The sequence below is a fragment of the Henckelia pumila genome, unplaced genomic scaffold (genome assembly GCF_033568475.1).
Source record: "Henckelia pumila isolate YLH828 unplaced genomic scaffold, ASM3356847v2 CTG_429, whole genome shotgun sequence".
In the NCBI taxonomy this organism is placed as follows: domain Eukaryota; kingdom Viridiplantae; phylum Streptophyta; class Magnoliopsida; order Lamiales; family Gesneriaceae; genus Henckelia; species Henckelia pumila.
In genome coordinates, this window is record NW_027331826.1 from 3,459,489 (window position 1) to 3,531,577 (window position 72,089).

Sequence of the window (72,089 nt, forward strand, 5' to 3'; positions counted from 1 at the left end):
AGCTTCATTTGTTCATCCAAGAAACTCAAAGAATTGATGTGACTTTCCGAAAATTTCTGGTTGATCTCTGACTGTTTATTAACAATGTCCTGCAACTGATTCAAAAATTCTTCAGAGTATGCTCCATTATCCATGTTATGCTCAAGAGGTTGCTTTGAAAACTTTGGGTAGTGGGGTGTTGGAGGACATTGTTGACTCCAACCCTCCAGGGAATATTCCTAATGCCAATGGTAGTCGAAATCTGCCATATCATTTAATAAGTGCATAACACTATCATAATATTTGTGAAACAAGTGATTGCCAGTTGAAAAAGCTCCATAATATACCAAACTCCTAGTTGTCGCATCCAAACCATCATAAAAAATTTGAACTAGAGTGTAGTTTGAAAAATCATGGCATCGAAATTTGTTTGCCAAATCATTGAATCTCCCCCAAGCAGCATAGAAAGGCTTTGAGTATTGCTGGCTAAACCTTGTGAACACCTGTCGATGATCCATCTCCAAGTACCTCACAAATAAGAGAAAATAAAATTAAAATTAAAAATCGAACAAATACAAGGAAAAAAATGTCTAGTCTCAAGCAAATAATCTTTTATAATATTAAGCAAACAGTCCCCGACAACGGCGCCAAAAACTTGACCTCTTAATTCGGTGTCTACTAGCAAGTGCACTAGGTCAAGTAGTAGTAAAATGGACAAAAAGTCCAAGTATCGATCCCACATGGACTACTGTCAATTCTCAAGAATTAATTATTTTACTTAATCTAGACAAAAATAATAAAGAAGAATGCAAAGAATTAATAAAACTTTAATTACTAAAAATAATAAGAACTAAAATAACTGAAAGATAAATATAATTAAAGTAAGACAACCAAGACACACGCATGTACCGAACAAATCATGTAACATGTAGCCAATTCAGGACTCAGATTTAATCTTAGATTACGAGAATTCTCCTAACTTGTTCAAAGGTCTATTTTAGAACAATCAAACCTACCCAAATATTGACGGATTAATCTTTCGTAATTCTAATCAAATTTAAATGCATTAAATATTTGTGAAAATTCAGTTTTTACCTAAAATCACACACTAAAACCGAATTCTATTTATAATCGGTTTTACCATGTGTTGATTATTAAATTGATTAAAATCAATACCTCTTCTGTCGACTTGAAATCGATTAACATGCAAGCAAACTGTTGATCAGACTATCCACAAAAAAAATATGAATCTAACAATCAATAAAATAAAATCATGTTTGAAAAATCCCAAATAAACATACAAGTTTTCTACATGAATTTGTCCGGCCCAATCACGCCATCTTGGTTGAAAACAAACTACTCAATAATTGAAATTATAATTCAAAAATAGAAAGAAAAAGAAAAACTCTAATGACGATGGAGCAGATCTCCAATCTCCAAGCCTAGCCGCCTCCTTCTCTGCATTGTGCGTGCGATCAATCTCCTCTAAAATTTGCTCTTTTATGTTCTATATATATGGCTTTGAAAAGCCCATAAAATAAAGACAGCAAAATAAGAGATTTAATTTCCGACATTCTATTTTTTTTTCCTTTTCTGCATGTCGGGCTCGCTCGAGCGCCTAAACATGCGCTCAAGCGAGCAACTTTCTGCCCCGAATTATTTTTTTCTCGCGACATGAATGGACCCCGTGCCAGGTCCGTGCCTGGGTCCGTGCATGTGTCTTTTCCAACACGAAATTTTCTTGAAAAAATCATATATTGAGTTATAGCCATCAGATCGAGCCGAAATTTAGATATTAACTTCAAAAAATCTTGAAATTGATTTTGAACTGTGGAGATTAGATTTAGATCTCTCTAAAATAAAATAAGATTTCTTTACCAAGGCTGCTCCGTAATTCATTCTTCAAAAATTTATTTTCCAACAAAATTAACCTGGAGAGTGAAATACACACACATGCACTTAAACACATAAAACACATAAAAAAATATGAATGCACACAAAATAGACATAAAAATATCACGAAATAATGCATACAAAATGCATTCATCAACACCCTCATACTTAAATCTTGCTCGCCCTCGAGCAAGACTAACAACACAATAAACACACAAACACAAACAAAAGTAGAAACAATTCATGGGAATTAGCCTTCGAGAAGTTCTATGTAAACTAAAAAAAACGAATGCTCTCAACCGTTCATAATACACCTTCGGTTTTGCGTGAACGTGTGTGTGTGCAATGTTATTCCAGCTACATGCAACTTAGAAAGAATTCATTTTAAAACTTCTTAGCGAGCTAAAAACACCTCAATGCAAGAGTCACTTGCATGCATCCATTCCTTCCAATTACCTCTAACAAACACACCTTCTTTGAGATTATTTTTACGCACCGTCGGATTTTTCACCCGACATTTTTAAGCCCCAATAATTACCCGCAAACTTAGCTATAACTTTGATAGGATTAGAATTTTAATCCCCTCGTCTATAGCCCGGATGGAGCGTCAATCCCATTTAACCCGCAAACTTAGATTCTAACCAGGCGATTAGGATTTCAATCTTGTCAGAAACCCGGATGGAATTGTTATTAATTTTCAAAAACCAAATTATTTCTTTTTAAGAAAGCAACCCCATTTAATCTGCAAACTTAGCCAAAGACAAGGTAATTAGGATTTCAATTCCTTGTTCATGACCCGGATGGAGTTGAGTGTTTCAAAAAAAAAATTCCTATGTCACTTTTTCAAAACTTTTGGTGGGCCCAAGATCATAAGTGCAATTTTTAGACGATCATAGAATTCATAGGACACAATTAAGATCACTAAATACATAGTGTCGTGCAATGATGAAACAGACACAAACTTCATCCGTTTTATCACTACAATTCACTGGTTTAACATGAGAGCTTAAAAACATCCACGATTCAACTACGGTTTCTCATGTCAAGTCAAGAGCAAATACAAAAAAAATTTCACAAAAATCATAACTTCATATCATCATTGGCTCCCAATTATCATCCTACTTAACACACATGCAAACAAACAACAAAACTGACATGAACTATATGCAAACAAACTAAAACATGACAGATGCAACACAAACACAATACAAAAAAAAAAAAACATAAAAAACTAGACTACCCCCCCCCCCCCCCAATACTTATCCAAAGCATTTCCCTTAATGCTTCAGAAACAATGAACAGAATGCATAAACGAACCAACACATGCAAGACAAAATAAAACACAATGAAAACAAAAATAACACTCCCCTGGTTTATGCGTCTGCGTCTTTCTTCGGCTGTAGAACTCCAACAGCAACTTCACTTAATGGGACAACATACTGCACATATAAAGGTGACGGGTAAGACAATGGATTACAAAATATAATAAAAATAAAAATAACAATAAAAAATAATGAAAAGAGAACACTGGGTTGCCTCCCAGTCAGCACTAAAATTATAATCTATAGTCCGACTATGCAGAAGCCACCATCAAAGAGCGGTTGCCACCCATAGTAAGAATCATGCGACTCTACATATGGGTTTTGATTTCCTATTCCCTCAAACTTGGCGTGATATTGGCATTGTAAGCTTGTCGGTCTAGCAATACTCGGTATGAACTGATTAGTATAAAAGGAGACTCTGAATCTAGGATGAGGCTCATAGAGGATGAAATACTGTGGAGTTGGTGGTATGAATCTAGTTGTGTAAGATTAGAAAACACGATTACAATTTGAATCGCACTCTCTAATCAATAAACAAAAGATCCAAAGTTTTGCCCAATCTTTGAAACAATTAAAATTGATATAATTTTGGATTTCCCTATTTAATCAACGGGACAATTAACAACAGAAATCATGACAATTGAAACAAAAAAAAACCTTCAGATAACTTGTATTTGAAAATCTTCAGTGAGAAACAATCGACAAACGTTTCCAAGTAATTAAACTGAAAAAGTTTGATTTGAAGAGCAAAGCAAAGCTTTGAATAAAATTCTTGAGAGAATTTCAATAATTTGTGCATAAACTGAATCTGAATTATTATTAATGAAATAAACAAAAGTATTTATAGTTTACAATAAAAAACAAAAGATAATGCAAAATATAGCCTAAAGATATCAAAGATATCTTCTAAAAAGTTTTCTAGTGTAATTAAAACTCTCAAAAATAAGAAAACAATATCAAAATATCAAAATCCCTCACACACACACAAACACGCCGATTGTGTGTTTTTTTCCGGAAAAACCCGCTCGCTCGAGCGGATGTGCATGCTCGCTCGAGCGAGGAAGACTCTGCCTCGCACTTGCCCCTGTGCTCGCTCGAGCGGATGTGGATGCTCGCTCAAGCGAGAAACACTCTGCCCGATGTTTTTCAATGCGCTCGCTCGAGCGAGACTTGGTTGCGCTCGAGCGAGACCTCTTCTGCCTCAATGCTATTTTCTCCACCGTTTTTGACTCCCAACACTTCAAGAACACATAGGCAACTTCCAAATTGATTTTGAAGTGCTCCAACTCCCTCTTGATAATTTAACAACAACATTTGAAGTGCCTTCTTGAATTTGTTAGCTTGACTCCTCGTGATTGGTCCTCGTGGCAACTCCAATGGATCTCGAACCCCCCTTGCCACTCGATCCCCATGTGAGCTATCCATGATCGCATCATCCTCCCTTTCTTGAAAGTGATTTGTCCTTAAATCTCGTTCGTCTCCTACATCAAACAAAGATAAGTCAGAAACATTAAATGTATTACTCTCGTTATACTCACCTGGTAAATCTAGTTTGTAGGCATTGTCGTTGACTCGCTCCACGACTTGACAAGGACCATCCCCTTGAGGTAACAACGTTGAACGCCTCTTCTCCGGAAAATTCTCCTTCCTCAGATGCAACCAAACCCAATCACCGGTTCAAATACAACCTTCTTCCTTCCCTTGTTCGCTTTCTTAGTATACTGCAAATTCTTTTTCTCGATATTTGCACGTACTTTCTCATGCAAAGTCTTCACAAACTCAGCTTTCTTCTTCCCATCCATATTAACCCTTTCACTCATAGGTAACGACATCAAATCCAACGGAGTCAATGGGTTAAAACCATAAACAGCTTCAAAAGGTGAATAATTCGTAGTAGAATGCACACTATGATTGTAAGCAAATTCAATAAATGGAAAACAATTCTCCCAATTTTTCAAGTTCTTTTTAATGATAGAGCGCAACAATGACCCTAAAGTTCTATTAACTACCTCAGTCTGTCCATCAGTTTGTGGATGACAACTAGTAGAAAACAACAACTTAGTTTCATGTTTACACCACAATGTTTTCCAAAAGTAACTCAAAAATCGAGTATCCCGATCAGAAACAATACTTCTAGGCATGCCATGCAACCTCACAATCTCATTAAAGAACAAATCTGCAACATGTGAAGCATCATCGGATTTATGACATGCAATAAAATGTGCCATTTTTGAAAACCTATCAACCACAACATAAATAAAATCCCTCCCTTTCTTAGACCTCGGTAACCCAAGAACAAAATCCATAGAAATGTCTACCCATGTTTCTTTAGGTACTGGAAGTGGAGTATATAACCCATGTGGTTGTGATCTAGACTTTGCTTTCTTACAAGTCACACACCGCTCACACATTCTCTCAACATCATGCTTCATATGCGGCCAATAAAAATGTTCATGCAACATTTGATATGTCTTAGCCACACCAAAATGCCCCATTAAAACACCACTATGCGATTCTCTAACAAGTAACTCCCTAATTTAAGACTTAGGAATGCACAATTTATCCTCCTTAAACAAATAGCCATCATGCAAGTAAAATTTATCCTTTGTACCATGCATACATGACACATAATCTCACCAAAATCAACATGCATCACTCACATACAACTTTTTCATATTCTCGAACCCCAAAAATTTAGAATCTAAAGTAGTTAAGAGCACGTACCTTTGTGACAATGCATCCGCCACTACATTCTCCTTACCTTGCTTGTGCTTGATTACATAAGGAAACGTTTCTACGAACATCACCCATTTGGCATGTCTTTTATTCAACTTTTGCTGTCCCTTGAGATGATTTAAAGACTCATGATCCGTATGAATCACGAACTCTTTTGGACTCAAGTAATGCTACCATGTCTCGAGTACCCTCACCAACGCATAGAACTCCTTGTCGTAGGTAGGATAATTCAAAGACGCTCCACTCAACTTCTCGTTGAAGTACGCCACTGGCTTTCCCCCTTGCATAAACACGCCTCCAATACCCACACCTGATGCATCACATTCAATTTCAAACATATTAGTAAAATCAGGTAAAACAAGTAAAGGAGCATTAATCAACTTTTGCTTAATGATATTAAAAGACTTCTCTTGCTCCTCGCCCCAATGGAATGGAACGTTTTTCTTGATGATCGCAGTCATAGGCGTCGCCAATGTGCTAAAGTCCTTCACGAACCTCCTGTAAAAACTTGCAAGCCCAGGAAAACTCCGAACTTGACCAATCAATGCAGGTGTCGGCCAATCTCGAATGGCAATTACCTTCTCTTCATCAACCCTCACACCTTGTGCACTCACAACAAAACCAAGAAACACGAGTTCGTTTGTACAAAACATACATTTCTTTAGGTTAGCACATAAATGTTCAGCACGCAATGTGATTAAAACAACCCTCAAGTGTTCCACATGATCATATATGTTTTTGCTATATACCAATATGTCATCAAAATAGACAACCACAAACTTCCCAATATATGCACGCAAAACATGATTCATTAAACGCATGAAAGTACTAGGTGCATTAATCAAGCTAAAAGGCATAACCATCCATTCATACAACCCATATTTTGTTTTAAATGCAGTTTTCCACTCATCTCCCTCTCTCATCCTAATTTGATGATAACCACTTTTAAGATCAATTTTTCTAAACACACAAGCACCATGCAATTCATCTAACATATCATCAAGTCTAGGAATAGGATGCCTATACTTAATGGTAATGTTATTTATAGCTCTACAATCAAAACACATACTGTAAAGCCCCGTTTTTATCTTAATTGAATTTATTTGAGTTAATCAGAGATTACAGAGTTCCCGAGCCGACTTGATTTTGATCAGGGTCCTTTTTGCAAAAATTGGATTTTTCAGGGACTAAAACGCAAATTGTGGATTTTATATATTATCTACTCTTAGAAATTGGTTTACAAATCTTCTTCATCCCCTCCAAGCCGTCTCCCTCCATTCTCACGCCTCCAAGCTTTTCCAAGCTTTGGGATTCCAGTCCGAGCACGATCCGGCCGTTGGAATTTATTTCTGAAGGCAGTTTAGCGATCACTGCAGCGAGAGCTCCGTTATATCATAAGTTTTTCTATGATCGGATACATTCTAGTTTTTGGATGTTGTTAGAATCGTTTGAGATTCGAGTATGTTGTTCTCTACAGAGTTCTGATCGTTTATTATCTGTCGGTTTTGAATTAGAGCGACATTCGGATTTGTTATGATTTTTGGAAGCCATTTTTGAAAATGTGGATTTTGAGATTGATGGGTTTGCTTTGTTTTGGTTGTCTTAGAATTTTTATGAGGTTATACCGTTATTGAACTGCTGTCTGCGTTGTCGGTTTGTTCAGTTATAGCCGTTATGCCGTCGGTTTGAGTTTTGGAGATTTGAACCGTTTTTGAAGTTGTTGAACTTGGATTGTAAGTCGATCATGGTAATTGATCTTTGATTGTATCTGAACAGATTCATTTGGAGTTTTCAAGCCCTGTGTTAGCAGCATTTGGTCATCGAGAATTGGACGAAGAACGGTAAAGAGATTACCTTGAACCGTTGCCTTTGTTGTTGGATTGTTTAGTTGTTGATTAAACCTTTTGTTGTAGCTTATCCAGAGTTGGAACTACTGCATTGAAAGGTAAAAGCAGTCATCGTAGCGGGATAGCATACTCGGGACTGTTGGTTCTCGAGTTTCCCCTTTTTAAATCACATATTGCATTGATACTTGTTCTAGCATGTGGAACTTGTATTTGTTGATTGATTGAGATTTTGTTATGTGGCTTATGTTTATGTTTCTGTTATGCATTCATCTTGAGCCTACTTTGATTTCAGCGGGCAGAACCGCCCTTTTTGTTAGACGTTTGGGAACTATGATTGAGTGGCCTAGGTTGTAGTATTTCGCCTAGTGCTAGCATACTCATTATGGTTGATCAAAGTCTAGAGGAGTGAGATACGTGGCACCACCTCGATTGGGAGAGTCGGTGATTCGGTACGTGATCTCATCCTCGGGATCCCAAAAGCAGAGCAATACTCCCGTGTTTATCAGAATCGATATCCTGGTTTTAAAGACATGCATATCATTAATTTCGACTTGAATATGTGGTTTGATAGCATGCTGTATATTCATTAATTGATATGTTGCTTTTACTGGGATTATCATTCTCACCGGTTATCCGGCTGTTGCTTTGTTTTGTATGTGTACTTGGCAACAGGAAGGGCAGGATCAAGTCAGCATAGACCTGGTTAGCGTCCAGAGCAAGAGATAGAAGTGAGACTCGTTTAGAAGTCGAATTAGCATGTCAACCTAGTTATGTTTTGCGATCATGTTTAGTCATTCGAACTTCTCGTATATGTTTTGTAAGCAAGAAACGATGTAGGTGCTATCAAATTGAATGTTGCTCTTCCCTAAACCTTTCTTGTATTGTTATTGGAATGTCAAATACTCTTAATGCAAGTGTTTAGGTTTTGATTGAGTTTATTACAGTGCCTTAACTTTTCTGGGCGAGGGGACGGCGAGGGCGCGCTTCCTTTGGCGCGGGCGCGCTGGGATTTGCGGGGCGTAGGCGCGGGCGTACTGATGTCAGCGCGGGCGCGCGAGCCTCCTTTTTTAAAAAAAAAATATATATTGGGTTCTTGATTACTTATCGCTTGTTGTCTGATATTAGTTGTTTAGAAACGAGGTCTCACATTAAGTGGTATCAGAGCATTAAGATTCTTGGTCGAACTAGAGTGAGCGGGTAGATCGAGTCTGCATGTATTGGCTCCTCGCATGTGTTTGAATTATTTTAACTATGTTCTTAATTCCATGCGAGCATGCTTTATTATTGAGAATTATTTAATTACATGGTTATGTGATTTAATTTATAAAGCATGATCTACTTGAGATATAATTGTTTCTGTTACCGACTGGTATCCGGTATTTCAAGCGGTTGTAAGGGCACTGATTGTAGCGATTGAGATATCTCGTGTCCTAACCTTTGATTATCAGATGGGTCCTCGTCGAGTGATAAACAGAAACACACCGCCAGTTATCCCTGCGACTGAGCAAGCTAGCACTGAGGTTGATCAGTTGGATGCTTCAGCGACTCCTATGGAAACCTTGCTGAAGAGGTTTCAGTCGTTCAATCCGCCATTGTTGATGGGTTTAGAAAATCCAGTTGACTGTGAGAGTTGGTTGGATGATATGGATCAGTTGTTTGATTCCATTGACTACACAGATGACCGCCGAATCAGGTTAGTAATTCATCAGCTGCGTGGTGGTGCTAAGAGCTGGTGGATCATGAAAAAGAAAGCATTTGAGAGTAGAGGTACAGAGGTTACTTGGACTCTTTTTAAATCTGAGTTTTATAAGCGGTTTTTCCCTATATCGTATCGTAAGGATAAGGGAGCAGAGTTTGCAAATCTGAAGCAAGGGAATCTGAACATTGAAGAGTACGTGGCTAAGTTTGATAGTCTGTTGCGTTTTGCACCGCTAATTGCCGGAGATGAAGAAGCTAAGGCAGATCAGTTCATCAACGGGTTGAACCCCGATGTCTTCACGTTGGTTAACACCAACAGGCCTAGCAACTTTGTGGATGCCATGAATTATGCAAAGGGAGCAGAAGCAGGCTTGTGGAGGCAAAGAGGTAATCAGGGGGCACCTCAGCAGCAGAGGCAGTATCAGAACCAACCATCTCAGTACCAAAATCAGCCACCTCAACATCAGAACCAGCAGCAGAGGTATGAAGGTGGTAGCAGTGGGGAAAACAGAAAGGATCAGTACAAAGCAAGAGGTAAACAGTTCAAGAGGCAAGGAAACAGTTCATCCAGTTCCAGTGGTTCAAAGCAATTCGGTTCAGGACCGAGTTCTGGGTCATCATCCTTGTATTGCAGCAAGTGTGGAGGAAGACACTCACCGGATTAGTGTCTGGGAGTCTTCGGCAATTGTAACACATGTCAGCAACCGGGACACTTCTCTAAGGTGTGCCCTCAATGTAATAGAGATAGAGCTCAGAGTGGGAGTTCGTCTAGACCTGCAGCTCAGCCGGAGAGGCAGTCGTCTGCAGTGCACTCTTTCAAACCTCAGCAACAGCAGAACAGACAGGGAGGTAGCTCTAGTGCAAATCAGCCTCCGAGACAGCAAGCACGAGTCTTTGCATTGACAGAGGATCAGGCTCAGGCAGCACCTGACGATGTCATAGCAGGTAACTGTTCGATTTTCGGTCATTCTGCTCATGTCTTGATAGATACAGGTGCTTCCCATTCCTTTATCTCTGAGAAATTTGTGTTATTGCATGCTTTGCCAACTGAATTGTTACCTACAGTAGTAGCTGTTACTTCACCTTTGGGTGGAGGAATTGTTTCTGTCAGACTAGTCAGGAACTGTGAACTTTGTTTTGAGGGAAATTTGTTAGAATTCGACTGTATTGTGCTTGGGTTGTCAGATTTTGATTGTATTGTCGGTATAGATGCTTTGATCAAGTACAGGGCAACAGTTGATTGTTTTCTGAAAGTTGTCAGGTTCAGACCTGAAATGGCAAACGAGTGGAAATTCTTTGGTAAGGGTTCTCGATCTAGAATTCCTTTGATTTTAGTATTATCTATGACTCGTTTGTTACAGAAAGGTGCAGAAGGATTTTTGGTGTATGCAGTTGATGTACTGAAATCTAGCCTAGCTTTGGTAGATTTACCAGTGGTTAGAGATTTTGCTGATGTGTTTCCGAAAGATGTTCCTGGATTGCCACCCATTCGAGAGGTTGAATTCAGCATTGACTTAGTGCCAGGTACTCAACCTATTTCAAAAGCTCCTTATCGTATGGCACTTATTGAATTGAGAGAGTTGAAGGAGCAGCTTGAGGATTTGATTGCCAAGGGATACATCAGGCCTAGTGTATCGCCTTGGGGTGCTCCGGTGCTTTTTGTTCGGAAGAAGGATGGTTCTAGGCGGCTCTGTATTGACTACCGCCAATTGAATCAGGCTACAGTTAAGAACAGGTATCCTTTACCCCGAATAGATGACTTGTTTGACCAGCTGCAGGGTTCTTCTGTCTACTCTAAGATTGATCTGAGGTCAGGTTATCACCAGTTGAGAGTGCGAGAGGAAGACGTTCCTAAGACCGCATTCAGGACGAGGTATGGTCTTTTTGAGTTTATAGTCATGCCATTCGGTTTGACTAACGCCCCAGCGGTTTTTATGGGTTTGATGAATCGTATCTTTCAGCGTTATTTAGATGAGTTCGTCATTATCTTTATCGATGATATTCTTATCTACTCGAAGAACCGTACTGACCATGCAGAGCACTTGAGAATCGTCTTGCAGATTTTGCGAGTTGAGCAGTTGTTTGCCAAGTTGTCCAAGTGTGAATTCTGGTTAGATCGAGTTTTCTTTCTCGGTCATATTATTTCTGAAGATGGGATTTCTGTTGATCCCAGCAAGATTGAAGCGGTTATGAATTGGCCTAGACCTACTTCAGTGCCGGAGATTCGAAGCTTGTTTAGCTGGTTATTACCGTCGTTTCATCGAGGGTTTCTCGTCTATTGCCAAGCCAATTACCCAGCTGACTCAGAAGAATGCGCCTTTTTTTTGGACTCCAGATTGTGAGGCTCGCTTTGTTGATCTGAAGAGGAGACTGACCAGTGCTCCAATTCTTTCTATTCCGAAGGGTACTGGAGGTTTCACAGTCTATTGTGATGCTTCTAACCGAGGTTTTGGTTGTGTTCTTATAAGCATGTGGTGGCGTATGCATCGAGGCAGCTGAAACCGCACGAGACTCGTTATCCGGTTCATGATCTTGAACTAGCTGCGATCGTCTTTGCTTTGAAGATCTGGCGTCACTATCTTTATGGTGAGTCCTTCGAGATCTTTTCTGATCATAAGAGTCTTAAGTACTTGTTTTCTCAGGTAGAGCTGAATATGAGACAGAGAAGGTGGTTAGATCTGTTGAAAGATTTCGACTGTGAGATCAAGTATTATCCGGGGAAGTCGAATGCAGTTGCAGATGCGTTGAGCCGAAAGCTTTGTTCTTTATCTCTTTCTACTATTGGTGTTTCTAAGTTGATCGATGATTGTTGCACTTCTGGTTTAGAGTTTGAAACAGATAGGGAGACTATCAGAGTGTTTGCTATTCAAGCCGAACCGGAGTTGTTTATTGCAATCAGAGAAGCACAGAAGTCTGAGCCGAGCATTCAGGTTTCAGTAGAGAAAGTCAGATCTGGGCATCAGTCTGAATTCCAGGTTAGAGATGAAGTCTTGTTTGTGAATAACCGTCTTGTTGTGCCTGATGTTCCGGAGTTGAGACAGCGTATTCTCCGAGAGGCTCATTGCAGTCGGTTCAGTATTCATCCGGGAGGTAGTAAGATGTACAACGATCTGAAGAACCAGTTCTGGTGGAAGAGAATGAAGAGCGACGTAGCGAGGTTTGTATCTCGGTGTTTGAATTGTCAACAGGTGAAAGCAGAACGGAAGCAACCAGGAGGTCTGTTGCATAGTTTATCTGTTCCTGAATGGAAGTGGGATCACATTTCCATGGATTTCGTCACAAAGCTACCACGATCCGTTCGAGGATGCGATGCCATTTGGGTAGTGATCGACCGATTGACGAAGTCTGCGTGTTTTATTCCGTACAGGATGACGTATCGTCATGATCAGATGGCTGAGTTGTATGTTAGCAATGTTGTGAGACTGCATGGTGTGCCGAAGTCGATCGTTTCAGACAGAGATCCTAGATTCACTTCTCACTTCTGGCACAGTCTTCAGGGGGCACTTGGTACTCGATTGCATCTGAGTACAGCTTATCATCCTCAGACCGATGGACAGTCAGAGCGGACTATCCAGACGTTAGAGGATATGCTGCGAGCGGTAGTGCTAGACTTTGGCACTAGTTGGCAGGATTCTTTGCCTCTTGTCGAGTTTTCTTACAACAACAGCTTCCAAGCGAGTATCGGTATGGCGCCTTTCGAGGCTTTGTACGGCAAGAAGTGCCGATCTCCGCTGTTTTGGGATGATTTATCCGAGTCACCAGATTTGGGACCGGAGATGCTTAGAGGTATGGCAGAGCAGGTTAAGATCATTCAGACCAGAATGAAGTCAGCTCAAGATAGACAGGCAAAGTATGCGAATGTCAGGCGTAGACCTCTGAGTTTTGATCAGGGAGACCGAGTCTTTCTGAAGATTTCACCTTTCAGAGGCACTGTCAGATTCGATAAGAGAGGGAAGTTATCTCCGAGATTCATCGGGCCGTACGAGATTCTCGAGAAGATAGGCAATCTTGCCTACAGACTTGCACTTCCTCCGTCTTTATCTGGTATTCACGAAGTTTTTCACGTCTCTATGCTGCGAAAGTATCAACCAGATATTTCTCATATCCTTCAGCCTGACGAAGCCGAGTTAGACGAGACTCTGAGCTACTTTGAGCGACCGATTCAGATCCTTGATCGGAAGGAGAAACAACTCAGAACCAAGTCGATCCCGTTAGTGAAAGCGCAGTGGAGCCGTCACGGAGTCGAGGAAGCGACTTGGGAGACATAATCTGACATGAGACAGCGTTTTCCAGAGTTATTCAGTTGACGTGAGTTCTTCTTACTGTCTTTAGTTCTTTATTCTAGCTTATGAGTTGTGGTTCTCGTTGATTTCGAGGACGAAATATCTTCTTAGTGGGGGAGAATTGTAAAGCCCCGTTTTTATCTTAATTGAATTTATTTGAGTTAATCAGAGATTACAGAGTTCCCGAGCCGACTTGATTTTGATCAGGGTCCTTTTTGCAAAAATTGGATATTTCAGGGACTAAAACGCAAATTATGGATTTTATATATTATCTACTCTTAGAAATTGGTTGACAAGTCTTCTTCATCCCCTCCAAGCCGTCTCCCTCCATTCTCATGCCTCCAAGCTTTTCCAAGCTTTGGGATTCCAGTCCGAGCACGATCCGGCCGTTGGAATTTATTTCTGAAGGCAGTTTAGCGATCACTGCAGCGAGAGCTCCGTTATATTGTAAGTTTTTCTACGATCGGATACATTCTAGTTTTTGGATGTTGTTAGAATCGTTTGAGATTCGAGTATGTTGTTCTCTACAGAGTTCTGATCGTTTATTATCTGTCGATTTTGAATTAGAGCGACGTTCGGATTTGTTATGATTTTTGGAAGCCATTTTCGAAAATGTGGATTTTGAGATTGATGGGTTTGCTTTGTTTTGGTTGTCTTAGAATTTTTATGAGGTTATACCGCTATTGAACTGCTGTCTGCGTTGTCGGTTTGTTCAGTTATAGCCGTTATGCCGTCGGTTTGAGTTTTGGAGATTTGAACCGTTTTTGAAGTTGTTGAACTTGGCTTGTAAGTCGATCATGGTAATTGATATTTGATTGTATCTGAACAGATTCGTTTGGAGTTGTCAAGCCCTGTGTTAGCAACATTTGGTCGTCGAGAATTGGACGAAGAACGGTAAAGAGATTACCTTGAACCGTTGCCTTTGTTGTTGGATTGTTTAGTTGTTGATTAAACCTTTTGTTGTAGCTTATCCAGAGTTGGAACTACTGCATTGAAAGGTAAAAGCAGTCATCGTAGCGGGATAGCATACTCGGGACTGTTGGTTCTCGAGTTTCCCCTTTTTAAATCACATATTGCATTGATACTTGTTCTAGCATGTGGAACTTGTATTTGTTGATTGATTGAGTTTTTGTTATGTGGCTTATGTTTATGTTTCTGTTATGCATTCATCTTGAGCCTACTTTGATTTCAGCGGGCAGAACCGCCCTTTTTGTTAGATGTTTGGGAACTATGATTGAGTGGCCTAGGTTGTAGTATTTCGCCTAGTGCTAGCATACTCATTATGGTTGCTCAAAGTCTAGAGGAGTGGGATACGTGGCACCACCTCGATTGGGAGAGTCGATGAGTCATTACGTGATCTCATCCTCGGGATCCCAAAAGCAGAGCAATACTCCCGTGTTTATCAGAATCGATATCCTGGTTTTAAAGTCATGCATATCATTAATTTCGACTTGAATATGTGGTTTGATAGCATGTTGTATATTCATTACTTGATATGTTTCTTTTACTGGGATTATCATTCTCACCGGTTATCCGGCTGTTGCTTTGTTTTGTATGTGTACTTGGCAACAGGAAGGGCAGGATCAAGTCAGCATAGACCTGGTTAGCGTCCAGAGCAAGAGATAGAAGTGAGACTCGTTTAGAAGTCGAATCAGCATGTCAACCTAGTTATGTTTTGCGATCATGTTTAGTCATTCGAACTTCTCGTATATGTTTTGTAAGCAAGAAACGATGTAGGTGCTATCAAATTGAATGTTGCTCTTCCCTAAACCTTTCTTGTATTGTTATTGGAATGTCAAATACTCTTAATGCAAGTGTTTAGGTTTTGATTGAGTTTATTACAGTGCCTTAACTTTTCTGGGCGAGGGGACGGCGCGGGCGCGCGGCCTCTTTGCGAGGTATGAGCGCGGGCGCGTTTCCTTTGGCGCGGGTGTGCTGGGATTTGCGGGGCGTAGGCGCGGGCGCGCTGATGTCAGCGCGTGCGCGCGAGCCTCCTTTTAAAAAATATATATATATATATATATTGGGTTCTTGATTACTTATCGCTTGTTGTCTGATATTAGTTGTTTAGAAACGAGGTCTCACACATACGCCAAGATCCATCCTTCTTAGGTACTAACAACACAGGTACAACACATGGTGACATCGACTCACTTACAAAACCTTTATCTAAAAGCTCACTTACCTGTCGTTGCAACTCCTTGGTTTCCTCCGGATTGCTCCTATAAGCTGGACGATTTGGCAATGCACTCCCGGGTACCAAATCAATTTGGTGTTCAATTCCCCTCAAAGGTGGTAATCCTTGAGGTAGCTCCTTCGAAAATAAATCATCGAATTCCTGCAATAGAGAAATAAAAATGCTCGGAAGATCCCCAACTATATCACTTGTGCTAAGGAGTATCTCCTTATAAATCATAAACACAAGTGAAATTTGAGAATTCGTAACATCTCTCAACTCACTTTTTTGGGCTATATATATCTTTTTTTCAGCCTCTTTCCGCTCAATTTTTTTTTCATCTTTTATTTTATCATTCTTTTTTTCTAAGACCATCTCACTTTTTTGATAACTCTTTTTTTCGGCCTCATCTCTCTTTTTCTTTTTTTCTTGATCCTCCAACACTTGCTTTGGAGTCATAGGTAACAATACAATGGGCTCCTTATTCATTACAAACGAATATTTATTTTTTAAGTCATCATGAACCAATCTCCTATCAAACTGCCATGGTCTACCCAATAAAATATGACACGATTGCATAGGGACTACATCACAAAAAACCTCATCAACATATTTGCCAATAGAAAATGACACCACCACTCGCCTATTAACTCTCATCTCCACACAGTCATTAAACCATTGCAACCTATATGGTTGAGGATGCTTCAAAAGAGACAACCCCAATTTTTCCACAAGTTTGCAACTCGCTACATTGGTGCAACTACCCCCATCAATAATAAGACTGCACACCTTCCCATTCACAAAACAACGAGTATGAAAAATATTATCCCTCTAACTCTCTTCTTCCTCTCTAGGTTGTGCATGTAACACTCTCCTACTCACCAATAACTCGCCAACAACAGCCCCAAAACCATCCTGATCATCAGGATCTACCAACGCAGGCATACTATCATAATTTTCCTCCTCACTTTCAGACTCCACATCACCACAAGCATTAATAATCATCAATTTATTATTTGGGCATTGGATATAAATATGGTCAATTACTTGACACCTAAAACATTTAATATCTCTAGATCGAGTATTAGAAATTTCAGATGTACCTTTACCCACTTTTTTTGGTGCCTCCAATTTGGTGTCAAATTTTGGTTGGGACACCGGCTTTTTTTCCTCATGTTTTGCAACGTTTGGATGCCAAGAAGTCAACGATCCTCCACCTGTAGGAAATTGGCCAGCTCCTCTTCTCTCGATGTAGTAGCCCAGTTCCAATTTACAAGATTAATGGTTAATTATGTTTAAATCTAATAAATATTTGTTACCAAGAGCACAAGTCAAGGTCAAAGAATACATGACATGAATGAGCAGCTCGGGTCGGTCATGAGCAGCTCGGGTCAGTCATGAGCAGCTCGAGTCGGTCATGGTTGATCAACAAGGGCTTGGGTATAGAGCTAGGGCTCGGGCATAGAGCAAGGGCTTGGGTATAGAGCTAGTGCTCAGGTATAGATCTAGGGCTCGGGCAGGGAGCTAGGGCTTGGTCATGTATGTGTGTGGAGTTTGGTTTGAGCTCGGGTCTTTCCCTTGGGGCTCGGGTCGGTCATGAGTGGCTCGGGTCGGGGCTTAGGGTGCTCAAGAAAGTGTTGTGCAAAGCCAAGGTAGTGTTCGGTCATGGGAAGAGCACATGGTAGGTAGGTCGGGAGTGAACAAGTGGCTGAAGCAAAAGCACGATTAGTGTCCTACCAGGTGTCACGCACTCGGTGGACAGCTGTCCCGGCTCATCCTCTATAAATAGAAGTCGAGGGTTTGGTCATTTTACACCATTTCACCTCACTTCTTAGTTCTGCTCGGACCAAGAGTAGCTCGGGAGTTTGGGAAGGAGTAGCTCGGGGCTTGACCAGGTGCAGTTCAGGTCGGGGATTGACAAGGAGCAGTTCAGGTCGGGGCTTGACCAGGTGCAGTTCAGGTCGGGGCTTGACCAGGAGCAGTTCAGGTCGGGTCAGTCTTGAGACCAGGTCGGTTCGGGCTTGGACCTAAGGCAGTTAGAGGTTGTCTTCTTCCAGCTTAGTTCAAACTACGGTGTTAGGTACGAAAGTACTGTTCGAGATATCCTGACTGAGTATGCATGTATTATGTGACTGCATGATTTATATGTCATGATATTATGCTGCATTCATTTGCATATTGCTGTTATCTCCTTCGAGATGTCTATTAGTAGGGTTGTACCCTATCCTATTAGTGGATGGACTTCCATCGATTTGGGTCCGGTGTATCCACATGTACTCGGTATGGGAGCCACATCCTGAAGCGACGGCACAGCGTGCTACATACCAGGGCCCGGTCTGTCTCTGTTATCTGATCCTTGGCCTCGAGTCTGTAGGGAGTTCACTTTGCATGCATGTATACTCATACTCTCGTACTGAGTGTTTTATGCTCACGTCTCGTACTCTGTGTTCTGGACACCCTATTCCATGGGGCAGGTTTGCGTTTGGACGATGCGGGTGGGTCCAAGAGGGGCTAGACAGTGGATGGCCAGCTGGAGCTTTGTCTAGGTTTTATTTATGTTATTATTGGATTGATACAGCTATTCGATCTGGTTGTATAATATTTGGGTATTTACAGATTCCTTTCCTTGGGATTGTATATTGTTATGGTTTCCGCAGTTTAAATTCTGATATTTGTTTAATTAAGTTAATTGCATGCCTAAGCTCTGTTTAGTAGGTGATCCGGGTAAGGGTCACCACACTCGAGCTGCTGCTCCACCTTCATGGTCGTCTGCACCATCTCATCCAAATCAAAACAGTGTCGAAGCTCCACTTGATCTTGGATTTCTCTATTCAAACCGCACAAAAATCTGGCCATCGTAGCTTCATTATCCTCCTCAATGTTGGTCCTGATCATCATGGTCTCCAACTCCTTGTAGTAATCCTCCACGCTTCTTTGACCTTGCTTCAAAGTTTGTAAACGCCTGTACATATCATTATAATAATGGTTAGGCACAAACCGCTTCTTCATGACACGCTTCATCACCTCCCACGTCTCAATAGGCGGCTTTCCACACCTTCTTCTAGTGGTCACTAATTTATCCCACCAGAGTAATGCATAGTCTACAAACTCAACCACTGCCAACCTCACTTTCTTAAGATCTGTAAGGCCCGGGATTAATTAGAGATTAATTCGAATTTATTTAATTTTAATCCGAGTATATTTAATTTGGGAATATTTAGAGTTTTGATTTAAATTCTAATATTCTTAAATTATTTAAGATTGAAATTGAATTAAAATAAGGGCCGAGGACCAAATTGCAATTATTGAAGAAATGAGGGGCTAAATTGCAATTAGGATTTAAAGTTATCAGATATTAAATTGAATACTCAGCTTATGCACGTGTATGAAGGAGAATTTTCAGAAAAATAAGAACAGAGCTCGATTTCTTCCATTTTTCTTTGAGTTTTTGATCTTCAAACCCTTATAACTTTTGCTCCGGGTATCCGATTTCGATTCCGAAAAGTGTTCTGGAATCCTTACGACAAGGCTTCGATTTGGTGCAATATTTTATATCTTTTAGCATGGTTTGAATTTCGAAAATTGACAGATATCAGATATTGAGTTTTCGGTGATGTTTTGAGTTGTGTATTGCGTCTAGTTTCGACACCGGATCAAAGTTGAATGCTTGAAGGGATTGATTATGATTTGTAGCATGTATCTTGACAAGTATAGCTGCTGATATGTTGTTGTATGGCTGAGTTTTATAAGATATATGCTGATATATGAGTTGAGTTACAAGTTTCGAAGTCGGGAATTACGTCGGTTACCGATTTTGAATCGCTACGTCGTTTAATCGAGTTTTGGAACTGTTTTGATACCCGAATTCTGAGTTGATGTTGTTATTGAGATGTTATCAATGTTAAGGAATGTGTCTTGTTCAATTTCAGTCACGTTTGGAAGGCCAACAACACGAGACGCCGACTTTGAATCGAAGAAAGTTGATTGAGGTTTGAAATGGTTTTGATTGATGAAATATTGATGGTTTTGGTTCGTTTCTGACATGATAGATTGATATGAAGTTTGATATGTGTATTTTGATTGTATCTTTCAGATTTGAAGAGTTCAGAATCGAATTAAACGAAGGTATAATGACGACATCGCGAAGTAGGGACTTTGAAACTCAAGAACGATTATCTTTGAGTTGGCCCGCAAAAATCACATACTTGTTTATGTTTTGATTTGATTGTGGTGTTGTCGATCCATCTTCGGTAGTGGATCTTTAAATTTGAGTTGATATGATGTTATATCGAATTGATTCTAAGCCAAGGTTGCGGTTAACCTTATTTGCGAGTCTTTTACGAATTCGTTAGATGTATATCCATGTCAAGATCATTTATGAATCTTGATGGCTTCGAAGTTATATGAATCAATTTGTATTTAAAGCGTTTGAGTACTCTATTTGTTGAGTCGAGTTTTAAATAGAGTTAATATGATTTATTTAACGCTTTCGATATGTTGGTTATACTGAGATTTGTATCTCACCGGAGTTTATCCGGCTGTTGTATTGTTTTGTATGTGTGCATAACAACAGAGAGAGCAGGAGCTGATCATCGATGTCATTGACAGCTGGGAGAGAGTCTAACACGTGAGGACTCAGGTTGTAGATGATGTTTTGAATGTTAGAAGCAAGGAACTTTAGAACTTGTTGGTTTTGGAATACATGTATAAAACTTGAGATAGTTGTGTCGTTATCGTTATCGTTTCTTTAGCGACTTGGTTGATGTAATAAAATGCATGTATACTTGCTTGAGACTTTGTTAGATGTATAAATTTGTGTTTACATTAAAGGAAACAAGTTTTGGAGCTGTCAATTGCCAAGTTTTGGAGCTGTCAAATGTGGGCAAGAATCTGCCCAGGGCCGTGCTCGAGCTGCAGAAAACAGCAGCCCGAGCGCAGCCCGGGGCAGAAAGTTCTGCCTCGAAATGGGCAGGGCGCGCCCGAGCGGCGCTTTTCAGCCGCTCGAGCGCAGCCTATTTTAAAAAAAAAAAAAAAATTTGTTTGTTACAGCTTCGGATGCTTGGTGATTGCTTATTCATTAATTGCCCTTAAGATTTGAGATTAGCAACCCTAGGCCCCACAACAGGTGGTATCAGAGCATTAAGTTTCTTGGACTAAGAATAGATGAGTGGGGTAGATCGAGTCTTTTACTCTGATTTAAGTATTCTTGAAGCATGTTTATTATCTGACTTGATTTACAGCTTTAAGAATTGCATGCTATCCGTTATCTGATATTATTGGAAGCATGTAATAATACGACTGAATCAGATTCGATCTTTTGAGAAGGCATTGAGGAACTGAAACAGAAATGTGTTATGATATGATGAACTGTACACTAATGTGTTTGATTATCAGATATGCCTCCCCGACCAGCACCGAGAGTTAGGCAGACATTGGCTACGAATCAGCCTGAACAGAAAAATGCTGCACAGGTCCCAGTGACAGTGTCTGAACATGGACAGGGTAGTACGTCTACTGATGAGTTCATGAAAGAGTGGGTGCCCAGTGAGCCAACTTGTGGCTATGGGCTTTGATGACTCTTTGTACAAACGATCTTTTGTTTAATATAATTTACACTTTTATTAATGGCAATGACTTTATCTTTCTTCATATTGTTATATTATGATATACTATTGTTGTTTTGATAAAGACCTTGAATATACTATAGTGTATGTAAGATGTGGTAGAACATGGGGATGTCTATCATGAAATACATCTTATAGTCACTGTATATTCTAAACTGTTCCTAGTCGATTGAGCCGTCCGATAATAAGGATAAGGATCGCTCGAGTTTGAGACTAGCATTTGCGATGCGGAGTATCACGTTTCATTGGTAGGGAAGATGGAGATGTTCGAAGCATGCAAATGGATATTCATAGGATGAATAATCGAACTACCCTATCCGGACTTTCCAAGTGGTTATCACTTATCGAGTGGATAAAGTCCGCGGTTTTGGTTGTACACCATTAGTCCTTACTACTTGAAACATCATGGAGACTTTATATGCTAGTACTGTGCTTTGACTCGTTTACCGACTCTATGGGGGTCATCAGGTGTCGGGATTGGGTACAGTTACAACACATATAGGAGTCGATGCATTGTTGTCAAGGATTCACCACATACTTGCGAGTGTGGATATCCTATGCGATCTGAGGAGATATTAGTGTGACGAATCTCTGGCCAGAGTACTTGATGTGATTTAAGAAATGGTTTCTTAGTAGCACATGCGATGTCACTAATTTGATCTTCAAGATGTATTGCATAGTTATCGAATCTTGAGCGACTCTCGATATACCAATGGTTGTTGATTCGATCGGGATATATGGATGAAGGGACCGTACTGTACGCGAACCAAAATCTACTGGTTCTTGTAGGCACTATCAGTGATACCTAGGGAATCATGGGGCGATGTTGCTAGGCGCTTTACCATGATTCGTTGGGCAAGTCGGAAATCGTTGTTTCGAGTCACAAGGAGTTGTGAGCCCACGGCTAGCTGTATCCCTGAACCATTGAGGGTCACACAGTGTAATGGAGTTTTAATCCCCGTTGAGATAGTTAAATTTAAAGAGTTAAATTTAATGAATAAAGAAGTTGGACTTCTTAAATAAGAGTAAGGGAGTAGGATTTCCTAAAATGACATAGGGATGTACATTTTTGGAAACCACTGAATTCGGATTCAGGAAAATTTATCTTGACTTTAAAATGTGCAGAAATGGTTTCTGTGCACATTGGTAAAATCGGTTTATCAATCGGAGTCACGATGAATTTTATATTAATTTCTGAACATGCGGGCTTTGCTTGTCGGGCCTCAACTTATGACTAATGGGCCCTAAGGTGTTAGTGGCCTGCATTATAAATAAGTTATTGCAGTACAGAAATTAGACACAACAGGTCATAATTTGAGACAGTTTTTCAAAAACCCTAGCCTCCTCTCTCTCAAAGTGGCCGAACACCCTCCCTCTCTGTCTGAGAAATTCCGGTCTGTGATTTTGAATTGCAGTCTGGAATAGCGAATCAAATTCGTTTATTCTCTTCGCAGAAAACTTCTGATAGATTTTCTAGTGCAATATATCAGAGGGATTAAACCTCCATTCGTGGACCTGATTGAAGGAAAGCTTGTTCATCAGTTCCAGGGAGATACAAGAAGCGCAGAGAAATCTGTGTGGTGTCCAATAATCTCGCTTCGAGATTGAAGGTAAAATTTAATAATAGTTATTTAATTTTACACACACAAATAATTTAATCGTTAAACGGTTGATACTCACACTATGGAATTGTTCCATAATAAAATTTTTAAACTTCCGCTGCACCGGGTATCAATCGTGATTGATCTGAACGCCAGTTTTCCAACAGTGGTATCAGAGCCAGGTTGCTCAGATCAAACGATTAAATTAATCGATTGTACAAAAAAAAAATTTTTGAGTCTTGGTTTTTTAAAACAAATAAATATTTTAAATAAAAAATAAATTTTTTTTTCGGGCAAAACCCGGGCAGCGATTGGATCGCTGCCCGGTGGGGCAGCGACGGTCGCTGCCCCGGGCGGCGCTCGTCGCCGCCCAGGGGCGGCGCCAGGCGCCTCCAGGGCAGCGATTGTCGCTGCCCTAAAGGGGCAGCCGGGCTGCCCCGGCCCGCGCCCACGGGTGCGGGCCGGCCCGGGAGTGTCCCGGGCGGCCCGCGGGAAAAATTATTAATTTTATTTAAATTAATTTTAATGTGTTAAAATTTTATTTTTGGTCCGGTCAAAAATTGTTTTTGATTGGTTCACGAGGCATCGGATCGAATTGTTCGAGTCCGAAAATTTTAAAATTGATTTTTGGATAAATTTGAATTTTTGGAAAATTTTAATATTTTATCCTTAAATTGAATTTTGAAATCAATTATTTTTGGTACAATTGATGATAAGATTTGATCTTATGTATATATTAAGTAAAATATGATTTTATCTATAAAATTAGATTCTGTAGATAAAATATGATTTTATTTAATAAAAGGTAAAATATGATTTTATATGTAAAATATGATTTTATATATAAAATATGATTTTATCCTGTTTAAATTTAAATTGCCATATGCATGATATCCAATAAATTAATTTTGAATTAAATGTTATTGGATAAGGATGATCGATTGCCATGACCAATTTTGTAGGTGTATGTTAGGAATTTACACTTGTTTTATTGTTGTTGGTTTTATTAATGGGCCTGGTTTATGGCCCAATATGAATGTCATATGTAATAAAAGTGGGCTTGGTTTATGGCCCGTTCCCACCCCTAAAATGTATCCCCTACTTGTCATTGCTATTTATTGTAACATTAGATTTAGTGGGAGATCAAGATTTGAAGATGGTGGGCCCAGCAGACAATAAAGACGAAGAAATGTAAATTGGAAGCTAATGTAATAGGATTGCATTGCATACTGCATATTACCTAGGATTGGACTAAGACTAGTGATTGGCAACCACGAGTCAATTAGAAATGGAATCGATCATCCTATATATAATATATGATATTATGATTGTATGCATGTTTTAGACATAATTGCGTGAATCCGGCAAGCATGCAATAATTTGAAATTGATGAGACAAATTTTTTATAATTAAAAATCCCTCATTTTAAATATGATTTAAAATTGATATCAAGATAAATAAAGGAAATTTAAATTTGTTTAAATATTCCTACCTTCCATCAACGGTCAATGTATGAGATGCTACCCGCGGATACGGTCCGGCTCATATTATTGGGGGGGCCCGTTCGTCGGAAAGCTGTACATTGGATCGACAAATGTTGTAAGTTGGGTGGAACTCCCATGGGATCGGCTCATATTATTGGGGGATCCACATGGCGATCGTCCATCACAACTTAATATTGATGGGTCATCTTGACATGTCACTTTAAACGGCGTCATATTATTGGGCTTTTATTGGACATGAGGTAAACACATGGGGGTTGCTTTGGAAGCAATTGGGCTCTACCTTTTGAGAATTATGGTTGGCTGATATTATTCGGGACCATAAGTTTGTCAATTGGACTCCATGTTCTCACTAAGGAAAAAGTTTCCCGTTTTCACTAGAGGGTAGTGAAATCGTTAAAATAGTGGGAGTGAGATTCATAAAATTAAATTCGCCTATTTTATGTCTTAGTAAATTGCTTAAACAATCATTGATATATGTCTGTTTTTCTTTTCAGTATTTCATACAATGAATTCGCGTAATCCATTATTCTCGATCCTCGAACAAAACAAGTTAACTGGCGCAAACTATACGGAATGGTTCCGGAAGTTGAAGATTATCTTGACTTCGGAGAAGATGCTCTACGTGTTAGAGAAATCACCTCCGAAGGAAACACCAGCTGACGTAAGTCCGGAGGAATTGGCCAAACTTGATGCATGGTGGGACCATGACATCAAGACCAAATGCTATATGCAAGCCTCGATGTCTGATGAACTCCAGAGGCGATTTGAGGACACCGTGAATGCTGCTGACATTCACGCTCAACTCAAGGAACTTTTTGGGGCTCAATCGAGGGCTGAAAGGTTCGCAACTGTTAAGGAGCTGATGACGTGTCGCATGCGTGAAGGGACTTCGGTCCGTGATCATGGGGTACGAGTGATTTGGCTCATACAAAAGTTAGCGACCCTTGATTTGGTGTTGGAGCATGAACTCAACGTGGATTTACTGCTTCTGTCTCTTCCTTCTTCGTTTGACGGATTTGTGGTAAATTTTAATATGAACAAGATAGAGGCCACCCTTGAAGAGATGGTCAATATGCTTGTGACATATGAATCCACACTTAAGAAGGATAAGCCAGCTTTCTTGGTGGGCTCCTCATCTTCTGCTAAGAAGGGGCCAAGTATGAAGGGCAAGAAACGTTCTGCCCCACCCAAGAAAGTCGAGCCCGAGAAGAAGCACAAGACAAAGGCTTCAAACAATGGAAAATCCAAGGATGTTTGCCATTACTGCAAGAAGCCCGGTCATTGGAAGCGCAACTGCAAGGAATATCTAGAGCAGTTGGGAACTGCAAAGGGTATGTTCTATATTGAAATAAACATTTCACTTAATACTACTTCTTGGGTATTGGATACCGGATGTGGATCTCACATTTGCAATGATTTGCAGGTGATGACAAGAAGTCGCAGGCTTAGAATGGGTGAGACCCAGCTGAGGCTCGGGAATGGTTCCAGAGTTGAAGCTACAGCCATTGGAGATGTTTGTTTAATTTTGCAGAACGGTTTTAAGTTATTTTTAAGAGATGTTTTATTTGTTCCGGATTTAATTAAAAACATTATTTCTGTTTCTATGCTAGATAGAGATGGTTATTCTTGCAATTTTGTGAATGAGATTTGCAATATTTACAAGAATGAATGTTTGATTGGAAATGGACAACTTGAAAACGATCTATACAACTTAAAACTAAAAGACGTTCCAATAAATTATATTGATAAACCGGCGACAACAAACAAAAGGATAATCGATAGTCAAAACCCGGCGAACCTTTGGCATGCTAGGCTAGGTCATATTTCCTCAAGGAGGATGAACAAGCTAGTGGGAGAGGGCATGTTTGATATGTCTGATATTAACTCTCTACCTACTTGTGAATCCTGTCTAAAAGGAAAAATGACTAAATCTCCTTTTAAGGGGAAGCCTGAGCGTAGTCAAAATCTGTTGGATTTGATCCATACAGATTTTTGTGGACCATTTAGAGTTGGGACTCAATATGGCCACACCTACTTCATTACCTTTACTGACGATTATTCAAGGTATGGGTATTTATATTTAATGAAATATAAGTCTGAAGAATTTGAAAAGTTCAATGAATTCAAGGTTGAAGTAGAAAACAAGCTAGGTAAAAGTATTAAAGCACTTCGATCGGATCGAGGTGGAGAATACTTAAGTACCGAGTTTTTGGACTATCTAAAAGAGAATGGGATTCTCTCTCAGTGGACTCCTCCTATGACACCACAGCTGAATGGTGTATCGGAGCGTCGTAATCGAACTTTGTTGGACATGGTTCGATCCATGATGAGCTTCACTGAGCTTCCACCTTCGTTTTGGGGCTATGCGCTTGAAACGGCGGTATTGTTGTTGAACAACGTCCACACTAAAGCAGTGGACAAAACACCATACGAGTTATGGAATGGCAAAGCTCCTAAGTATTCGTACTTGAGGATTTGGGGATGTCCTGCTTACGTGAAGCGGACAGTGGGAGATAAGTTGGATAGTCGATCCAGCTTATGTTATTTTGTAGGGTATCCGAAGAATTCAATCGGATATTATTTCTATTATCCTGCTGAAACAAAGGTGTTTGTTTCTAGGAATGCCACCTTCTTGGAGAAGGAGTTCTTATTGGATAAGAAAGGCGAGATGATGGAACTCGAATAAGTTCGAGAAGAACCCGAAATACAAAATAACGATCCTACGCCTCAGGAACCATTACTGGACACGCCTGAACCTAGAAGATCCGAGAGGACTTCTAGACCTCCTGTTCGATATGGTCTTCTTCTTGAAGGGGATCAAGATGAACCCGACATTGGATGTGATCCAAGAAACTTCAAGGAAGCAATTTCTGATGCGGATTCAAATTTATGGCTTGAAGTTATGCAGTCTGAATTGGATTCAATGCATACAAACCAAGTTTGGTCTTTAGTAGATCCTCCTGATGGAATTGTTCCAATAGGGTGTAAATGGATTTACAAGAGAAAGCTTGGGCCTGATGGTAAGGTATTGACCTACAAGGCGCGATTGGTGGCGAAAGGTTACACTCAAAGACAAGGAGTTGACTATGATGAAACCTTTTCACCAGTTGTAATGTTCAAGTCCATAAGAATCCTTATTGCCATAGCTGCATGGTATGACTATGAGATATGGCAAATGGATGTGAAGACTGCTTTTCTTAATGGAGACATTAAGGAAGAAATCTATATGAAGCAGCCAGAGGGGTTCACATCCATGGGAAGCGAGCATAAGGTATGCAAGCTTCAGAGATCAATTTATGGTCTAAAACAAGCATCAAGAAGTTGGAACCAGAAATTTGATGAAACAATAAAAGATTTTGGTTTCATCAAGAACCCGGAGGAACCGTGCGTGTACAAGAAAGTAGTTAAGGATGCTGTGACATTCTTAGTACTTTATGTTGATGACATCCTACTCATTGGGAATGATGTAGGGATGTTACAGTCAACAAAGATATGGTTATCAGGTAGATTCTCGATGAAGGATTTGGGTGAGGCATCCTACATTCTTGGGATACAGATCTATAGAGATAGATCTAAGAGAATGATAGGACTCACTCAATCAACCTACATCGACACCATATTGAAACGGTTTTCAATGGATGGGTCCAAGAGAGGACATCTACCCATGTGTCATGGAGTTTCTTTATCCAAGTCTATGTGTCCCAAGACTGATGCAGAGATAGAGAATATGACACATGTACCATATGCGTCAGCTATAGGTAGTATCATGTATGGGATGATATCTACCAGACCGGATGTAGCATTTGCTCTGAGTGTCACGAGCAGATATCAGGCTAATCCTGGTCAAATGCATTGGAAAGCCGTGAAGGACATTCTTAAGTACTTACGAAGGACTAAGAATATGTTCATGGTATATGGAGGACGAGATCTGAAATTGGAAGGCTATACCGACTCTAGCTTCCAAAGTGACGTGGATGACTCGAAGTCAACCTCTGGATTTGTGTTCATGCTCAATGGCGGTGCTGTCTCTTGGAAGAGTTCCAAGCAGGACATCACAGCGGATTCCACCACTGAGGCTGAATACATTGCAGCATCAGCTGCTGCTAAAGAGGCCGTTTGGATGAGGAAGTTCGTCCAAGAGTTGGGCGTCATTCCTGAATTTGTTGGTCCAGTCCCGGTGTACTGTGACAACACGGGTGCCGTTGCTCAAGCAAAGGAACAAAGGTCTCATCAAAGATCCAAACACGTACTGAGGAAATACCACATCATCCGGGAGATTGTGGAAAGAGGAGACATCACTGTCGAACGAGTGGCCTCTGCAGACAATATCGCTGATCCGCTTACTAAGCCCTTGCCAGGACCATTGTTTGACAAACATCGCGAAGCAATGGGTCTACGTAGTATGACTAGTTGGCTATAGGGCAAGTGGGAGATTGAAAGAGTGGGTGCCCAGTGAGCCAACTTGTGGCTATGGGCTTTGATGACTCTTTGTACAAACGATCTTTTGTTTAATATAATTTACACTTTTATTAATGACAATGACTTTATCTTTCTTCATATTGTTATATTATGATATACTATTGTTGTTTTGATAAAGACCTTGAATATACTATAGTGTATGTAAGATGTGGTAGAACATGGGGATGTCTATCATGAAATACATCTTATAGTCACTGTATATTCTAAACTGTTCCTAGTCGATTGAGCCGTCCGATAATAAGGATAAGGATCGCTCGAGTTTGAGACTAGCATTTGCGATGCGGAGTACCACGTTTCATTGGTAGGGAACATGGAGATGTTCGAAGCATGCAAATGGATATTCATAGGATGAATAATCGAACTACCCTATCCGGACTTTCCAAGTGGTTATCACTTATCGAGTGGATAAAGTCCGCGGTTTTGGTTGTACACCATTAGTCCTTACTACTTGAAACATCATGGAGACTTTATATGCTAGTTCTGTGCTTTGACTCGTTTACCGACTCTATGGGGGTCATCAGGTGTCGGGATTGGGTACAGTTACAACACATATAGGAGGTGATGCATTGTTGTCAAGGATTCACCACATACTTGCGAGTGTGGATATCCTATGCGATCTGAGGAGATATTAGTGTGACGAATCTCTGGCCAGAGTACTTGATGTGATTTAAGAAATGGTTTCTTAGTAGCACATGCGATGTCACTAATTTGATCTTCAAGATGTATTGCATAGTTATCGAATCTTGAGCGACTCTCGATATACCAATGGTTGTTGATTCGATCGGGATATATGGATGAAGGGACCGTACTGTACGCGAACCAAAATCTACTGGTTCTTGTAGGCACTATCAGTGATACCTAGGGAATCATGGGGCGATGTTGCTAGGCGCTTTACCATGATTCGTTGGGCAAGTCGGAAATCGTTGTTTCGAGTCACAAGGAGTTGTGAGCCCACGGCTAGCTGTATCCCTGAACCATTGAGGGTCACACAGTGTAATAGAGTTTTAATCCCCGTTGAGATAGTTAAATTTAAAGAGTTAAATTTAATGAATAAAGAAGTTGGACTTCTTAAATAAGAGTAAGGGAGTAGGATTTCCTAAAATGACATAGGGATGTACATTTTTGGAAACCACTGAATTCGGATTCAGGAAAATTTATCTTGACTTTAAAATGTGCAGAAATGGTTTCTGTGCACATTGGTAAAATCGGTTTATCAATCGGAGTCACGATGAATTTTATATTAATTTCTGAACATGCGGGCTTTGCTTGTCGGGCCTCAACTTATGACTAATGGGCCCTAAGGTGTTAGTGGCCTGCATTATAAATAAGTTATTGCAGTACAGAAATTAGACACAACAGGTCATAATTTGAGACAGTTTTTCAAAAACCCTAGCCTCCTCTCTCTCAAAGTGGCCGAACACCCTCCCTCTCTGTCTGAGAAATTCCGGTCTGTGATTTTGAATTGCAGTCTGGAATAGCGAATCAAATTCGTTTATTCTCTTCGCAGAAAACTTCTGATAGATTTTCTAGTGCAATCTATCAGAGGGATTAAACCTCCATTCGTGGACCTGATTGAAGGAAATCTTGTTCATCAGTTCCAGGGAGATACAAGAAGCGCAGAGAAATCTGTGTGGTGTCCAATAATCTCGCTTCGAGATTGAAGGTAAAATTTAATATTAGTTATTTAATTTTACACACACAAATAATTTAATCGTTAAACGGTTGATACCCACACTATGGAATTGTTCCATAATAAAATTTTTAAACTTCCGCTGCACCGGGTATCAATCGTGATTGATCTGAACGCCAGTTTTCCAATAGTTCAGTGATGCTAATCCGATGGAGAAACTTTTAAAACGATTCCAGTCATTCAAACCACCGAAGTTGCAAGGAACAGAGAATGCTATAGAGTGTGAGAACTGGCTGGAAGATATTGAGCAGTTATTTGAGTCTATTGATTATACAGATGATCGTCGTGTGAGATTGATAATTCATCAACTGCATGGCCTTGCCAAGAGTTGGTGGATAGCGACGAAGAGAGCACTGGAAAACCAAGGTACTGTTATTACCTGGTCTGTATTTCGAACTGCTTTCTATCAGCGTTTCTTTCCTGTGTCTTATCGCAAGGACAAAGGAGCAGAGTTTGCAAGTTTGCAATAGGGACAATTGAATATTGAAGAATATGTTGCCAAATTCACTAGCCTATTGAAGTTTGCACCACATATCGTTGTTAGTGATGAAGCTCAAGACGATCAATTCATCAATGGCTTGAATCCTGAGGTGTTTACACTGGTGAATTCGGGAAGACCGAATACCTTTGCTGATGCTCTGAATCGAGCAAAGGGTGCTGAAGCAGGGATACTAAAACAACGAGGAGCACAGTTTGTGCCACAGCCAGTGAGACAACCACAAGAACAGCCACAGATTCCACAGCCACCTCGATTTGAAGCTGGAGGTAGCAGCAGTGGAAAGAAAAATTTCTTCAAGGGTAAGAGCAAACAGTTCAAGAGATCAGGTTGTGGTAGATCTTCTAGTTCTAGTGGATCCCGACAGTCTAGAGCTGGACAGAAGTCTGATGTATATTGCACCAAATGTGGAGGTCGCCATACTGATGAACAATGCCGAGGTGTGTTTGGAAGCTGCCACATTTGCAACAAGATGGGACACTTTGCAAGAGTGTGTCCACAATGAGGATCTGAAGGTGCACAGGGTGCAGGAGCATCGAGACCGGTGGGTCAATCTACATCTTCAGTTCACTCTTTTCAACCACAGCCTGCAGCACCGAGTAGAGGAGGAGGTCAGACGGTGAATCAACCTCCAAGGCAACAAGCAAGGGTGTTTGCATTGACTGAGGAGCAAGCACAAGCGGCACCAGATGATGTGATTGCAGGTAACTGTTCTCTTTATGGTTATCCTGCTTATGTATTATTTGATACTGGTGCGTCGCATACTTTTATATCTGAGCAGTTTGTTGCATTGCATTCATTACCTGTTGAGCCCTTAGCTACTGTTGTATCTATTTCATCACCTCTGGGTCGAGGTATTGTATCAGTGAAGTCTGTACGAAATTGTATATTACAGTGTGAGGGGCATGAGATTGAGCTTGATTGTATTGTACTCGGTTTGTCTGATTTTGATTGCATAATCGGTATTGATATGCTAACCAAGTACAGAGCTACAGTAGACTGTTTTCAGAAGATTGTGAAGTTCAGACCTGATATGGCTGATGAATGGAAATTTTATGGTAAGGGATCAAGATCTAAAATTCCTTTGATATCTGTTCTTTCTATGACTGACTTGTTACAGAAAGGAGCAGAAGGATTTCTGATCTATGCTGTTGATGTATTGAAGACTAGTCCGACACTGACTGATATACCGGTGGTGAGTGAGTTTGCAGATGTATTCCCTAACGAGATTCCAGGACTGCCACCATATAGAGAGGTAGATTTCGGTATTGAATTGATGCCAGGTACACAGCCGATATCAAAAGCACCTTACCGTATGGCACCGATTGAATTGAAAGAACTGAAAGACCAACTCGAAGATTTGTTGGCCAAGGGTTATATCAGACCGAGCGTCTCTCTGGGGTGCTCCGGTATTGTTTGCTAGAAAGAAGGACGGATCGATGAGACTATGTATTGACTACCAGAAATTGAACAAAGCAACGGTAAAGAATCGCTATCCTTTACCTCGTATCGATGATTTATTTGATAAATTGCAGGGATCGTCAGTATATTCGAAGATTGATTTGCGATCCGAATATCATCAACTGAGGGTTAGAGACGAAGATATTTCTAAGACTGCATTTAGAACCAGGTATGGCCATTATGAATTTATAGTCATGCCTTTTGGTCTAACGAATGCACCAGCAGTTTTTATGGGATTGATGAATAGGGTATTTCAAAGATATCTAGATGATTTTGTGATCATATTTATCGATGATATCTTGATTTATTCTAAGAATATGTGTGAACATGCTGATCATCTCCGAATTGTATTGAGAACTTTTTAAGCGTGCTTGACTTGGAGCAATTATAGGATGGGTGACCCCCTGGGAAGTTTTCCAGGGTGCGTGTGAGTGAGGACATAAGCACGCTGAAAAGACCCGTCTTGATACAGTGAGGCGTTACAAATGGTATCAAAGACGACCTCTCTTAGTACGGTATGGTTCGGGGACGAACCAAGCGGAAGCTGGTGGGCATGTGACGCCCGGGGCTGAAGAGGCAGGGAGTGATCGCCGGTGCCAAGAGGTTGCACGGACAATGAGCGGCTCCTGGTAGGCTTCTAGGCGGAGGGAGACATGGATGAACCGATCTCGTGCCGGAATGAGAGGGGATTCTGAGACTGTGTAGGTATGGGACTATATAGTTGAGGAGGGCTTAAAAGATTTCATATGTACTGCTCATATCAAGAAGGTGCATCTTCTTTTCGGAAGCTCATCACATAAGAACTCCAAAGTTAAGCGTGCTTGACTTGGAGCAATTATAGGATGAGTGACCCCCTGGGAAGTTTTCCAGGGTGCGTGTGAGTGAGGACATAAGCACGCTGAAAAGACCCGTCTTGATACAGTGAGGCGTTACATGAAAGGAGTTTTGTTGAACTGAAGAAGAGATTGACTACTGCGCCAGTGTTGACAATCCCTAAAGGTACTGGTGATTTTGTTGTTTATTGTGATGCTTCTCACCAGGGTTTGGGATGTATTTTTATGCAGAAAGGACATGTTGTTGCTTATGCTTCTCGACAACTGAAACCACATGAGGTTAGGTATCCGATTCATGATCTTGAATTGGCTGCTATCGTTTTTGCATTGAAGATTTGGAGACATTATTTATACGGCGAGAAGTTTGAAATCTTTTCTGATCATAAAAGTCTGAAGTATCTATTCTCACAATCTGAATTGAACATGAGACAACGACGATGGCTTGATTTATTGAAGGATTTTGATTGTGAAATCAAATACTATCCGGGAAAATCTAACGCAGCAGCAGATGCCCTAAGTAGAAAAGTATGTGCTCTATCTTTATCTACTATCGGTGTATCTAATTTGATTGAGAATTATTGTGTTTCTGGGTATGTATTTGAGACAGATAGAAGGCCGATGAGAATGTATGCAATCAGTGCTGAGCCAGAGTTATTGATTCGTATCAAAGAAGCACAGAAAGCTGATCAAAGTGTACAGAAATCGATTGAAATGATCAAATCAGGACATCAGTCTGAGTACAAGGTTAGTGATGACGATATCTTGTATGTGAATAACCGAATAGTTGTTCCTAATATTACAGATTTGAGACAGAATATACTGAAAGAAGCCCATTGTAGTCGCTTTAGTGTTCACCCTGGAGGCAGAAAGATGTACAACGACTTGAAGAGTCAGTACTGGTGGAAGCAAATGAAGTCTGATGTGACTGAATTTGTATCTAAATGTTTGAATTGCCAACAGGTGAAAGCTGAAAGAAAGAAACTGGGTGGCTTATTACAGAGTTTATCAATTCCTGAATGGAAATGGGATCACATTTCCATGGACTTTGTAACGAGGTTACCGCGATCATCTCGAGGGTGCGATGCTATTTGGGTGATCATCGACAGGTTGACAAAATCTGCGTGCTTTATTCCTTATCGAATGACTTATCGTCATGATCAAATGGCGGATCTTTATATTCGAAAAGTGGTAAGACTTCATGGTGTACCAAAGTCGATTGTATCTGACCGAGATCCGAGGTTTACTTCGCACTTTTGGCATAGCCTACAGGAAGCTCTAGGTACGCGTTTACATTTGAGTACTGCTTACCATCCTCAAACCGACGGTCAATCTGAACTAACAATTCAGACGCTTGAGGATATGCTTAGAGCTGTAGTACTTGATTTTGGTGTTACATGGCAAAATTCTATACCACTCGTGGAATTTTCTTATAACAACAGTTATCAGACGAGTATAGAGATGGCACCATTCGAAGCATTATATGGGAAGAAATGTCGATCGCCGCTGTATTGGGATGATATTTCTGAGGTACCTGAGTTAGGACCTGATATGATCAGACAGATGACTGAGAAGGTGAAACTGATACAGCAGAGAATGAGAACAGCACAGCACAGACAGACCAGATATGCAAATGTACGACAACGGCCGTTATCTTTTGATCAGGGGGATAGAGTGTTTCTGAAGATTTCACCGTTCAGAGGCACCGTTCGATTTGGTAAACGAGGGAAATTATCTCCGAGGTATATTGGGCCGTATGAGATTCTCGAGAAGATAGGCAATCTAGCTTATCGACTCGCTCTTCCTATGTCTTTATCTGGAATACATGATGTCTTTCATGTATCGATGTTGAGGAAGTACATATCTGATGCATCTCATGTGATTCACTCCGATGAAGCTGAATTGGATGACACTCATAGCTATTTCGAGCAACCTATTCAGATTCTTGATAGAAAGACGAAGCAACTCCGAACGAAGACCATTCCATTGGTGAAGATTCAATGGAGTCGACACGGAGTTGAAGAAGCGACTTGGGAAGTCGAAGAAGATATGAAGCAACGATTTCCTTACTTATTTCATTGATGTGAGTTCTTATTCAGTTTTCAGTTATTTTTATTCTTATGAGCATGCGGACTGCATATCTATATTGTTTATGAATTCGAGGACGAACTCATATCTTAGTGGGGGAGAAATGTAAGGCCCGGGATTAATTAGAGATTAATCTGAATTTATTTAATTTTAATCCGAGTATATTTAATTTGGGAATATTTAGAGTTTTGATTTAAATTCTAATATTCTTAAATTATTTAGGATTGAAATTGAATTAAAATAAGGGCCGAGGACCAAATTGCAATTATTGAAGAAATGAGGGGCTAAATTGCAATTAGGATTTAAAGTTATCAGATATTAAATTGAATACTCAGCTTATGCACGTGTATGAAGGAGAATTTTCAGAAAAATAAGAACAGAGCTCGATTTCTTCCATTTTTCTTTGAGTTTTTGATCTTCAAACCCTTATAACTTTTGCTCCGGGTATCCGATTTTGATTCCGAAAAGTGTTCTGGAATCCTTACAACAAGGGCTTCGATTTGGTGTAAGATTTTATATATTTTAGCATGGTTTGAATTTCGAAAATTGATAGATATCAGATATTGAGTTTTCGGTGATGTTTTGAGTTGTGTATTGCATCTAGTTTCGACACCGGATCAAAGTTGAATGCTTGAAAGGATTGATTATGATTTGTAGCATGTATCTTGACAAGTATAGCTGCTGATATGTTGTTTTATGGCTGAGTTTTATAAGATATATGCTGATATATGAGTTGAGTTACAAGTTTCGAAGTCGGGAATTACGTCGGTTACCGATTTTGAATCGCTACGTCGTTTAATCGAGTTTTGGAACTGTTTTGATAGCCAAATTCTGAGTTGATGTTGTTATTGAGATGTTATCAATGTTAAAGAATGGGTCTTGTTCAATTTCAGTCACGTTTGGAAGGCCAACAACACGAGACGCCGACTTTGAATCGAAGAAAGTTGATTGAGGTTTGAAATGGTTTTGATTGATGAAATCTTGATGGTTTTGGTTTGTTTCTGACATGATAGATTGATATGAAGTTTGATATGTGTATTTTGATTGTATCTTTCAGATTTGAAGAGTTCAGAATCGAATTAAACGAAGGTATAATGACGACATCGCGAAGTAGGGACTTTGAAACTCAAGAACGATTATCTTTGAGTTGGCCCGCAAAAATCACATACTTGTTTATGTTTTGATTTGATTGTGGTGTTGTAGATCCATCTCAGGTAGTGGATCTTTAAATTTGAGTTGATATGATGTTATATCGAATTGATTCTAAGCCAAGGTTGCGGTTAACCTTATTTGCGAGTCGTTTACGAATTCGTTAGATGGATATCCATGTCAAGATCATTTATGAATCTTGATGGCTTCGAAGTTATATGAATCAATTCGTATTTAAAGCGTTTGAGTACTCTATTTGTTGAGTTGAGTTTTAAATAGAGTTAATATGATTTATTTAACGCTTTCGATATGTTGGTTATACTGAGATTTGTATCTCACCGGAGTTTATCCGGCTGTTGTCTTGTTTTGTATGTGTTCATGACAACAGAGAGGGCAGGAGCTGATCATCGACGTCATTGACAGCTGGGAGAGAGTCTAACATGTGAGGACTTGGGTTGTAGATGATGTTTTGAATGTTAGAAGCAAGGAACTTTAGAACTTGTTGGTTTTGGAATACATGTATAAAACTTGAGATAGTTGTGTCGTTATCGTTATCGTTTCTTTAGCGACTTGGTTGATGTAATAAAATGCATGTATACTTGCTTGAGACTTTGTTAGATGTATAAATTTGTGTTTACATTAAAGGAAACAAGTTTTGGAGCTATCAATTGCCAAGTTTTGGAGCTGTCAAATGTGGGCAAGAATCTGCCCAGGGCTGTGCTCGAGCTGCAGAAAACAGCAGCCCGAGCGCAGCCCGGGGCAGAAAGTTCTGCCTCGAAATGGGCAGGGCGCGCCCGAGCGGCGCTTTTCAGCCGCTCGAGCGCAGCCTATTTTAAAAAAAAATTAAATAAATAAATTTTTTTTGTTTGTTACAGCTTCGGATGCTTGGTGATTGCTTATTCATTAATTGCCCTTAAGATTTGAGATTAGCAACCCGAGGCCCCACAAGATCAGAATAGTGATGACAATCAAACACAAACTCTACACGCTTCTCCCATTCCAATACGCCTCCGGAACAGATTTCCCATGAAACGCTGGAATTTTCATCTTAATGCTACTAATATTCCCATCCTCCTTATTGCCCTCCGTATATTTTCCTCGCACCGCTTCTCTTTTATGTCTACCCCCATGTACTCTTCTCTCCCCATCCCAATTCTCATCAAAACTCTCATCATCTTCAAAATCATTCCCCTTCCTACCTTTATTTTTTTTCCACTACCACTACTCTCCTCCAATTTACTCATCCGCTCATGAAGGGGTTCTAACTTCGATCTCATCACCCTAGTAAATTGCCCCATCAACGCCTCCATTTGAACCTTGGAAATTCCTTGGTTCATACTTTCACTAGCATCTTTATTAGGATTCATGGTACCTGTAAGAAAATCGTTAGTAATAAATTTCCTCACACAAGTTCTCACAGTTCACTCCAAACGAATCACTCAATCACTCTTTTTTTCACTCAAATTTATGGAGAGGCTTTGCTTTGTAGAATAAAATTCAAACCTTCAAGTTTAAAAACTTTTAGACGCCTGAAAATTGACTCACAAAGATTGCACAAACACAAATAAGAAATTTTATGGACAACTTGACTCTGACTTGCTTCATGGATGAATAAAGACAAAGGAATTGGCCACAAGCTACTTTTCTTCACTTTTTTTTTCAGATTTTCTGTCCCACTATTTTTCTTTTTGACTGATATTTTCTTTTTTTTTTGAATTTATAACTTTTAGCATAAGCACGAGACTTGGATAACAAGTTTGAAAGAAACGGCTTTGAAATTTGATATAAGATAGATGAAGAACGAAGAACGAAGGATGACGAATGACGAACACGAAGAACAGATGAAGATAAGATACTTACTTGATTCAAAACCTTGGCTTTTATACCAAATGATATGAATCTAGTTGTGTAAGATTAGCAAACACGATTACAATTTGAATCGCCACCTCTAATCAATAAACAAAAGATCCAAAGTTTTGCCCAATCTTTGAAACAAGTAAAATTGATAGAATTTTGGATTTCCACCTTTAATCGACGTGACAATTAACAACAGAAATCACGAAAATTGAAACCAAATAAAATCTTCAGATAACTTGTATCTGACAATCTTCAGTGAGAAACAATCGACAAACGTTTCCAAATAATTAAACTGAAAAAGTTTGATTTGAAGAGCAAAGCAAAACTTTGAATAAAATTCTTGAGAGAATTTCAATAATTTGTGTATAATTAAACCGATTGTGTGTTTTTTTTTCCAAATAATTAAACCGATTGTGTGTTTTTTTTTTCGAAAAAACCCGCTCGCTCGAGCAGATGTGCATGCTCGCTCAAGCGAGAAAGACTCTGCCTCGCACTTGCCCCTGCGCTTGCTCGAGCGGATGTGGATTCTTGCTCGAGCGAGAAACACTCTACCCGATGTTTTTTAATGCGATCGCTCGCTCGAGCGAGACTTGGTTGCGCTCGAGCGAGACCTCTTCTGCCTCAATGCTATTTTCTCCACCGTTTTTGACTCCCAACACTTCAGGAACACATAGGCAACTTCCAAATTGATCTTCAAGTGCTCCAAATCCCTCTTGATAATTTAACAACAACATTTGAAGTGCCTTCTTGAATTTGTTATCTTGACTCCTCGTGATTGGTCCTCGTGGCAACTCCAATGGATCTCGAACTCCCCTTGACACTCGATCCACATGTGAGCTATCCATTATCGCATCAGTTGGCGTCAATGGCAAGAAAATATCTTCAAGTGGTGTACATGTAAAGTTCATTGACGAGGTCAAATCTTTCAACTTTAATATTTCTTCCTCCTCCACTATCACTTTTGGCTCCTCTTCACATGAAGATTCCTCAAATAAAATTTCCTCTTGATCTGGCTCAAGTACGGTTGTAGGATCACATTCACATGCAAATTGATCAACACAAATCTCTTCATTCTCTTGGTTGATATCAGGAATAGATTGCATCAGAAGCTTCATTTGTTCATCCAAGAAACTCAAAGAATTGATGTGAGTTTCCGAAAATTTCTGGTTGATCTCTGACTGTTTATTAACAATGTCCTGCGACTGATTCAAAAATTCTTCAGAGTATGCTCCATTCTCCATGTTATGCTCAAGAGGTTGCTTTGAAAACTTTGGGTGGTGGGGTGTTGGAGTATATTGGTGACTCCAACCCTGCAGGAAATAATCCCAATGCCTATGGTAGTCGAAATCTGCCATATCATTTAACAAGTGCATAGCACTATCGTAATCTATGTAAAACAAGTGACTGCCAGTTGAATAAGATCCATAATCTACCAAACTCCTTGTTGTCGCATCCAAACCACCATAAAAAATTTGAACTAGAGTGTAGTTCGAAAAATCATGGCATCGAAATTTGTTTGCCAAATCATTGAATCTCTCCCAAGCATCATAGAAATTCTCTGAGTAATGCTGGCCAAACCTTGTGAATACCTGTCGATGATCCATCTCCAAGTACTTCACAAGTAAGAGAAAATAAAATTAAAATTAAAAATCGAACAAATGCAAGAAAAAAAAATGTCTAGTCTCAAGCAAATAATCTATCATAATATTAACCAAACAGTCCCCGACAACGGCGCCAAAAACTTGACCGCTTAATTCGGTGTCTATTAGCAAGTGCACTAGGTCAAGTAATAGTAAAGTGAACAAAGAGTCCAAGTATCGATCCCACAGGGACTGTTGTCGATTCTCAAGAATTAATTATTTTACTTAATCTAGACAAAAATAATAAAGAAGGATGCAACGAATTAATAAAAATTTAATTACTAAAAATAATAAGAATTAAAATAACTGAAAGATAAATATAATTAAATTAAGATAATCAAGACACACGCAGGCACCGAACAAATCATGTAACATGTAGCCGATTTAGGACTCATATTTAATCTTAGATTACAGGAATTCTCCTAACTTGTTCAAAGGTCTATTTCTAGAACAATCAAACCTACTCAAATATTGACGGATTAATCTTTCATAATTCTAATAAAATTTGAATGCATTAAATATTTGTGAAAATTCAGTTTTCACCTAAAACCGCACACTGAAACCGAATTCTATTTATAGTCGGTTTTACCATGTGTTTATTATTAAAGTGATCAAAATCAATACCTCCTCTGTCGACTTGGAATCGATTAACATGCAAGCAAACAGTTGATCAGACTATCCACAAGACAAATATGAATCTAACAATCAATAAAATAAAATCAAGTGTAGTGACCCTTCCCCGGATCACCTACTAACAGAACTTAGGCATGCAATTAACTTAATTAAACAGATATCAGAATAAAACTGCGGAAACCATAAACGTTTATACAATCCCAAGTAAAGGAATCTGTAATTTATCCAAATAATATACAACCAAATCGAATAGCTATATCAACCTCAAAACAACAGAAATAAAACCTAGACGAAGCTCCAGCTGGTCAACCACTGACTAGCCCCTCCTGGATCCACCCTTCTCGTCCAATCGCAAACCTGCCCCATGGAATAGGGTGTCCAGAAACACAGAGTACGAGACGTGAGCATAAAACGCTCAGTACGAGAGTATGAGTATACATGTATGCAAAGTGAACTCCCTATAAACTCGAGGTCAAGGATCAGATAACAGAGACAGACCGGGCCCTGGTATGTAGCACGCTGTGCCGTCGCTTCAGGAGGTGGATCCCATACCAAATACCAGTGGATTTACCGGACCCAAAGCCATGGAAGTCCATCCACTAACAGGATAGGGTACAACCCTACTAACAGACATCTCGAAGGAGATAGCTCAGTATGCAAATGAATGCAGCATAAATCAATGACATATAAACCATGCAGTCACATAATACATGCATACTCAGTCAGGATATCTCGAACAGTACTTTCGTACCTCAAAACAGTGCAAGCTCTACCAACTCTAGGTCCACGCCTATAGTCTGCTCTACACTGCCAAATGATACTACTATCATTAAAGTGCTCTAAAAGCCTTAACTAAGCTATTGCATACTCCTAAATATTTATAGGAAGCAAAAGCTATACCTTCGTCCGTTGTTAGCCCTTTGATGTCGATGCCTCCAGAACTTGGGCACAACTCTGCTATGACTATCGAACGCCTCGCCGACCGCCGGGTCAAGCCTAGGAAAGCTAGAACAACTCAAATAGACTAGAAAGGAGAGGGAAATACTCGGAATTGGCAATTGGAAATGAAGCCTCGACCCTCTATTTATAGACAATGATCGGAACTTCCGATCCTCGATCGGAATGTCCGAACCTCGATCGGAACGTCCGATCCTGCCATCGGAGCATCCGAAGATCCTGATCTACCACGCGTCAAAATATCACTTGTTGACTTTGGATAGGGGTGATCGGAGCTTCGGATCTTGCCACACGTCATGCCTGACGTAATACCATCGGAGCTTCCGATCCTGCATCGGAGCTTCCGATCCTGTTCAGAACTTCCGAACTCACCTTCGGAGCTTCCGAACTCTATCCAAATAATTATGATTAATTCCTTAATTACTGATTTTGGTTACGGGCTACTACATTCTCCCCCACTTAAGATATTTCGTCCTCGAAATCAGATCTTAAGTACTGAATGCAATACAGAAATCAGAAACATTCTTTATTCAAATCAAACGTTTACAGAGTTGCAACTGAATACAACTTAAGAATGAAATCAAAACAACTCAGGATGGTCTTCACGCATCCTGTCCTCAAGCTCCCAAGTAGCTTCCTCAGTGCCTCGGCGCTGCCACTGAACTAAAACCAAAGGAATGACTTTGTTCCGTAAAACCTTATCCTTATAATCCAGGATACGAATAGGTTTCTCAACATAGGTCAAATCCTTGTTCACCTGAACCTCAGGCCACTGTAGAATATGAGATTCATCCGCCACATACCGTCGCAACAGGGATACGTGGAACACGTCGTGAATACTGGATAGATGCGGTGGCAAAGCTAGTCGATAAGCCAAATCGCCAATGCTCTCCAAGATCTCAAACGGACCGATAAACCTGGGAGATAACTTGCCCTTAAGGTCAAATCTGAGAATCTTGCGGAAAGGTGACACTCTCAGAAATACTTTCTCCCCGACATCGAACTGCAAAGGCCTACGCTTGATATTAGCATAGCTGGCCTGACGATCCTGTGCAGTCTTAATCCGTTTTTTGATCTGATCAACAATGTCTATCGCCTGCTGGATAAACTCTGGTCCCTCAGCCTGTCTCTCCCCCACTTCTTCCCAGAAGAGTGGAGTACGACAACGTCGCCTGTACAACGCCTCAAAAGGTGCCATCCCAATACTAGTATGATAGCTGTTGTTGTACGCGAACTCGATCAATGACAAATGATCTTGCCAGGCTGAACCAAAATCCATAACGCACGCTCGAAGCATATCCTCCAAAGTACGGATAGTGCGCTCCGACTGACCATCAGTCTCCGGATGATAGGCAGTACTCAAATTGAGAGTAGTACCCATCACACGCTGAACACTTCCCCAGAATCTAGAAGTAAACCTGGGGTCCCGATCGCTGACAATGCTCACAGGCACTCCATGAAGTCGAACGATCTCCTGAGTGTACAACCTTGCCATACGATCCACATTGTACTCCCGGCTATAGGCAATGAAATGCGCTGACTTGGTGAGTCGGTCCACCACAACTCAGATAGCATCACAGTTCCTCGGGGATAACGACAAATGGGTCACAAAATCCATTGTGATAAACTCCCATTTCCATTCAGGAATAGGCAGACTGTGAAGCAACCCTCCAGGTCATTGGTGCTCTGCCTTGACCTGTTGACACACCAAACATCTCGAAACAAACTGATAAACACTGCGTTTCATTCCTTTCCACCAGAAACGAGTACGTAGATCCTTGTACATCTTATTGCTCCCAGGATGAATACTCAACTTAGTGCGATGTGCCTGAGACAAAATCTCCTCTCGCAACTCTTCATCCTGCGGAATCACAAGCCTACCAGACAAACACAGAAAGCCATCTGACTGATAATGAAATCCAGACAAGTTACCCTCGTTAGCTAGACGAGCTAAACGTTGGGTTTTCGAATTAGACATCTGAGCCTCTCGGATCCGCGAATACAAAGCTGGCTCAGATAATATCGCAAACATATGGATACTCTGCATACCTTTCTTATGCTTGAAGGTATAACCTGAAGTACAACAGTCACTGATCGCACTAGACATCGAACAAGTCTGAAGTGCGGATAGTCGCACCTTGCGACTCAAAGCATCAGCGGTGAGATTAGTAGCTCCCGGATGGTACTTTATCTCGCAATCATAGTACTTAAGCAAGTCCATCCAACGTCTCTGCCTCATGTTCAACTCCGCCTGAGTGAACAAATACTTGAGACTCTTATGGTCAGTGAAGATCTCAAATTTCTCGCCATACAAATAATGACGCCAGATCTTCAAAGCGAACACAATGGCTGCTAACTCCAAATCATGGATTGGATAGTTGTCCTCATGAAGCTTTAGCTGTCTAGAAGCGTATGCGATCACATGCCCATTCTGAGTCAGGACACAACCTAACCCCTGAAGAGAAGCATCCGTGTATACCACATATCCTCCAGATCCTGACGGTAATGCCAACACCGGCGCAGAAGTCAACCGCCGTCGAAGCTCACAGAAATTCTCCTCACACTCAGAGGACCACTCGAAATCCACACCCTTGCGGGTAACCTGCGTCAAAGGTCGAGCTAGTTGAGAGAAGTTCAGAATGAAGCGACGATAATACCCTGCTAGACCCAGAAAACTACGGATCTCAGCAACTGTCGTCGGACGCGACCAATTAAGTACCGCTTCAATCTTGCTTAGATCAATAGAAATCCCTTCCCTGAATATGATATGGCCAAGAAAAACCACTCGATCCATCCAGAACTCACACTTGCTCAGCTTGGCGTACAACTGCTCATCTCGAAGAGTCTGCAGTACCAATCGCAAGTGAGAAACATGCTCTTCCATATTACGCGAATACACCAAGATGTCGTCAATGAAGACCACGACAAACTTGTCCAAATACTCCCTGAAGACACGGTTCATCAGATCCATGAATATAGCCGGCGCATTAGTCAAACCAAATGGCATCACTAGGAATTCGTAATGCCCATAGCGAGTACGGAATGCAATCTTGGCTACGTCCTGATCACGAACTCTCAACTGATGATACCCAGATCTCAAGTCAATCTTGGAGTAAAATGACGTGCCCTGCAGCTGATCAAACAAGTCATCAATACAAGGCAATGGATACTTGTTCTTCACAGTGACTCGATTCAGCTGCCGATAGTCAATGCACAACCGCATCGACCCATCCTTCTTCTTTACAAAAAGAACAGGAGCTCCCCAAGGAGATACACTAGGACGAATGTACCCCTTGTCCAAAAGATCCTGTAGCTGATTTTTCAACTCGCGCATCTCTGACGGAGCCAGACGATATGGTGCTCGAGAAATAGGCGAATTACCCGACATCAACTCTATGCCAAACTCGACTTCCCTAGCAGGAGGAAAACCCGGAATCTCATCAGGAAACACATCTGGAAATTCATCCACAATAGGAATGCTCTCTATCCCAATACTCTCAGCGGACAAATCAACTGCATAGATAAGGTAGCCTTCCCCGCTAGACTTTAGAGCTCGACAGGCTCTCAAAGCTGATACTAAAGGCATCGGGGGTCGCGCTCTCTCACCATAGAAAAACCAGCTCTCACTCCCCTCCGGATGAAAGCGTACTAATCTCTGATAGCAGTCCACTGAAGTTTGATAGGTAGTCAACATATCTATTCCCAGAATGCAATCAAATTCGTCCTTCGCCAGGACCATGAGATTCGCTAACAGAATGTTCCCTTCGAACTCTAAAGGGCAACCCATCACTAGATGCTTAGCCAAAGCAGATTGGCCCATCGGAGTAGAAACAGACATCACTACGTCTAGTGCAATGCATGGTAACTTATGCCTCTTAACAAAACGTGCAGAAATGAAGGAATGAGATGCACCAGTGTCAATAAGTACAAGAGCAGGTATACCATAAAGCAGAAATGTACCTGCAATGACTTTTTTATTCTCCTCCACAGCCTGATCATGCCTCAAGGAAAACACCTGGCCAGAAGCTCGTGGCCTCAAATGAGAACTCCCAGCAGGCTGTCCATGCGACCTCTGCTGAACGGTGGCCTGAGAACCAGATCCTGAACCAGAACCAGAACCGCCTCCCCCAGACAGTGGACAATCCCTTCGGATATGACCAGTCTCTCCACAACGGAAACAAGCTCCAGAAGCTCTGCGGCACTTGTCGGATGGATGGTTCTTCCCACAGTGATCACACTTGTCCTTCTTACCGAAACGGACAACACCAGCAGAGCCAGAGGAAGAAGAAGTAGATCCAGACTTCTTGAAAGATTGGGCATGGGGACCCAAAGAACTAGCAGGCCTCGACTGAGGGAAAGACCTGTTCCGCCAAATGCAGTCCTTCGCCTGGTGACAACGGCTCACCAAACCCTCGTAGGACATGTCGTCGCCAACCGCCACACGGTCATGGATCTCAAGGTTAAGGCCCTGAAGGAACAAATTATATTTCATCTCTGAGCTATCATCAATCTCGGGGCAATAGGATAGCAGATCAAAGAACCTCTGCTGATACTCATCGATAGACATGGCTCCCTGTCGCAGACTTAGTAGCTCGCCTGCCTTCGATTGACGGAGTGCAGGAGGAAAATACCGCTTTTGAAAAGCTGTGCGGAACTCGGCCCAGGTGGCCACTCCTCTCGCCGCAACAAAAGGTGCAGAAGTAAACCTCCACCACCTGCGCGCACGTCCATCCAGAAGATAACCCAGGGTCTCCATCTTCTGCTCCTCGGTGCATTGGAAAGTCTGAAAAGACGTCTCCATGCGGTCTAACCAATTTTCCGCATCCTCCGGAGACTCACCTCCAACTAAGGGCTTAGGACCCATAGCTAATAATCGACGCACGGTGAAACTCTCGTCGTCATGATGACGATGATGCCGTTCTCAACGATGCTCTCGGTCGGCATCATCCCAACTCCCACCAATACTGCCATGAGAACTCTGGTCATCACGATCTGCCATCTACAAAAATACCTCATGATGAGACTAAATCCCAAGAATACTTTTGCATGCTCTGATACCATAGATGTAGTGACCCTTACCCGGATCACCTACTAACAGAACTTAGGCATGCAATTAACTTAATTAAACAGATATCAGAATAAAACTGCGGAAACCATAAACGTTTATACAATCCCAAGTAAGGGAATCTGTAATTTATCCAAATAATATACAACCAAATCGAATAGCTGTATCAACCTCAAAACAACAGAAATAAAACCTAGACGAAGCTCCAGCTAGTCAACCACTGACTAGCCCCTCCTAGATCCACCCTCCTCGTCCAATCGCAAACCTGTCCCATGGAATAGGGTGTCCAGAAACACAGAGTACGAGACATGAGCATAAAATGCTCAGTACGAGAGTATGAGTATACATGCATGCAAAGTGAACTCCCTATAAACTCGAGGTCAAGGATCAGATAACAGAGACAGACCGGGCCCTGGTATGTAGCATGTTGTGCCGTCGCTTCAGAAGGTGGCTCCCATACCAAATACCAGTGGATTTACCGGACCCAAAGCCATGGAAGTCCATCCACTAACAGGATAGGGTACAACCCTACTAACAGACATCTCGAAGGAGATAGCTCAGTATGCAAATGAATGCAACATAAATCAATGTCATATAAACCATGCAGTCACATAATACATGCATACTCAGTCAGGATATCTCGAACAGTACTTTCGTACCTCAAAACAGTGCAAGCTCTACCAACTCTAGGTCCATGCCTATAGTCTGCTCTACACTGCCAAATGATACTACTATCATTAAAGTGCTCTAAAAGCCTTAACTAAGCTATTGCATACTCCTAAATATTTATAGGAAGCAAAAGCTATACCTTCGTCCGTCGTTAGCCCTTTGATGTCGATGCCTCCAGAACTTGGGCACAACTCCGCTATGATTATCGAACGCCTCGCCGACTGCCGGGTCAAGCCTAGGAAGGCTAGAACAACTCGAATAGACTAGAAAAGAGAGGGAAATACTCGAAATTGGCAATTGGAAAAGAAGCCTTGGCCCTCTATTTATAGACAACGATCGGAACGTCCTATCCTGCCATTGGAGCTTCCGAAGATCCTGATCTGCCACGCGTCAAAATATAACTTGTTGACTTCAGATAGGGGTGATCGAAGCTTCCGATCCTGATCGGAGCTTCCGATCTTGCCACACGTCATGCCTGACGTAATACCATCGGAGCTTCTGATCCTGTTCGGAACTTCCGAACTCACTTCGGAGCTTCCGAACTCTATCCAAGTAATTATGATTAATTCCTTAATTACTGATTTTGGTTACGGGCTACTACATCAAGTCTGAAAAATCCCAAATAAACATCCAAGTTCTCTACATGAATTTGTCCAGCCCAATCACGCCTTTTTGGTTGAAAACAAACTACTCAATAATTGAAATTATAATTCAAAAATAAAAAGAAAAAGAAAAACTTTGATGACGATGGAGCAGATCTCCAATCTTCAAGCCTAGTCGCCTCCTTCTCTGCGTTGTGCGTGCGATCAATCTCCTCTAAAATCTGCTTTTTTATGTTCTATATATATAGCGTTGAAAAGCCCATAAAATAAAGCCTGCAAAATAAGAGATTTAATTTCCAAAATTCTATTTTTTTTCCTTTTCTGCACTTCGGGCTCGCTCGAGCGAGCAACTTTCGGCCTCGAATTATTTTTTTTCTCGCGACATGCACGGACCCCGTGCCACGTCCGTGCCTGGGTCCGTGCATGTGTCTTTTTCCAATGCACAGTTTTTTAAAAAAAAATCATATTGAATTTGATTTTGAATGGTGAGATCGGATTTGGATCTCTTTAAATAAAATATGATTTTTTTTACCAAGATGCTCCGTAATTCATTCTTCAAAAATCCATTTTCCTAAAAAATTAACCCAGGAGAGTGAAATACACACACATGCACTAAAACACATAAAAAACATAAAAAAAATATGAATGCACATAAAATAGACATAAAAATATCACGAAATAATGTATACAAAATGTACTCATCAACCCCTTTATACTTAAATCTTGCTCGCCCTCGAGCAAGACTAACAACACAATAAACACACAAAGACAAACAAAAGTAGTAACAATTCATGGGAATCAGCCTCCGAGAAGTTCTATGTCAACTAAAAAACACGAATGCTCTCAACCGTTCATAATACACCTTCGGTTTAGCGTGAACGTGTATGTGTACAATGCTATTCCAACTACATGCAACTTAGAAAGAATTTGTTTTAAAACTGCTTAGAGACCTAAAAACACCTTAGTGCAAGAGTCACTTGAATGCATCCATTCCTTCCAATTATCTCTAACAAACACACCTTCTTTGAGATTATTTTTACGCACCGTCGGATTTCGAACCCGACATTTTTATGCCCCAATAATTACCCGCAAACTTAGCCAAAGACAAGGTAATTATGATTTCAATTCCTTGTTCATGATCCGGATGGAGTTGAGTGTTTAAAAAAAAACAATTTCTATGTCACTTTTTCAAAAATTTTGGTGCGCACAAGATCATAAGTGCAATTGTTAGATGACCATAGAATTCACATGACACAATTAAGATCACTAAACACCTAGTGTCGTGCAATGGTCAAACAGACACAAACTTTACCAGTTTTATCGCTACAATTCACTGGTTTAACATGAGTGTTTAAAAACATTCACAATTCAACCTACGGTTTCCCATGTCAAATCATGAGAAAAAACAAAAAAAATTTCACAAAAATCATAACTTCATATCATCATTGGATCCCAATTATCATCCTACTTAACACACATGCAAACAACAACAAAACTGACACAAACTATATGCAAACAAACTAAAACATGACAGATGCAACACAAATACAATACAAATAAAAACATAAAAAACTAAACTACCCCCTATACTTATCCAAAGCATTGCCCTCAATGCTTCAGAAACAATGAACAAAATGCAAAAACAAACAAACACATGCAAGACAAAATGAAACACAATGAAAACAAAAATAACACTCCCATGTTTTATGCGTCTGCATCTTTCTTCGGCTGTAGAAATCCAACAGCAACTTCACTTAATGGGGAAACATACTGCACATATAAAGGTGATAGGTAAGGTAATGGATTAGAAAATATAATAAAAATAAAAATAACAATAAAAAGATTAATGAAAAGAGAACACTGGGTTGCCTCCAAGTCAGCGCTAAAATTATAGTCTATAGTCTGACTATGCAGAAGCCACCATCAAATAGCGGCTGCCGCCCATAGTAAGAATCATACGACTATACATATGGGTTTTGATTTCCTATGCCCTCAAGCTTGGCGTGATATTGTCATTTAAGCTTGTCGGTCCAGCAATACTCGGCATGAACTGATTAGTATAAAAGGAGACTCTGAATCTAGGCTGAAGCTCATGGAGGATGAAATACTGTGGAGTTGGCATCAATGGAAAGAAAAGGTCTTCAAGTGGTGTACATGTAAAGTTCAATGACGATGTCAAATCTTTCACCTTGAATATTTCTTCCTCCTCCACTATCACTTTTGGCTCTTCTTCACGTGAAGTTTCCTCAAATAAAATTTCCTCTTGATCTAGCTCAAGTACGGTTGCAGGATCACATTCACATGCAAATTGATCAACACAAATCGCTTCATTCTCTTGGTTGATATCAGGAATGGATTGCATCAGAAGCTTCATTTGTTCATAAAAGAAACTCAAAGAATTTATGTGAGTTTCCGAAAATTTTAGGTTGATCTCTGACTGTTTATTAACAACGTCCTGCAACTGATTCAAAAATTCTTCAGAGTATGCCTCATTCTCCATGTTATGCTCAAAAGGTTGTTTTGAAAACTTTGGGTAGTAGGGTGTTGGAGGATATTGGTGACTCTAACCCTGCAGGGAATAATCGCAATGCCAATGGTAGTCGAAATCTTCCATATCATTTAACAAGTGCAAAGCACTGTCTTAATATCTGTGAAAGAAGTGACTGCCAGTTGAAAAAGCTCAATAATCTACCCAACTCCTTGTTGTCGCATCCAAACCACCATAAAAAATTTGAACTAGAGTGTAGTTTGAAAAATCATGGCATCGAAATCTGTTCGCCAAATCATTGAATCTTCCACAAGCAACATATAAAGACTCCGAGTATTGCTGGCTAAACCTTGTGAACACCTGTCGATGATCCATCTCCAAGTACATCACAAGTAAGAGAAAATAAAATTAAAATTTAAAATCGAACAAATTGAAGAAAAAAAAATTTCTAGTCTCAAGCAAATAATCTATCATAATATTAACAAAACAGTCCCCGACAACGGCGCCAAAAACTTGACCGCTTAATTCGGTGTCTACTATCAAGTGCACTAGGTCAAGTAATAGTAAAGTGAACAAAGAGTCCAAGTATCGATCCCACAGCGACTGCTGTTAATTCTCAAAAATTAGTTATTTTACTTAATCTAGACAAAAATAATAAAGAAGGATGCAATGAATTAATAAAAATTTAATTACTAAAAATAATAAGAATTAAAATAACTGAAAGATAAATATAATTAAATTAAGAAAACCAAGACACACGCAGGTACCGAACAAATCATGTAACATGTAGCCGATTCAGGACTCAGATTTAATCTTAGATTTCGAGAATTCTCCTAACTTGTTCAAATGTCTATTTCTTGAACAATGAAACCTACTCAAATATTGACGGAATAATCTTTCGTAATTCTAATCAAATTTGAATGCATTAAATATTTGTAAAAATTCAGTTTTCATCTAAAAACGCACACTGAAATCGAATTCTATTTCTTGTCAGTTTTACCATGTGTTGACTATTAAAGTGTTCAAAATCAATACCTCCTCTGTCGACTTGGAATCGATTAACATGCAAGAAAACAGTTGATCAGACTATCCACGAGACAAATATGAATCTAACAATCAATAAAATAAAATCAAGTCTGAAAAATCCAAAATAAACATCCAAGTTTTCTACATGAATGTTTTCGGCTCAATCATGCCGTCTTGATTGAAAAAAAAACTACTCAATAATTGAAATTATAATTCAAAAATAGAAAGAAAAAGAAAAACTCTGATGACGATGGAGCAGATCTCCAATCTCCAAGCCTAGCCGCCTCCTTCTCTGCGTTGTGCGTGCGATCAATCTTTTCTAAAATATGCTTTTTTATGTTCTATATATATGGCGTTGAAAAGCCCATAAAATAAAACCCGCAAAATAAGAGATTTAATTTCCCAAATTATATATTTTTCCTTTTCTACACGTCGGGCTCTCTTGAGCGAGCAACTTTCTTCCCTGAATTATTTTTTTCTCGCGACATGCACAGACCCCGTTTCAGGTCCGTGCCTGGGTCCGTGCATGTGTCTTTTCCAACGCGCAGTTTTTTTTCAAAAAATCATATCTTGAGTTTTAGCCGTCGGATCGAGCTGAAATTTGGACAGAAACTTCAAAACATCTTGAAATTGATTTTAAACAGTAAAGATCGGATTTGAATTTATCTAAAATAAAATATAATTTTTTTACCAAGGTTGCTACGTAATTCATTCTTCAAAAATCCATTTTCCTACAAAATTAACCCGGAGAGTGAAATACACACACATGCACTAAAACACATAAAACACATAAAAACAATATGAATGCGCACAAAATAGATATAAAAATATCATGAAATAATGCATACAAAATGCACTCATCAACACCGCCATACTTAAATCTTGCTCGCCCTCGAGCAAGACTAACAACACAATAAACACACAAACACAAACACAAACAAAAGTAGAAACAATTCATGGTAATTAGCCTCCGAGAAGTTCTATGTCAACTAAAAAACACGAATGCTCTCAACCGTTCATAGTACACATTCGGTTTAGCGTGAACGTGTGTGTATGCAATGTTATTACAACTACATGCAACTTAGAAAGAATTCGTTTTAAAACTTCTTAGCGACCTAAATCCACCTCAGTGCAAGAGTCACTTGTATGCATCCATTCCTTCCAATTACCTCTAACAAACACACCTTCTTTGAGATTATTTTTAAGCACCGTCGAATTTTGCACCCGACAATTTTAAGCCCCAATAATTACCCGTAAACTTAGCTATAACTTTGATAGACCAGGCGATTAGGATTTCAATCCCTTGTCAGAAACCCGGATGGAATTGTTATTAATTTTCAAAAACCAAATTATTTCTTTTTAAGAAAGCAACCCCATTTAATCCGCAAACTTAGCCAAAGACAAGGTAATTAGGATTTCAATTCCTTGTTCATGACCCGGATGGAGTTGAGTGTTTAAAAAAAAAAATTCTATGTCACTTTTTCAAAAAATTTGGTGCGCCCAAGATCATAAGTGCAATTGTTAGACGATCATTGATTTCACAGGACACAATAAAGATCACTAAACACCTAGTGTTGTGAAATGGTAAAACATACACAAACTTCATCAGTTTTATCGCTACAATTAACTGGTTTAACATGAGTGCTTAAAAATATTCACGATTCAACCTACAGTTTCTCATGTCAAGTCAATAGCAAAAACAAAAGTTTTTTCACAAAAATCATAACTTCATATCATCATTGGCTCTCAATTATCATCCTACTTAAAACACATGCAAACAACAACAAAACTGACACGAACTATATGCAAACAAACTAAAACATGACAGATGAAACACAAACAAAATACAAATAAAAACATAAAAAACTAGACTACCCCCTCCCCCCCCCCCCCCATACTTATCCAAAGCATTGCCCTCAATGCTTCAGAAACAATGAACATAATGCAAAAACGAACAAACACATGCAAGACAAAATGAAACACAATGAAAACAAAAATAACACTCCTCTGGTTTATGCATCTGCATCTTTCTTCGGCTGTAGAAATCCAACAGCAACTTCACTTAATGGGGAAACATACTGCACATATAAAGGTGATGGGTAATGTAGTAGCCCGTACCCTAATTTAATAATTAAAGGATTAATGATAATTAAATAAATTGGGTATCGGACGGATCGGAAGCTCCGAAGGCACGATCGGAAGCTCCGAACAGGATCGGAAGCTCCGATGAGCGATCGGAGGCACCGATCGATATTACGTCAGGCATGACGTGTGGCAAGATCGGAAGCTCTGATCAGGATCGGAAGCTCCGATCACCCCTATCCGGAGTCAACAAGTTATATTTTGACACGTGGCAGATCAGGATCTTCGGAAGCTCCGATGGCAGGATCGGACGTTCCGATCGAGGTTCGGACGTTCCGATCGAGGTTCGGACGTTCCGATCGTTGTCTATAAATAGAAGGCCAAGGCTTCACTTTCATTTGCCAATTCCGAGTTTTCCTTTCCATTCTAGTCCTTTTGGAGCTGTTCTAGTCTTCTTAGGCTTGTCCCGGAGGTCGGCGAGGCGTTCGGTAGTCGTAGCGGAGTTGTGCCCAAGTTCTGGAGGCATCGACATTAAAGGGCTAACGACGGACGAAGGTATAACTTTTGCTTCCTATAAATATTTAGGAGTATGCAATAGCTTAGTTAAGGCTTTTAGAGCACTTCAATGATAGTAGTATCATTTGACAGTGTAGAGCAGACTATAGGCGTGGACCTAGAGTTGGTAGAGCTTGCATTGATTTGAGGTACGGAAGTACTGTTCGAGATATCCTGACTGAGTGTGCATGTATTATGTGACTGCATGGTTTATATGTCATTGATTTATGCTGCATTCATTTGCATCTTGCTGTATCTCTTTCGAGATGTCTGTTAGTAGGGTTGTACCCTATCCTGTTAGTGGATGGACTTCCATCGATTTGGGTTCGGCATATCCACGGTTATCTCGGTATGGGAGCCACCTCCTGAAGCGACGGCACAGCGTGCTACATACCAGGGCCCGGTCTGTCTCTGTTATCTGATCCTTGACCTCGAGTTTATAGGGAGTTCACTTTGCATGCATGTATACTCATACTCTCGTACTGAGCGTTTTATGCTCACGTCTCGTACTCTGTGTTTCTGGACACCCTATTCCATGGGGCAGGTTTGCGATTGGACGAGGAGGGTGGATCCAGGAGGGGCTAGTCAGTGGTTGACCAGCTGGAGCTTCGTCTAGGTTTTATTTCTGTTGTTTTGAGGTTGATACAGCTATTCGATTTGGTTGTATATTATTTAGATAAATTACAGATTTCTTTACTTGGGATTGTATAATGTTTATGGTTTCCGCAGTTTATTTCTGATATGTATTTAATTAAGTTATTTGCATGCCTAAGTTCTGTTAGTAGGTGATCCGGGTAAGGGTCACTACATTTATGGTATCAGAGCATGCATAGTATTCTTGGGATTTAGACTCTGCATAAGGTAACCCTGAGGTATTTTTGTAGATGGCAAATCGTGACGACCGGAGTTCTCATGGCAGTATTGGTGGGCGTTGGGGTGATGCCGACCGGGAGCCTCATCGAGAACGGCGTCATCGTCATCATGACGACGAACGTTTCACTGTGCGTCGATTCTTAGCTATGGGACCTAAGCCCTTTGTTGGAGGTGAGTCTCTGGAGGATGCGGAGAACTGGTTAGACCGCATTGAGACGACTTTTCAGACTTTCCATTGCACCGAGGAGCAGAAGATGGAGACCCTGGGTTATCTTCTGGATGGACGTGCGCGCAGGTGGTGGAGGTTTACTTCTGCACCTTTTGTTGCGGCGAGAGGAGTGGCCACCTGGGCCGAGTTCCGCACAGCTTTCCAAAAGCGGTATTTTCCTCCTGCACTCCGTCAGTCGAAGGCAGGCGAGCTACTGAGTCTGCGACAGGAAGCCATGTCTATTGATGAGTATCAGTAGAGGTTCTTTGATCTGCTATCCTATTGCCCCGAGATTGCTGATAGCTCAGAGATGAAGTATAATCTATTCCTTTAGGGCCTTAACCCTGAGATCCATGACCGTGTGGCGGTTGGCGACGACATGTCCTACGAGGGTTTGGTGAGCCGTTGTCACCAGGCGGAGGACAGCATTCGGCGGAACAGGTCTTTCCCTCAGTCGAGGCCTGCTAGTTATTTGGGTCCCCGTGCCCAATCTTTCAAGAAGTCTGGATCTACTTCTTCTTCCTCTGGTTCTGGAGGTGTTGTCCGTTTCGGTAAGAAGGACAAGTGTGATCACTGTGGGAAGAACCATCCATCCGACAAGTGCCATAGAGCTTCTGGAGCTTGTTTCCGTTGTGGAGAGACTGGTCATATCCGGAGGGATTGTCCATTGTCTGGGGGAGGCGGTTTTGGTTCAGGTTCAGGATCGGGTTCTCAGGCCACCGTTCAGCAGAGGTCGCAGGGACAGCCTGCTGGGAGTTCTCATTTGAGGCCACGAGCTTCTGGCCAGGTGTTTTCCTTGAGGCATGATCAGGCAGTGGAGGAGAATGAGAAAGTCATCGCAGGTACATTTCTGCTTTATGGTATACCTGCTCTTGTACTTATTGACACTGGTGCATCTCATTCCTTCATTTCTGCACATTTTGTTAAGAGGCATAAGTTACCATGCATTGCACTAGACGTAGTGATGTCTGTTTCTACTCCGACGGGCCAATCTGCTTTGGCTAAGCGTCTAGTGATGGGTTGTCCTTTAGAGTTCGAAGGGAACATTCTGTTAGCGAATCTCATGGTCCTGGCAATGGACAACTTTGATTGCATTCTGGGAATAGATATGTTGAATACCTATCGAGATTCAGTGGACTGCTATCAGAGATTAGTACGCTTTCATCCGGAGGGGAGTGAGAGCTGGTTTTTCTATGGTGAGGGAGCGCGACCTCCGATGCCTTTGGTATCAGCTTTGAGAGCCTGTCGAGCTCTAGAGTCTGGCGGGGAAGGCTACCTTATCTATGCAGTTGATTTGTCCGCTGAGAGCATTGGGATAGAGAGCATTCCTGTTGTGGATGAATTTCCAGATGTATTCCCTGATGAGATTCCGGGTTTTCCTCCTGCTAGGGAAGTCGAGTTTGGCATAGAGTTGATGTCGGGTACTTCACCTATTTCTCAAGCACCGTATCATCTGGCTCCGTCAGAGATGCGTGAATTGAAGAATCAGCTACAGGATCTTTTGGACAAGGGGTACATTCGTCCTAGTGTATCTCCTTGGGGAGCTCCTGTTCTTTTTGTAAAGAAGAAGGATGGGTCGATGAGGCTGTGCATTGACTATCGATAGCTGAATCGAGTCACTGTGAAGAACAAGTATCCATTGCCTCGTATTGATGACTTGTTTGATCAGCTGCAGGGCACGTCAGTTTACTCCAAGATTGACTTGAGATCTGGGTATCATCAGTTGAGAGTCCGTGATCAGGACGTAGCCAAGACTGCATTCCGTACTCGCTATGGGCATTACGAGTTTCTAGTAATGCCATTTGGTTTGACTAATGCGCCGGCTATATTCATGGATCTGATGAACCGTGTTTTCAGGGAGTATTTGGACAAGTTTGTCGTGGTATTCATTGACAACATCTTGATGTATTCGCGTAATACGGAAGAGCATGTTTCTCACTTGCGGTTGGTACTGCAGACTCTTCGAGATGAACAGTTGTACGCCAAGCTGAGCAAGTGTGAGTTCTGGATGGATAGAGTGGTCTTTCTTGGCCATATCATATCCAGGGAGGGGATTTCTGTTGATCCAAGCAAGATTGAAGCGGTACTTAATTGGTCGCATCCGATGACAATTGCTGAGATCCGTAGTTTTCTAGGTCTAGCAGGGTATTATCGTCGCTTCATTCTAAACTTCTCTCAGTTAGCTTGACCGTTGACGCAGCTTACCCGCAAGGGTGTGGATTTCGAGTGGTCCTCCGAGTGTGAGGAGAATTTCTGTGAGCTTCGACGGCGGTTGACTTCTGCGCCGGTGTTGGCATTACCGTTAGGATCTGGAGGGTATGTGGTTTACACGGATGCTTCTCTTCAGGGGTTAGGTTGTGTCCTGACTCAGAATGGGCATGTGATCGCTTACGCTTCTAGACAGCTGAAGCTTCACGAGGACAACTATCCTGTCCATGATTTGGAATTGGCAGCCATTGTGTTCGCTTTGAAGATCTGGCGTCATTATCTGTATGGCGAGAAATTTGAGATCTTCACCGACCATAAGAGTCTCAAATATTTGTTTACTCAGGAAGAGTTGAACATGAGGCAGAGACGTTGGATGGACTTGCTTACGGACTATGATTGCGAGATTAAGTACCATCCGGGAGCTGCTAATCTCACCGCTGATGCCTTGAGTCACAAGGTGCGACTATCCGCACTTCAGACATGTTCGATGTCTAGTGCGATCAGTGACTGTTGTACTTCAGGTTATACCTTCAAGAATAAGAAAGGTATGCAGAGTATCCAGATGTTTGCGATATTATCTGAGCCAACCTTATATTCTCGGATCAGAGATGCTCAGATGTCTGATTCGAAGACCCAGCGTTTAGCTCGTCTAGCTAATGAGGGTAGCTCGTCTGGATTTTATTATCAGTCAGATGGCTTTCTGTGTTTGTCTGGTAGGCTTGTGATTCCGCAGGATGAAGAGTTGCGAGAGGAGATTTTGTCTCAGGCACATCGCACTAAGTTGAGTATTCATCCTGGGAGCAACAAGATGTACAAGGATCTACGTACTCGTTTCTGGTGGAAGGGAATGAAACGCAGTGTTTATCAGTTTGTTTCGAGATGTTTGGTGTGTCAGCAGGTAAAGGCAGAGAACCGACGACCTGGAGGTTTGCTTCACAGACTGCCTATTCCTGAGTGGAAATGGGAGCTTATCACGATGGATTTTGTGACCCATTTGCCGGTATCCTCGAGGAATTGTGATGCTATCTGGGTTGTGGTGGACATACTCACCAAGTCAGCGCATTTCATTGCTTATAGCCGAGAGTACTCTACGGATCGCATGGCGCGGTTGTATATTCAAGAGATCGTTCGACTTCACGGAGTGCCTGTGAGCATTGTCAACGATCGGGACCCCAGGTTTACTTCTAGATTCTGGGGGAGTGTTCAGCATGCGATGGGTACTACTCTCAGTTTGAGTACTGCCTATCATCCGAAGACTGATGGTCAGTCGGAGCGCACTATCCGTACTTTGGAGGATATGCTTAGAGCGTGCGTCATGGATTTTGGTTCAGCCTGGCAGGACCATTTGTCGTTGATCGAGTTCGCGTACAACAACAGCTATCACACTAGTATTGGGATGGCACCTTTTGAGGCGTTGTATGGGAAACGTTGTCGTACTTCACTCTTCTGGGAAGAAGTGGGGGAGAGACAGGCTGAGGGACCGGAGTTTATCCAGCAGGCGATAGACATTGTTGATCAGATCAAGAAACGGATTAAGACTGCACAGGATCGTCAGGCCAGCTATGCTAATATCAAGCGTAGGCCTTTGCAGTTCGATGTCGGGGAGAAAGTGTTTCTGAGAGTGTCACCTTTCCGCAAGATTCTCAGATTTGTCCTTAAGGGAAAGTTGTCTCCCAGGTTTATCGGTCCGTTTGAGATCTTGGAGAGCATTGGCGATTTGGCTTATCGGCTAGCTTTGCCACCGCATCTTTCCAGTATTCACGACGTGTTTCACGTATCTCTGTTGCGACGGTATGTGGCGGATGAATCTCATATTCTGCAGCGGTCTGAGGTTCAGGTGAACAAGGATTTGACTTATGTTGAGAAACCTATTCGTATCCTGGATTATAAGGATAAGGTTTTACGGAACAAAGTCATTCCTTTGGTTTTAGTTCAGTGGCAACACCGAGGCACTGAGGAAGCTACTTGGGAGCTTGAGGACAGGATGCGTGAAGACCATCCTAAGTTATTTTGATTTCATTCTTTAAGTTGTATTCAGTTGCAAACTCTGTAAATGTTTGATTTGAATAAAGAATGTTTCTGATTTTTGTATTGCATTCGGTACTTAAGATCTGATTTCGAGGACGAAATATCTTAAGTGGGGGAGAATGTAGTAGCCCGTACCCTAATTGAGTAATTAAAAGATTAATGCTAATTAAATAAATTGGGTATCGGACGGATCGGAAGCTCCGAAGGCACGATCGGAAGCTCCGAACAGGATCGGAAGCTCCGATGAGCGATCGAAGGCACCGATCGATATTACGTCAGGCATGACGTGTGGCAAGATCGGTAGCTCCGATCAGGATCAGAAGCTCCGATCACCCCTATCCGGAGTCAACAAGTGATATTTTGACACGTGGCAGATCAGGATCTTTGGAAGCTCCGATGGCAGGATCGGACGTTCCGATCGAGGTTTGGACGTTCCGATCAAGGATCGGAAGTTCCAATCGTTGTCTATAAATAGAAGGCCGAGGCTTCACTTTCATTTGCCAATTCCGAGTTTTCCTTTCCATTCTAGTCCTTCTGGAGCTGTTCTAGTCTTCTTAGGCTTGGCCCGGAGGTCGGCGATGAGTTCGGTAGTCGTAGCGGAGTTGTGCCCAAGTTCTGGAGGCATCGACATCAAAGGGCTAACGACGGACGAAGGTATAGCTTTTGCTTCCTATAAATATTTAGGAGTATGCAATAGCTTAGTTAAGGCTTTTAGAGCACTTTAATGATAGTAGTATCATTTGGCAGTGTAGAACAGACTATAGGCGTGGACCTAGAGTTGGTAGAGCTTGCACTGATTTGAGGTACGGAAGTACTGTTCGAGATATCCTGACTGAGTATGCATGTATTATGTGACTGCATGGTTTATATGTCATTGATTTATGCTGCATTCATTTGCATCTTGCTGTATCTCTTTCGAGATGTCTGTTAGTAGGGTTGTACCCTATCCTGTTAGTGGATGGACTTCCATCGATTTGGGTCCGGCATATCCACGGTTATCTCGGTATGGGAGCCACCTCCTGAAGCGACGGCACAACGTGCTACATACCAGGTCCCAGTCTGTCTCTGTTATCTGATGCTTGACCACTAGTTTATAGGGAGTTCACTTTGCATGCATGTATACTCATACTCTCGTACTGAGCGTTTTATGCTCACGTCTCGTACTCTGTGTTTCTGGACACCCTATTCCATGGGGCAGGTTTGCGATTGGGCGAGGAGGGTGGATCCAGGAGGGGCTAGTCAGTGGTTGGCCGGCTGGAGCTTCGTCTAGGTTTTATTACTGTTGTTTGGGTTGATACAGCTATTCGATTTGGTTGTATATTATTTGGATAAATTACAGATTCCTTTACTTGGGATTGTGTAATGTTTATGATTTCCGCAGTTTATTTCTGATATCTGTTTAATTAAGTTATTTGCATGTCTAAGTTCTGTTAGTAGGTGATCCGGGTAAGGGTCACTACAGGTAAGGCAATGGATTACAAAATATAATAAAAATTAAATTAACAATAAAAAGAATAATGAAAAGAGAACACTGGGTTGCCTCCCAGTCAGCTCTAATATTATAGTCTATAGCCCGACTACGCAGAAGTCACCATCAAATAGCGGCTTCCGCCTATGGTAAGAATCATACGACTCTACATATGAGTTTTGATTTTCTATGCCCTCAAGCTTGGCGTGATATTGGCATTGTAAGCTTGTCAGTCCAGCAATACTCTGCGTGAACTGATTAGTATAAAAGGAGACTCCGAAACTAGGATAAAGCTCATAGAGGATTAAATACTGTGGAGTTGGCGTCAGTGGCAAGAAAAGATCTTCAAGTGGTGTACATATAAAGTTCATTGACGAGGTCAAATCTTTCACCTTGAATATATCTTCCTCCTCCACTATCACTTTTGGCTCCTCTTCACATGAAGATTCCTCAAATAAAATTTCCTCATGATCTGGCTCAAGTACGGTTGCAGGATCACATTCACATGCAAATTGATCAACACAAGCTTCATTTTCTTGGTTGATAGCAGGAATGGATTGCATCAGAAGCTTCATTTGTTCATCCAAGAAACTCAAAGAATTGATGTGAGTTTTCAAAAATTTCTGGTTGATCTCTGACTGTTTATTAAAAATGTCCTGAAACTGATTCAAAAATTCTTCAGAGTATGCTCCATTCTCCATGTTATGCTTAAAAGGTTGCTTTGAAAATTTTGGGTAATGGGGTGTTGGAGGATATTGGTGACTCCAACTCTGCAGGGAATAATCCCAATGCCAATGGTAGTCGAAATCTGCCATATCATTTAACAAGTGCATAACACTGTCGTAATCTCTGTGAAACAAGTGACTTCCAGTTGAAAAAGCACCATAATCTACCCAAATCCTTGTTGCCGCATCCAAACCACCATAAAAAATTTGAAATAGAGTGTAGTTTGAAAAATCATGGCATCGAAATCTGTTCGCCAAATCATTGAATCTCCCCCAAGCAGCATTGAAAGGCTCCGAGTATTGCTGGCCAAATCTTGTGAACACCTGTCGATGATCCATCTCCAAGTATCTCACAAGTAAGAGAAAATAAAATTAAAATTAAAAATCAAACAAATGCAAGAAAAAAAAATGTCTAGTCTCAAGCAAATAATCTATCATAATATTAACCAAACAGTCTTTGGCAACGGCGCCAAAAACTTGACCCCTTAATTCGGTGTTTACTAGCAAGTGCACTAGGTCAAATAATAGTAAAGTGGATAAAGAGTCCAACCATCGATCCCACAGAGACTGCTGTTAATTCTCAAGAATTAATTAATTTACTTAATCTAGACAAAAATAATAAAGAAGAATGCAACAAATTAATAAAAATATAATTACTAAAAATAATAAGAATTAAAATAACTGAAAGATAAATATAATTAAATTAAGACAACCAAGACACACGCAGGTACCAAAAAAATCATATAATTTGTAGTCGATTCAGGACTCAGATTTATTCTTAAATTACGGGAATTCTTCTAACTTGTTCAAAGGTCTATTTCTAGAACAATCAAACCTACTAAAATATTACGGATTAATATTTCGTAATTCTAATCAAATTTGAATGCATTAAATATTTGTGAAAATTCAGTTTTCACCTAAAAACGCACACTGAAACCGAATTCTATTTCTAGTCGGTTTTACCATGTGTTGATTATTAAACTGATCAAAATCAATACCTTATCTGTCGACTTGGAATCGATTAACATGAAAGCAAACAGTTGATCAGACTATCCACAAGACAAATATGAATCTAACAATCAATAAAATAAAATTAAGTCTGAAAAATCCCAAATAAACATCCAAGTTTTCTACATGAATTTTTCCGGCCCAATCACGCCGTCTTGGTTGAAAACAAATTACTAAATAATTTAAATTATAATTCAAAAATAGAAAGAAAAAGAAAAACTCTGATGACGATGGATCAGATCTCCAATCTCCAAGCCTAGTCGCCTCCTTCTCTGCTTCGTGCGTGCGATCAATCTCCTCTAAAATCTGCTCTTTTATGTTCTATATATATGGCGTTGAAAAGCCCATAAAATAAAGCCCGCAAAATAAGAGATTTAATTTCCGAATTTCTATTTTTTTTCTTTTTCTGCACGTCGGGCTCGCTCGAGCGCCTAAACATGCACTCGAGCGAGCAACTTTATGCCCCGAATTATTTTTTTCTCGCGACATGCACCGACCCCATGCCAGTTCCGTTCCTAGCTCCGTGCATGTGTCTTTTCCAACGCATAGTTTTTTGAAAAAAATCATATCTTGAGTTCTAGCCGTCGGATAAAGTCGAAATTTTGAAATCAACTTCAAAACATATTGAACTTGATTTTGAATGGTGGAGATCGGATTTGATCTCTCTAAAATAAAATATTATTTTTTTACCAAGCTGCTCTGTAATTCATTTTCAAAAATATATTTTCCTACAAAATTAACCCGGAGAGTGAAATACACACACATGCACTAAAAAAAATAAAAACAATATAAATGCCCAACCCATGCAGGGGCACGGGCCCATGCACCCTCGCGTGGGTGGTCCAGCAAATTGGCTGGACTAGCCATGCTGGGGAGCACGGCCGCTTGCCCCCCCTCCCCCGCGTGGGTGGTCCAGCGACAACTGCCTAGGGTTTTCTTGCGCACTCTGATTTATTTTCAAGCCTATTCACCATTGTTCTAAAAATCCCCACCTAGGCCTGCATAGGTAGTGGGCGGCGGCCCACCACCTGGTAAAATGGCTGGGCGCCGGCCACCTACCATCCCGCTTAGGCGGCGGTGGGCTGAGCACCACCTAGGCGCAGTCCGACTAGGCGGTGATCAGCTTATTATAAAAAAAATTAAAACTTAGAAAAGAAAAAGAAAACAAAGGGCCCAAAATGAGACAAGAAAAATTAAAAGAGAAGGCGGAACGCAGAAATCAAAAACGAGAAAAGAAGAGATCCGAGCGTCAGTCTTCCTTCCAAGTTCAATATTCAAGCTTCTTGCTGCAATCTCGCCGTCCCTCTCACAGTCTCACGTCACTGCCGACCGCCAACCTCTGACCACCCTTGTCCTGCCAGCGGCAGTCACATCTTCAAATCTCTTCTTGGCGAGTTAATCCACCATTTCAAATTCAAACAATTGATTTTTGTTTCGGATAAAAGGTTATATAATCTCATCTATGTAACCATGTTTTGATTTAGATTTTTAAGATTTTTCAAATTTCAGATTTGTGTTTTAGGGGCTAGGGTTTAATGATGCTTGTTGCTGGGAATTTCAATTAGATTGTTTGAGATTGCTGCTGGGAATTTTCATGTTTCAAAGTCTATTTTTTAGATTGATTTTTGTTGAGTATTTTTTGTTGAGTATTTTTGAGATTGAGTTATGCTGCTGGGAATTTTCTCAACGTTCCAAATGTAGTGGCACGATATTTTTTTGTTGAGTATTTTTTTAGATTGATTTTTGAGTTTATCTGTTGAGTATTTTCAGGAATTTGTTGACTATTTTTTTGAGATTGATTTTTGAGTATTTTTTCAATGTTTTTGGCTAATTTTTGTGCATGTAGATTTTGAGATTAATTTTTTTTGAGATTGATTTTGTTTTCGTGTCTATTTTAATATTTTTTAAGGAAAATGGCGGGTATTATTTCTTCCGAAGCATCTAATTCAATGCAAGATATTGAGAATACGTTGAAGCATAATTCGAAAGATATTGGATGGGAATATGCGGACTTGGTGGATCCTAAAAATTTGGATAAGCTGAAATATGAGTTGTGTGGTAAAATTACTAGTGGTGGAATTTATCGAATGAAACAACATGTTGCCCATATCAAGGGAAATGTTGCCCCGTGTCCGAAATCTTCAGAAGAGGATAAAAAAAGTGTAAGAATGCAATTTAAGAATCAAAAACAAAAAATAAACAAAAGATTACGAATGAAGATGGGGTGAGAGAAGAAGTTGTTCTTGGAGAAGATGAGGAAGGAGGAAGTTTAGGACAATAAAAAATCACTTACTCTTGGCCCTATGGAACGATTTGCATCTATCATTGATCCATATTCTTCATTGAGTGGGAAAATGAAACAACAAAGAAATATCATTGATGCACTTTGGAAGGAAAGAACACACTGTGCACCAATATTTTATATCGATGGGTGTACGAGTCTGGTATTGCATTTCATGCCATTGATAATGATAGTTTCAAGAGGTTTGTGGAAGCGGTTGGTCAATTTGGTCCTAATTATCGTCCTCCAACTCAATATCTATTAAGAGAGCCTTTATTGAAGAAAGAGGTAGATGGAACTAAAAATGTATTGAAAAAGAATGAAGAAGAATGGGTTTTGAATGGTTGTTCAATTTTGATTGATGCTTGGACGGAAAGAAAAAGAATAAGTATCATGAATTTGTGTGCTAATTGTAAGGAAGGCACGACTTTTCTTTCATCGAAAGAAGCATTGGATGAAGCACACACCGGAAATTATATTTTTGAATATGTGGATAAGTGTATTGAAGAAATTTGGCCACAATACGTAGTTCAAGTGTTAACGGAAAATGCTTCAAATAATATGGCGGCAAAAGGTTTGTTGAAGGAGAAGAGGCCACATATATTTTGAACTTCATGTGCAACGCACACCGTTAATCTCATGCTTCAAGGAATTGGGAACCAATCTAAATTCAAAGGGGTGATAGAAAAGGCAAAAATCTTCACCATCTTTATTTATGCACATCACAAGACACTTTCAATGATGAGGAAGTTCACAAAAAAGAGACATTGTGAGGCCTGGGGTAACAAGATTTGCAACATCATTTCTAAATTTGCAAAGCTTGGTGGAGAAGAAAAGTGAATTGAGAGCTATGGTTGCTAGTGAAGAATGGAATTCATGCAGACATACAAAGTCTGTAAAGGGCAAGGAGGAATATAATACTGCTTTAAATACCTCTTTTTGGAATGGGGTATGTTTTTGCTTGAAAGTGTTTGCGCCTTTAGTTAAGGTGCTTCGTCTTGTTCTATGGGTTTTTTGTATGGTGAATTACTTAGAGCGAGAGATGATATCAAAGTGGCATTCAAAAATCAAGAGCTTCACTATCGTCCGATCATTGATGTTATTGATGAGAAAAGTCGTAATTGGCTTGAAACTCCACTACATTTGGCCGCCTACCTCTTGAACCCTTATTACACTTTCAAAGACCGGAGCATAGAAAGTGAAGAATTGGTTACAGATGGACTTTCCACTTGCGTTGAATTATTTTTCCCTAATGATATTGATAGCCAAAGTGAGGTAGTAAATGTGGAGTTGTTGAAGTATATCAACAAAGAGGGTGGATTTGGAAGAGCATTGGTTAAGACGGGATGCAAAAACAATGATGCGAAATATGATCCAGGTATTAAGTAATAAATCTAATAATTGATAATTTTTATTGTAATTTCTATTGTCTTTTTTTTTTTTTTGAATTGACAAATTGTTAATTTTTGTTTTATATTTTTTATTTGGATGGTGGCATATTTATGGAAATGGTGTACCTAAATTCAAAAAATGGTCAAAATCATCCTTTCTTTGACTACAAGTTCTTCCGGTTGTAAAAGAAATTAGAGTAATTTTGAGAGAGTAAATACTTCATTACTTATTGTGTTCTAAATTTTAATTATTTAAATTTTAAGTATGTATTAAATATTTTAGTATAATATTTGTCTTTTATGTAGATCCATTCAAAGAAAAGAAATAGACTAGATACAGGAAGGTTCAACAATTTAGTTTATGTTCAATTCAATTCAAAGATCATCGACAAGAAGAGAAGACCAAATGAAAAGGGAGTGGATGGTCTACTTGATAGCGAAAAAACTATGGCACAAGGATGGATTATTGATGGCGGAGATGAAGACGTTGAAACAAATGTTGAAGATGTAAGAGAACTTCACGAAGAAGAATTTGTGTCGGATGAAGAGGATGAAGAAATCATGGATTTTGAGTTTGAATCCGATACAGAAGAAGTGCTGGAAAAATATGGTGATGAACTTGAAGAATTAGAAGTTTAGACTTGATATCTATTTAATATATTTTGGAAATATGTTGAAGAAGTTTAAATCTCATGTATGATTTATGAAGAATTGATATTTATTAATATCTATGAGATTATGACTATTGACTATATTAGTATATTATTGTATTATTAAAATTTTAAAATAATTTCATACAAAAACTAGATAAACATATGACATAAAAATTATTTTTCATAGTAGAACTCATAAATATCCCAAGATATTTATAATTTAGGATTAAAAAAAACCGCCTAGGCCTCGCCTAAGCGGCTAGGCGCTAGGCGGTGGGTCACGGCCCGCCTACCACCTAGCGCTTTTTAGAGCATTGCTATTCACACACCCATTGAAAATTGTGATCAAACACCTTAAAAAATTCAAAAGATTCACGCCACACAACCCACCAACCCATCTCTCAAAGGTTTGATTCAAAAACTTTTCACGCATCAACACACACAAATTTCTGAAATTTCACATCTAAATCCATAAACATCTACAAACTTTTGCCAAGGACATCCGGAATGAATCACGCTTCACAACATTGCATCATTCTATTAAAATCATCAAAAATCATACATCAAAATAACATATAAACATTAGGGTTCATAGCAAAAATATCTATACTCTTGAATAGTGGTTTCAAAACTTTGTAAAACTTGCTTGTTTGCTGACATTTGGATTTAACAGGAAACTTTGGGAGCAATCTAGCCTCGAATGGACAAAAATATTGACTCTAATCTAGGGTGCAGCTGAACGTGAAAGGGGAATATAGAGAGAAGAGATAGGCGGCGTTCAAAAGTGAGAAAGGAAAAGGGCTCAAAGATTTTTGACTCCTTATTAGTTTGTGACTAATGGGCTTAAAAGTCGGCCCGTTGATCTCAAACACTAACTTTTAAAAAGTTCTACTCCCAAAATTAAAAATTGCAGTACAAATTTAAAATTACATAACATGGAATATATTTTCTTTCAAAATACTGCACCAATAATTAAAATTAAATATAAACATTTTCTTAACTGGTTCGAAGCTAGTCTCGTTCCTTCAGTCTAGAATTAAATTTCAAACCTGAATACATTAAAATAGCTTGCAACACATTAAATTTCAGGCATAATATGACATCATAAAATTAAACATAATAATTAATTATCATGAATAACATGCATAAAATCATATAAATCACTCAAAATTATCGCGATCGAGCTAGTGGAATTTTGGACCTTACAACTCTACCATCCTTAAAATAATTTCATCCTTGAAATTCACTTACCAAACAGCTTAGGATAGCGACCACACATTTCTTGCTCAGTTTCCCACGTAGCTTCCTCAACTAGTTGGTTACGCCACAAAACCTTCACCATCTTTATCTCTTTGTTTCTCAACCTACAAACCTGACTGTACAAGATTTGAGCAGGTATCCCTCGTAGGACAAGTCTGGTGCCCATTCCACTGGCTCATGGAGAATCACATGGAAGGATTCGCAACGTACTTCCTTAACATGGATATATGAAAAACGTTGTGTACACCTTCCAAGTTTGGAGGCAACGTTACACGATAAGCTCGAGCCCCAACTTTTCTAGGACCTCGAATGGTCATATGTACCTCGAAATCAGCTTCCTTTTCATCCCAAACCTCATTACACCCTTCCAAGGTGACACCTTCAAGAACATATGATCACCTATCTTGAATTCCAAGTCCCTACGCCACTGGTAGGCATAAATTTTCTGTCTACTCTGAGCTATCTACATTATGTCTCTGATCTTTTCTATCAAGCTCACTGTCTGAGTCACTATCTCTGGTCCCAACACAGGTCTTTCACCAACTTCATCCCAATGCAAGAGAGTCATACACTTCCTCCCATACAACGCCTCATAAGGAGCCATACAAATAGTTTTGTGATGACTATTGTTACAGGTAAACTCCACTAAAGGAAACTTGGACTCTCTATTTCATCCGAAGTCAATCATACAAGCTCTGAGCATATCCTCGAGTATCTGAATTACTCGCTCTGATTGTCCATCTGTCTGTGGATGGAATGATGTAATGAAAGCTAGTTTCGTACCTAATCCATGGTGTAAACTTCCCCAAAAACCTGAGGTAAACCTAGGATCTCTGTCAGATACAATTCTTGTTGAACTTCATGCAATCAAACTATCTCTCGAATATACAGCTCCGCATGCTGATTCATCGAGAAGTTAGTCCTAACTTGTAGTAAATGAGCTGACTTTTTCAATCTTTCATGCGACACCCGGAGCCAAAAAGTCCAAGGGCAGTACGTGGTCCGCAATATGGGTGGTTAATACATGAAAGATGGAAACCCCCACCAAATATAATGGGAGACGGGTGACATGAATGAATCGATCCCACACCGGAATGAGAGGTACAAAAAGATTTTGTATGTAAAACTCATATCATGAAGGTGCATATTCTTTTCGGGAGTTCATCACATAAGAACTTCAATTTTAAGCGTGCTTGACTTGAGGCAATTTTAGGATTGGTGATCTCCTGGGAAGCTTCATAGGGTACGTGTGAGTGAGGACATAAGCACGTTGAAAAGACACGTCTTGATACAGTGAGACGTTACAAATGGTATAAGAGCTTGGCCTCTCCTAGTACGGTGTGGTTCGGGGACGAACCAGACGGAAGCTGATGGGAATGTGACACCCGGAGCCAAAAAGTCCTAGGATGGTACATGATCTGCAATATGGGTGGTTAATACCTGAAATATGGAAACCCCACCAAAAAGAATGAGCGATGGGTGACATGAATGAATCGATTTCACACCGGAATGAGAGGTACAAAAAGATTTGATATGTACAACTCATATCAAGAAGGTGCATCATTTTTTTTGGGAGCTCATCACATAAAAACTCGAAAGTTAAGCGTGCTTGACTTGGGGCAATTTTAGGATGGGTGACCCCTGAGAAGTTTACTAGGGTGCATGTGAGTGAGGACATAAGCACGCTGAAAAGACTCGTTTTGATACAATGCGACGTTTCATGTCAATTATCACCCAAATAGAATTCATCCTTCGTGGTGTAACTGAAAATCCTACCACGAAGTCCATGGTCACATCTCCCAACTTCCATGTGGGAATTGGCAACGGTTTCAGACGCCCTACTGGCCTCTAATGCTCAAATTTCACCCGCTGGCATGTTAGACATTCGTTCACAAACCTCACAATGTCCATCTTTATATATGTGAGACCTCGGTTCTAAAACATCTAATCTCGGATTAAAGAATAATTAAGCATACAAGATCCAAGATTAAAAGCAATAAAATAATTTTTTTTTAAAAGAGCAGTGCCTCACTCGTTCAGTAGAACTCAACCGATCGAGCGAGAAAGGTTTCAAAACTTGCTGCCTGGATGAACACCAGCTCTGCTCGATCGGTAAAGTTCAACCGATTGAGCGAGCAAGCTCGAACAAAAACAGAAAACGGGCTGGAGCTCCCTCGCTCAATCGGTTAAACTCTACCGATCGAGCGGCCAGCTCTGAACAGAAAAACCAGAAAAATAACTTCCCAACTCAACTTCATAAATCCATTCAATACCTAATGAGGTAACATGCAACAACAGCATACAAACCTCAATACTCGCATAAACGATACAACATATATTAAGATGTTCAAGTTCTAAACATGTTCAAACATAAACTATATTGACATGTTGATTCGACTTCTAAACCGAGTCCCACTTCTATCTCTCAATCTTGATGCTAACCAAGTCTTCGCTGACTCGATCCTTCCCCACCTATTGTCAGGTACACATATAAAACAAAACAACAGCCGGATAACTCCGGTGAGAATGATATTCCTAGTAAAAGCAACATAACATGCCATAACAAGTAATATATCAATAACATGATATAAAGACAACATATTCAATGTTAAGACGAATGAAATGCATTTCTTTAAAATCAGGATATCAACTCTGATAAACAAGGGATTGCTGCTATGCTTTTGGGATCCCGAGGATGAGATCACATAACAACTCACTGACTCTCCCAATCGAGGTGGTGCCACGTATCCCAATCCCCTAGACTTTGGTGCGACTATAAGGAGTATGCTAACATTAGGTGAACTTATACAACCCAAGCCATTCGTAATATAGCCCCCAAAACTTCCAAACAAAAAGGGCAGTACAGCCCGCTGAAATGAAATATTTAGGCTCGAGATGAATGCATAAGAGAAATGTAAAGCATTAAGCCATATAACAATGATCAAACAACAAAATACAAGTTTCCCATTCTAGAACAAGTATTGATGCAAGTACATGATTTAAGGAAAACTCAAGAAACAACTGTCTTGAGTGTGCTATCCCGCTTAAACGATGACTGCTTGTACCTTTCGATTCGAATAGCTCCAACTCTGGATAAGCTACAAAAGAGGTTATATCAAAATCTATACAACCTAAAACAACAAGGCTCAAGGTAAACTCTTTACCGCTCTTCGTCTATTCTCTTCGACGTTCAACTTCTGCAAACTCTGGGCTCAACAAACATCAAAATAATCTGTACGGAGGCAAAATAAGATCAACAACGATGAACAAACCAAAAAGCCAAAGTTCAACAACTCAAACGGTTCAAAATCCCAAAACTCAAACCGGAGGCTTAACGACTATATACTGATCAAACCGGAAACACAGACAGCAGTACAACATCGCAAACAACTCAAAACAATGCTAAAACATCAATAAAAATCCAAATCCAACAAATCAAAAAAACCCCATTTTCTAAATAGGCTTCCAAAAATCATAACAAATTCGAACGACGCTCTATTTCAAAACCGACTGGGAATAATCGATAAGAACTATCTCAAGAACGACATAACCGAA

The 72,089-nt window shown here is 40.3% G+C and overlaps 2 pseudogenes; one reads left to right on the top strand and one right to left on the bottom strand.

Annotated features, from left to right (window-relative positions):
- Positions 1 to 3,245: 3,245 nt before the first annotated feature.
- LOC140871186 (uncharacterized) lies at positions 3,246 to 40,069 on the bottom strand (annotated as a pseudogene).
- Positions 40,070 to 65,328: 25,259 nt separating this feature from the next.
- On the top strand, positions 65,329 to 67,260 carry LOC140871188 (uncharacterized; annotated as a pseudogene).
- Positions 67,261 to 72,089: the final 4,829 nt, after the last annotated feature.